The 72,089-nt window shown below is 33.8% G+C and overlaps 2 protein-coding genes and 1 long non-coding RNA gene across 3 annotated transcripts; 2 read left to right on the top strand and 1 right to left on the bottom strand.

The window, feature by feature from the left end:
- Positions 1–29,792: 29,792 nt before the first annotated feature.
- Positions 29,793–31,361, top strand: LOC132563180 (uncharacterized). Its single transcript, XR_009554792.1, has 3 exons — positions 29,793–30,009; positions 30,643–30,753; positions 31,276–31,361. It is a non-coding gene; the product is annotated as an uncharacterized LOC132563180 (long non-coding RNA).
- A 9,623-nt stretch (positions 31,362–40,984) lies between these two features.
- LOC132563182 (uncharacterized) lies at positions 40,985–46,977 on the bottom strand. The gene is made up of 6 exons (XM_060227935.1): positions 46,765–46,977; positions 45,640–45,705; positions 45,223–45,308; positions 44,175–44,292; positions 42,921–42,979; positions 40,985–42,286 (listed from the first exon to the last, which is right to left on the bottom strand). Exons 1-6 carry the CDS (start codon positions 46,975–46,977, stop codon positions 42,181–42,183), a joined length of 648 nt encoding a protein of 215 aa, XP_060083918.1. The 3' UTR covers positions 40,985–42,180.
- A 297-nt stretch (positions 46,978–47,274) lies between these two features.
- LOC132563184 (pleckstrin homology domain-containing family M member 2-like) lies at positions 47,275–62,352 on the top strand. The gene is made up of 16 exons (XM_060227937.1): positions 47,275–47,346; positions 48,463–48,575; positions 48,757–48,866; positions 50,049–50,173; positions 50,805–50,867; positions 51,704–51,853; positions 52,529–53,712; positions 54,215–54,284; positions 54,542–54,697; positions 55,097–55,185; positions 55,979–56,111; positions 56,611–56,825; positions 57,600–57,831; positions 60,595–60,768; positions 61,171–61,290; positions 62,254–62,352. The coding sequence occupies exons 1-16, from the start codon at positions 47,275–47,277 to the stop codon at positions 62,350–62,352; spliced, it is 3,105 nt and encodes a 1,034-aa protein (XP_060083920.1).
- The last annotated feature ends 9,737 nt before the right edge of the window (positions 62,353–72,089 follow it).

Genomic DNA, 72,089 nt, shown 5'->3' with positions numbered 1-72,089 from the left:
CTGTCCTTGACAATAAATCGTTAAAAAATCAATACGTGGCAAACAATGTATCATCATTTATGTTGGTAAAAGATATGAGTGCTTATTAGATATTAGATTCATACCCGTACCTAGGGCTATTGTTCAACTACAATGGAAACTTTGCTAAGGCAAGAAAGAAGCTAGCTGATCAAGCCCAGAAAGCATTATTTGCTTTATATAGAAAAATAAGAAACATCACCTTACCAGTTGATCTACAGTTTAAACTATTTGACACTTTAATTTTGCCTATACTGTTGTATGGGTCAGAGATATGGGGTTTTGAAAATATTAGCCTTCTTGAAACAATACATCTGAAATTCATTAAAACAGTTCTTAATTTAAAAAAATCTACGCCAAACCATATGGTATATGGGGAATCAGGACGTTTTCCATTAGAAAATACTATTAAAAGTAAAATTATTTTATTTTGGCACAAACTAATAACAGGAAATGGTAAGTGTCGAGTCAGTTATACAATATTATACATGCAATGCATGAAACAGGTGAATCTCATTCAAGATGATTAAATTTCATCAAAACTACATTAAATGACCTAGGGTTGTCATATATATGGACAACCCAACAAGTGACTAGTCTAGAACGACAAAAACTTAAACATATTGTAAAACAAAAACTTAATGATCAGTTTATACAAAAGTGGTATTCTGACATAGAAACAAGTAATAGGGGATATAATTATTTATTCTTTAAATCTAATTTTGGTTTTGAAAATTATTTAATTCAATTGAATGGAAGGGATCGGGCTGTGTTTTGTCAATTTCGTACATCAAACTTCCTATTACCCATGGAAACTGGCCGCTGGATGGGGATTCCTAGAGATGAAAGATTTTGTACTTTGTGTAATGGTAATGAACTAGGAGATGAATTTCATTATTTGTATAAATGTCAAAAAGAATCCATACGCCAGATTAGAGAAAAATTTATCCCAAAATATCATTACACAAACCCAAATATTGATAAAATGAAAGGAATGTTTACAATATGTAATAAAAGAGTAACTAAAAATGTCTGTACATTTCTTGTGAAACGGAATGTTATTTTAAAGAAATAAGCGGAAGTAAGGTAGCAAAATACCATACGCTGTAGATATAGAAATTGGTGATAACTTGATGTAAACAAATATCAATAATCCTTATTATTGACGACGACGAAGATGATGATGGTTGATGATGATGATGATGATGATGATGATGATGATGATGATGATGTTGGTGTTGTTGATGATGATGATGATGATGATGATGATGATGATGATGATGATGATGATGATGATGATGATGATGATGTTGGTGTTGTTGATGATGATGTCATATGTGATGATGATGATGATGATGATGATGATGATGATGATGATGATGATGATGATGATGATGTCTAATGATGATGATGATGATGATGATGATGATGATGATGATGATGATGATGATGATGATGATGATGATGATGATGATGATGATTGATGTTCATGATGACGATGATGTGTAAATTATAATCTGTTATATAATTGGTATTTGTAACTTTTTTTATTTCATTATAGTTAATGTTAAATTTACTCATGTAAATAATGACTGTGTCCATGATAATTCAAATTGTGTCCATGATAACACAGAATCTGTCCATGAAATACTATTGAATCTTTCTATGAAATATTGCTCAATCTGTCCTTGATAATACTGAATCTGTTTAAATTTTATTGCTGAATTTGTCCATGAAATAATACTTAATCTGTCCATAAAATACTACTAAATTTGCCCATGAAATGATACTGAATATATGAGATTATGTTGAACTTTAATGTGTACTATCTACTCTCCCTGTTATGTCTGATTTAAATATTGTATGACCTCTTGTTACATGCGTATGTGTGTCAGAGAGTAATAAAAAAAATCTTGAAAAAAAAATCTTATATGATTTTATTTAACAATAGACCAAGGAAGGGTCACAGTAAACTAATTAATAATTAATATTTTGTTAATATTTACCGTTGTATAGGATAACTAGCAGAGGAGAATAATTACTATCATGTACTGCATACGTTAAAAGTCATTTGAATTATTCGAAACGTCAATCACTTCGATATATTCATTATTGGGTGTAACGCACTCGCCTTTCACCTAGCCGACCGGGGTTCGATTCCCGAACGGACGTGAAAAGGTAAGAGGTTACCTGCCTGATCACGTGGGTTTTCCCCGGGTACGCCGGGTTCCTCCCACTTATAATACATATGCAGATGATTTTTTTTGTGTATCTGATATAGCAGATGACGTCGATTTAGAAACGGATTTTTCTTCCGGAACGCCTGGTATGTTCTCATACATAATATATGACTTGCACACGGGAATATGGACAGAAATCAATATTTATACATACCAACTTTAATAAAGCTAGTGAAGGGGTCGTAAAATACTAAAACACAGAAGCTGTTTGATAACGTTAGTGATGATACCTTTCCATATGACCTTTGAAATACAATTGAAGAAAAATAAAGTATACTTACTTGTGATTTACTCGGAAATCAGAAAAAGCCTCGCATCCGACAACCGCTGTGCAGTAACTGCAAAACTCGATCGCAGTGTGCATCATATACAGATGTTACGTAACTGGATACAAATAGCGCTGTCGTATCGTATAAAAATAGCAACAGGCACATATTTTGTCTGTGGTGTGTAAGTGTTGAAGTGGCGTAAAAAAATCATTAAACAAATTTCTTTAAAGATGATGGGAAGCAGCTAGGGAAAGCTTCTGAGCGAAGCTTCGTCTATAAGTTCACAATGTGGTATCATAGACAAATGGTCGTATTAATGTAGGTTTCAAATTTTTGTGTTGTATGGAAACTATCATGCCTTAATAGCATAGTATCATGATGATGATTAAATATTTCGTTTTAACCACTTATCTTGTCATAACCACAACTTAGTCATTGTGTAAATTTATTGCGACTCAGGAATTACCATGTACATCCATATCCTTGATGTATTTGCATCAAGCGCCGATCATATTAATTTACATTCAAGTAACAAAAAAAAAGGAAATCTTTTTGCCGTCCTTGTAACAATCATCATCAGTGATGGTGTAGCCCCCACCTTGTGGTCGTGATCATGATCTCATGGGCTAATAATGCATGTTTTGTGCAGTATGAAGTTAGAAATTCGTTTGTAATTCCAATCATTATCCCAGTTCTTAACTGCAGAATGTGATATTATCCGAATTGGTCTATCATATCAGAATATTTTTGACGTTCGTGCAGAGTTACCTCCCCGCACGGAGCTTTCCTACTTGATTTTATTTTTATGTAAGCATGGCGGGTATTACGCGCACCTCACGGAAAGAAATTGCTTACAGGGGAACTGTGGTGAGTTCTTATGCGTAAGTAATAGTTCTTTTTGTATTATATTAATATTATTTAATTGATGAAATGGTGCTTGAGCTGTAGTTTTTAGAGATCGCGTAGTATCGTTGTAGAATTTTATGGAAGCGCACTGCAACCGGTGCAAGGGAAATTTTAACCCATTTAAACATGCCAAGAGAATCATTTAGCAAAAGTAATTTTAAATGTTAATTATTAACAGGGATAATATCAATTTTATTTTTATTTATTTATATATATTTGTTTATTTTTTATTTATCGAAAAACACATGAGGAATAAATAGATTCATATATACTATCAGTCTATAACTCCCATCGTCACACACTTACAGAGTATAGTCATGCATCATTTTCACCACTAAACACACAGCATTTTGAGTTGCACACTATATCTTAACTATCATAGACACTATGTAACACAATCACTCTAAACATATATTTATAACTTGCAGCCATACTAGCACTCCAGCATTGTTACATATACAAACAACATCAGCATCTGACATCAACGTCATCATATACAATCATCATCCTCGTCACACATTAGCATCATCACATACCATCAGCATCATTATGGTCACCTATCAACATTAGCATCATCACACTTCAGCAGCATTACACATCCGCATTATCACATACCAAATCAGCATCGTCACACCTCAACATCATCATATATACCAACATCAGCAGCATCACACAGCAGCACCACACATCCTCATTATCAGCTTCTTCACACACTTTAACTTCCATGCATAAGGATGCTGCAGATTCTTAGACACAGTCAACATCATTATCTTCATCATCAAGCACACATAGACATGCTAATTTCAGTAATTTCTCCATAAACTAGTATGGACTCATAATAAGTGAGCAACTGACAGCTGTCACTATATCACTATAAGATAAATGTTCCTAGATATAATGAAATAGACAAATAAAAAACAAAACATGTGATGATTTTTTTTATAATTCTTTAAACAGCAGACAACTATTAGCTGTTAATAATAAATGTAAATCAATATCAGAAATACTGTCAGTTCTTACCATTGCTTGTGAAGTGATTGATTCTAAGGTGACCGATAAGGCCCATGGGCCTCTTGTTTCTAATCTTAAATTAATTTTTCAATGTATTTTTATGCCCAATATGCGTACCTCAAGTGATTTTGCTTATTATTTTAGATTTATGATCTTTACATTTATTTACTTCTTTTTTTTGTTTGATATTTATGTATTTTATACATCCGTCAAATGACAGGACATATTATGGTATTCTCGTCTTCCATCCGTCCATCTTCCGTCCGTATGTCCCTCTGTTCGTAAACATTTCAATGTCCCAGCGATTTTGGAATTATTAAGCCTTAACAGATTTCTTTTAACTTTCATTGCAAGCTTAAGTACAATCAAAGCTAGATTGAGTTTGATTTCCATGATTTTTGATCCACAACTTTTAGAGTTACGGCCCATTAATGTCTGTAACCTTTTCAATGTCGGTGCAATAACTTTGCAAAGTATTACGCAATTACCATTGAAACAAATGCAATATATTATATACAGCATAAATAGTGTAGGTGATAGTCAGACAAAATCACAGGCGTATTTCGTGACCTGAAACAGGCTCTTGTTTTTTTTTTTTTTTTTTCGTGTGACAAATTAAAATGATTGTTCAATATATGAATATTGTCAGCATTCCATTATACCTTCATAGATCCCTATTAGGATAAACTGACGGGACAGAGCTTGTTTGTTACACTATCAGAATAATGTAAATCACTCATACTGGTGGAGGAATTACAGTGATTCTAGCATTAAGTTGTATGGTTGCCAATTTATTTGCAGATAAGTCAATACCATTATTACTATTGCAGCCATGGTCTTTTGATGGCGTCGTTAACTTCACCTTGTCAGAATATCCTAATGGGGCAATATTTTGTACATCATGTGAGAAAAAAAAGCATTTTTACAAAATTAATAACCAGAAGTAGCAAAATCACAGGGACTTTTCGAAATTATTTTTATTATCTTAATTATTTAGACAAGCCATTGTGGCTACATATAAATATGCAAGTGTTTCTGACTTCGTTTTAAATAAAAAAATAGTTGTGGAGTGATGGCTTTTGATAATGGATATATGTATATCTAGTTTTGATATATGCTTTATTTGACAAGGAATGTCAATTTATTGTTGTTAATAAAGTTACTGTTTCAATTTTGTTGTCATTGGTCCTTTTTTCCTTGGCCCGGAACTATTTCTGAAGGCGTCTATTTGCATCAACACTGCATCGTCATGCCGGTAATTACGGGCTTAAAATAGATTTTCTGTTGACCAATTTCATTTGACAGATGGGATTAAATCCCTAATGCGTCATATCGAGCGTAATAGCTTATTGGATAAATATTTATAGCAACCTATATTGAACTTGGGGAAACCCGTTCGTCCGCCATGGTGTTTCACGTTGTAATAGCAGCAAGCTGCAAGATGAACTCGAGTAATTTTACGGATGTTTCCTTTGATTGCTTTTCATTATAACTACTGGAGCATGCATAAAACATCCTTGTGTCGTTGTCACGAAATGTAATAGATGTAGCAAAAACCATTTGTACCTTAACTTTAATAAAAACATGCCAAATGTCGTATCTTTCTAATGGGAAGCCTGTTACGACGGAGATGTGAAGGGGACGTAACTCTTGGCGAACGACTACTATGTTCTGATATGTTACATGACGGTTGTCGATAAAACGATGGACCTTTACACTTTGGAAACACTTGGTAGTACTTTCGTTGTATTTTTAAAAAGTCTTCGTGTAAATCATTCCGGTCTTTTTGTTACCAGACAGGCCAGTAAAATAACGAAATCGTTCAACAACATATTTCATTGGTATCATCAGCTGTTTTGCTGCTTATATGCATGCGAAGACCTGACAAATGCATTCCTTTCCTTTCGAATTTTCGCAGCTGTAGCTGAGGAATCATGCTTTATATTTTATGAAAAGAGAATTTTCAGTGACTGGTCAATCCTTTCAGCTAAAAGTATAATAATATTTAGATGAATAATAGCTTACCAAAGTCTAAATCGTTTTCGACTTTAAGGCTCATTGTCTTTTTTTAACGACATTTTACTGGCAGTTTTTTTAACTGATTTAATTGAAGTATGCGTTAATACACAGGAAAGTGATGCCCTCTGACAAAACCATTAGTAATTCTCCATTTTTGTCTTTAATTTCACAGTGAAAAGAACTCTCCAAAGGAGACATAGTTGGATGATAAGTTCGTTTATTTTTTACAACTTCGATAGAACTATATGGCATCAAGTGTTGATTTACTCTATCAAGAAATCTTCAGACTATCTATATATGTTCAATCATACGATGTACTAAAGTAGAAGTAAAGAAGTTAGTCTTGCTATCAGAAAGTTGAAAAAGAACAATTCTTTTTAAATGTTTGCGAAAAACCTATCTAAGGAAATTTTGCGTGATGTTTTAAATTTTCTCTTACTTAAATACTCCGTCATATCACACTCATGACGTTTGTACACTCTCTTAAATCTCAATTCCATTTTCTTTATACCTTCTTTTCCTTTAAATTTGTCTGTATCATTTTTAAAAAAGATTTAAAACAATGTACATCACACAAAAATAAAGTTATCTAATTCAACAAAGAACAAAAATATTAACACATTAACACTAATCTTCTTATTTAAAGGTAAATCAAGTATGTCCGTTAAACGCTTATTAAAAACTTCATGATCAATAATTAAGGCAAGCACTACACGACAGAGTGACGTGTATTTCAATATGCTTATTTTTAACTGCCATCATGTCAGAAAAATGTCTAGTTACTTATAGTCAACTTTATCTTTAGTGTTATGCAATACTACATCAATAGATTTGTTTTAAGTCATTATGAAATACTCTGTGTACGGTATACGTTTCAGTGCGGGGAATAGGTGCGTGTTGTATTTATATTATTATATTACAAAATACATTTTTTTACATTTTTTTTAAAAGTTTGGTATCATTTTTGAATATACATAAATAAAGAACATAGGACATTGATATACACTGCTTTATTATAATAGTTTCATGTCACCAAGTGACCATATTTATGTAAATGTTTATGTGTATGTTGTAGGAGAAGTCATTTATAAGTTGGTAAAACTTACTGACTAATCCCATTGTCAATGTCATTGTCAATAAAATATGTTTAAACTAGAAAAAAACTGCTTTATTATCATTATGAGTCAGACATACAGATACACGCTCTCTCTCACACGTACATACATGTACACACATATGTATACACTTATTGACGTCATTATTGAAGTAAGATTACTTCTTTTTAATTTTGTTTACACTCATATTACTCATACAAACACATTTGCATAAAGGAAAATTAAAATAAAGAAAGAAAGAAGGCGATAGGTAAGAAGGAACTTGAGATGTGGAAAGTGTCTTTAAATAGAGATGTGTAAAGAACTTAAAAAGTTGTCATTAGATACATATTTGGCAAATGTCAGCCAACATTTGGCAAACTGTCAGGCTTTAGTGCTTACCATGAAATATCAAGTTGAAAGAAATTTCTCCACTTCCTCAAGGTATTACTATATTTTGCTTTTGCTAGATCGTTTTGAGCATTTGATAGATATTTCTGAGATGTTGTAATAATCTGTTATGCTACTGGCCAATGCATTTATATTTAAAGATTTGTAAAGACATCTGGTTCTATAAATGTCCTGTTTAATGATAAAAATTACTATATTGTCAACCTTAGCATTAATACTGTTATTTGTGATCTCAAAAAGGAATTAGTGCTTATTTATTGAAAAAGGAGCATAAAGTGCATTTAAAAGATTTTCAAACCTTTGTAATAAATTTTTCACTCCCTGACATTCCACATCAAATGATTGATCGTCTCACTTCCGGAGTTACAGAAAGTGCACATAGGATTAACTCTTATTATACATAATTTGAATAACTGGGAGTTTGCGGTAAGCATATGATGAGATTATATATGTCCGAAATATATATATATATATATATCTAGCCGACAAGAATATCCGGTTGGGTTGCTGATTTTGTTGCCATACAAAAGACACTACTGTCATGTCACTCCTGGAGGCCTTAAACATTCTACGGAACTCAGAATGCACGAAATAACCCCCGGATATGATGACGTTTGTCCTTATATCACACAGGTTATCCCGTCTTTGATAATTTTAACCTCAAGCATTTCGCATACAAATGACACATACCTCGCACCGCAATTTGACAGGTCCAAAACTACAGTTAAACACTATTTGATTATTTATCTAACAGTTCTTAGCAAAAAGCAAGCAAGTTATGTGTATTTTAAGCTAGCTATTCGAAACAACTTTATCGTTCAATTTTGAAATGCAAGTGCTACAATGATATGATGTAAACAATGCATATTTGTATTTGTTTGTATTCCTAAGATAACCTCGGGGATTCCATACCACCGGTCTACAAGTGCCAGGTCTGCCAGGAAGTTCTTAGGAAAGCCGTTAAACTACCATGTGGACACAGGGTTTGTGGGGACCGATGTCTGAATCAGCTCTTTAAAAATCAACCAGAGGCTCGATGTCCTGATGCGTTATGTAATGCGATAATAGATCCAGCAGAGGTAACTAGTAATCATCTCTAGTTCCACACGTAAACGTGCTACCCACAAGGGGAGGGGATGGGGAGTGTGTGTGTGTGTGTGTGTCGGGGGAGGGGATTTAACTATACCATTTGTTGATATAAATATTTAAAATTCCGTGACAAATCAGAGCGTTTAGAATGTGAGAGCACATGAACGACATACCTATAATCTTTGATATAACCCGATATTAGTTAAATATGACCTTCTTTCTAGTCAATGCAGCACAGATGTCTACTGTCTAACGTTGTTATAGCGCCAAGGCGTACCTATTGCTCTGTATAATTTAAGTTCTCTGATTATATGTCCAACATTTGTTCTGTATATATTAAGTGATCTGTTGAATTCGTGCAAGATTGCTGAAGGTGAGCTGCTTTCCGGTTTATTTCTGGTCTGGTGTACATGGTGTTAAAAGAGGATAACGGCATGTAAAAATCTTATTCTCAAGTATCACACTTACATGTATTACTTACTTGATAACGCTTAATCCGTAGACCGCCTGCTTTGAATTTCACACGTGTGTACGTACGATCGAAAGCATGAATCACGTGCTATATTATGAAATTAGATATCAAGTCACCAATCTTGTAATGCATAATATCTTATATAGCGTGAATGCACCCGGTATTTTTATTTTTCAAATTTACCAAAACAAAAGAAGCGAAAGATTATTTTTTTAGCGTATGTTTCATTATCTTAACTTAGGGCATGTATACAATGCCGATCGAAAGTCGGAAGTGACCAATGACGGTTTTTGACGAGGAGAGAAGACAACCCAAACAAAAAGGGGGAAAAAATAAAACATTATCACTGTTATCTCTCGTATGGCAGAACCAGAAGAAATGCGACAAGTTTATCACTAAAATATCCCAAAGCTGTTCATAGAGTTAGGCGTTCATATGAGTAATAGCGACAGTGATTAAAACATTAAGTAAAACGTTGTGTTCTTATCTTAAACAGAGTTGAATGAAGGTGGTTAAACCCTAAATTAACCTTCAATTTTCACCAGGTGAAAATGTAAATATACTCTATTCATTATACAGTTTTGGAAATGCACAATGCAGCAAACTTAAGGATGAAAAAAAAAATATCACGTACTTTTGTCAACATGGGCCCAATTATGTATGAAGTTGACCGTGAAAAATAATCCAGTATCATACTATAATGATCTTATTCAAACTTTACATTGAAGGGTGTTGTTTTTGTGTCGTTTATACAATAAAATATCCTTGTGTGGATCAGATTCAAAGTATTTAAAACATTTGGTCTGACCTCCTTTTAGGGCGAAGCCACAATACGTTACAAAGAGATATACCTTTTAAAATCTCATTCTTTTGTTTTGATACAGTAATTTTGACCAAATCACACCAGTTGAGAGAAATATTTACACATTTTTTCTCTTTTTTTCTTGATAGGTAACAGACGATTGCGTCATTCGGAAAGGTGTTGATAATGAATATATCAAGGTAATGTCTTTATGAACAAGTAGCAATTGCAGAAGTTTCTAATTGGACTGACTTCATTAAATACATTATTCTTAATTTTAGAGCACTTCACTTTAAATGTAATTCATTGTAAATTACACTTTCCATACGACAAACGTTTACTTGACTCTGTTCACACGTATCGAGCTCGTGGTGAACTACATAAAGCGTGTATTTATGCGTAAAATATGTTTTTTGTATTTCAGTTGTTTTTTATTATGTTTTTTTTTATTTTAGTTTTTTGTTCTAACTTGCCCCATTTCCTCGATCACCTTAGTTTTTTTCCTGTTCAAGTTGCATGATAATGACGGTTTAAACACATCAGTTCGCTGTGCTGTCCGTACTAACCCTCAGGATGTGGTTTCCTTTCAGGTATATATATACGGTTAAAGCTTGCAGATATACAAATTAACAATACAAAACAGCCATATGATTTAAATAATAGTTATCAAAAACAAATCGGAAACATTTCCATTCACCTGTGTCATTTAAGAGTGATCATTTATCATTGAGAGGGGTTTTTTTAGCAGCAGGAATGTATATGAATGCACTAATATCACTATGTCTGTGCCTTAACTGATGTTAATTCTGAATCCGTTTCAGTCAAAGATCCTCCTTCATCTTTCACCATCTTCCGATCTCCTGTCCAATATCAATTTTTGCCTGTCCTCTTTTCTGGTATTACTCCTTCCTGTTACGATTACTGGCACTTTCTGTGAGGTAACCTTTAGGTCCTCGTCGCCTTTCGTATTTGCGTCCGCCATATTGCTACTTTATAGGCTTATATGCATGCGCAGCATCAGGGTCACGAGCGATAATGTATGAATTAGATCAAGACCGCACTGTTTACGTTCTTTATTTTTTAGATATCAATAGAAAGTGGTTGCAGTAAATTTTAATTTTAGTAATTAACGGAAAGTCTTAGTTTTGTAACATACTGTTGGAAAATAGAACGTTTTATATCGTTTTCTCGAAGTGTTTTTTTAAACATTGTAGTCGCTTGAAGGATCGAATGACCCAGCTTCAGTTTGATGTTGAGAATCGTTCTGTGCTGCAACGGCAATCATGTCGTTTGTTGCAAATCAATATTACATGCAAACTTTATTAAGTGGTAAGAGTCGAGTGTGCAAACCTAGTTTAGTGTTGCAAAGTACTAAGGTTGCCATATTGCACGAACCATAATTTAAAAGAAACATTTTTTTAGATTTAAGAGTTATGTGGATCGTTGCTGTGTGAGTCAATGGTGTATAAATGATTTTTTTCACGAATTTTGGGTTTAAACGCAGTACATTGTAACAAGATTTCTTACCGGTAATATTGCATTCTGTTTCTTATAAGTTGAATGATATAACAAGCTTATCATAAGATACATGCACCGCTGTAGCATATTTCTGCCTTCGTCTCAAATGACCTGCCTCATTTCCTATCTAAATGATCTATGTCTTTGCTTATTCCTAGGAGGAAATTATGACATTGAAAAACGATATGAAACAACAGATGAGAGAATATTTCCAATGTGTCATGGTATGTGTTTCAAATAATTTTGTGATTTGATTTAATTTGAAAAGAGGACTGACGGGTGTTTTCCCATTCAATACCGAACTCAGTTTTCACATGGACAACACGAGCTCGAAATTTTACGGATCATCCGCAGAATCAATTGAGGTTTTTTCGAGTTCTATCGGCTCTTCTTACAGGAGATCCATATTCGTATTTCCATTAGGTACAGCAAGAATTATCAAAAGTTTAACACATTTTGTTTCATTGTCGATTTCAAATTTGATTTATTTCGTTAAGTTTCAGTTGACATCCCAACTTAAGTGAGAAACAATCTTAGCTTCAACTGTGCTCATCAAGTTTGATGCATTTATAATCACTTCCAAAATTGCCTAAAGTAAACCATTGCGTCCATAGAGGTATACATTTATTCCATACATGAGGAAACCAATGTATTTTCAAAGTAACTAAGTTAAATGGCAGGACAACCAATCAATAGACGAAATGTTGTGTGTGGTCTGAAAATATCGAATATTTTATTGAAATATCATTCGTGTTAAAAGTTAATGATTCATAAAAATACGAAGTTTATCTATGCTTGTACGCAGTTCCAAAATAAATAATAGATGTAAAACACTCTTTCTTGGATAGAGGACCATAGCGCAAACAGGTGAGGCTGCTATAGTAAGACAGCGTAGAACAAATGAGCTGATTCAGCAACTTGAAAACACGGTGGCCAATCAAGGCAGACAAATACAGGCAATATGTGACGGGCTACAGAGAAGACAGAGAGTAATTTATCCTGGTAATATTAACGTTACATAGAATTGTTTTAATTAATTGGTTAGAAATCGTTACGCTGATAACTGAAATACTTACGTAGTGTTGAAAAGGAAAACGCTCATATTTCGAGAACACATGGTCTTATTCATTAATGTTTTGTTTATGTCTGTGTATCGGTATTTTCTTGTAAGGACAACCCTTTTTCTGAACATTTAACTTGGTCAATTTTATTATTTCGTCATTCGGATATTTCTTTTTGATTTTGGACGTACTATTTTTTGTACGAAATACTTTTCAGTAAAGTTCACAACCATACATTTGTACTGCCGTTCACATTTCTTGGAAATGAAAGCTCTCATAACGAGAAATTAATTATTTTGTTTTTGTTCGAACCTCCCTCGTCATATTTCGTATGTGTAATTCTTAGTAAAAGTGTTCAACTCGATCATGGAATTACTGGAGATATGATGATATTTAGAAAGTTTTAACTAAATTGCGTTGTAAATTTGTACTTTGTAATGAGCTGAACAAAAACTAATATGTTCTAAGTTTTGGTATCATTGACACGAAACATGGCATTGATTTTCTTCACTTATCCCATTGCACGCTCGTTTGCTGTTTTATATTGATGATACCAACCTAGGAAAACAACAACTGTCATAAGATTTGTAGATAAAGAAATCAACATCAGTTCAGAACATGCTCAGAATTTAAGAGAGTGTGTTTTGCCTCTTCCCAAGCTCTGTCTGCCACTGTTTCGAATATCTTGTTCAATAGACTTTAATTAGTCATCGCTTATAAGCGCCGTTTTATTTGCTTTCGCATAATTTTGTGTAATTAACTCAATAATTGCTGTAAAAATTAATTGAATTAAGGAACTTATTTCTTTACATTTTGTTAAAGGAAATCGACCTACCTAGTCTGACAATGGAAAATAATGTGCTACAGATTGGTGTAAATTTCAAACATCGCATGACACCTGTGGAATGTGTGCACATATCATCCAGTCAAAATATAATGATATTTCAGAAGTGGAGATTTTCTTACTCGGGCAAATGTGCGGAAACTGTTGGTGAAGTGATATTACGCATTAGATAACAGACTTAAAAAATTTGAGTGATACATTAGTAGTTGAAAAAGACTTCTACACGTGAATGGTAGTGGATGAGGTTCTTTTCCACAAGATAAGTATCCGCAAACCTTCATGCGAACTGTCTAGATAGGACTCTGGTAATTACTTATGTAATCAGGGAATTAATTAATAACATTGACCATGTGTGGTTGATTAATGAACATCAGTATGCTTCTGGCCACTGGTCAATACATAATTCACCACTGGTCGACAGACATCAATAATTTAATTAAGCTAGTCTCATTCTGGCAGATAATTTATGATTAAATATCTGACATGTCTAACTGAACACAATTTTGAATAATTTCATTAACTTTTACAACCGACGAAGGGAAGGTGTGAACGACACACTTATTATAGTATTGAACAAAGTATTGATACTATTGTATTGAAGTATTCAAATAATCGAGTCAAGTATACAACGACCTCTGTGATTGGTCGGGGGCGGAGTTTAGACAACCTGAATAGTTGATCTGACACCCAATTTGTTCCGGTAGGCGGAGTTAATGTACACTATCAGTTACATAACAATTACTAAGTAATCGCTGGAAAAATGTCCGACGACGGCAACAGTACGCAAAATTTTCTTCGACGAAGTTATGTCCGATACGAACGATATGGGGAATCCTGTTTTTGTACAAGGCGATGTGGTTGTGATGGATAATTGTGGATTCCATCACCATAGACAGGGAGAGCGCATTTTAAGAAATATGCTGAAAGAATATGGCGTGTCCCTGGTTTTTCAGCCGCCTTATTCCCCGGAATACAACGTAACTGAATATGTATTCAATGTCATGAGACAGAGGCTTCGGGCAAATACCCGACTTGTGTCAGAATTTCTGGAACTTGCAGTAGTAAATGCTCTAGATATTCCGCCCAACCAACTTCAAAGTTTTTTCACATGTTGCGGATATGTATAATTTTCGATGGAAAGATAAAAAATAAAATAAAAAATATATGGGACCACAGAATTCCTTTATTTTTTAATGCAGTATGAATTATCGGCATATATCAGGAGGTCCCAGGTAATTCGTAATTCTTTGTTACATATAATAGAGCTTGGGCTTAAACCGAAATATTTTGAGCCAACCCTCCCCCCCCCCCCTTCAAAAAAAAAAAAAATAATAATAAATAAATAAAACTAGTACAGAATGACTATATGACTATATTCACTGTTAAGATGTTATGAATTCTCCGGTCCCAGTGATCTACCCTGTTGATATATATTTTGTATGTAAATTAGTTTAGTACTGAGTATTTACATGTTTTTATGTCAATTTACAGTAATTATATGATCTGATACATGTATTTACAAAGTTCATATATTTGTATTTACAAATCAATACAATGGATATATTCATGTTTATACATTATTAACCGGTTAATAAACTCATTATACAGATTTGATAACTGTATTTACACATTTAAGCATCATGTATATTGCATCTCTAAATACAGCTGTATTAAATACAAATGTACATGTTTATACACATAATATTAAGACCCTATATGTTTAAATACTAAGTATTTTCATGATTATTCAGTATTAATACTAATGTATGTCCATATACAATAACATTCAGCTTATAAACAAGCTCCAGATAATCTATTCAATATTTCGAGTAGGACACCAGTGTGTACATATTTATAAACACAGGTGCAATTAATGTATTTATATGTTACTTCAGGTATTTTCATGTTTACAAAGTATAAACATGTTCATACATCAGCTACATTGTATCTACATGTTTAAACAATTACATGTTATACATTAGTTACATGTTTTTACAAGATGAATTTAGATGTTTGATCAGTAATTACATGTTTATTTATCAAGTATTTACATGGTTCACAGTAATTACAAGTGAATATATCAGGTATTTACATGGTTCACAGTAATTACAAGTGAATATATCAGGTATGTACATGGTTCACAGTAATTACATGTGAATATATCAGGTATTTACATGGTTCACAGTAATTACAAGTGAATATATCAGGTATTTACATGGTTCACAGTAATTACATGTGAATATATCAGGTATTTACATGGTTCACAGTAATTACATGTGAATATATCAGGTATTTAAATGGTTCACAGTAATTACAAGTGAATATATCAGGTATTTACATGGTTCACAGTAATTACATGTGAATATATCAGGTATTTACATGGTTCACAGAAATCACATGTTGATATATCAGGTATTTACATGGTTCACAGTAATTACAAGTGAATATATCAGGGTATTAACATGGTTCACGGTAATTACAAGTGAATATATCAGGTATTTACATGGTTCACAGAAATCACATGTTGATATATCAGGTATTTAAATGGTCATATATAAATTTCATGTTTTTACAAGATGAGTTTAGATGTGTAATCAGTAATTACATGTTTATTTATCAGGTATTTACATGGTTACACAGCAACTGCATGTTAATACATCAGGTATTTGAATGGTTATACATTAATTTCATGTTGTTACAAGATGTATTTGGATATTTAAACAGTAATTACATGTTGAAACATCAGGTAATTAATTTGTTATCCAGTAATTGCAAGTTGATTTATGTTATATCAAATGGTTTTACAGTAATTTCATGTTTATTCATCCAATATTTACATGATTATCCAGTAATAAGATGCTGATATAGGAGGTACTCATATGATAACACAGTTACACAGTAATCACATATTTATACATCAGGTATTTACATGGCTCTAATAGTAATGACATGTTTAAATATTAGTTATTACAGAGTAATTACATGTTTTCTTATATCAGATATTTACATGGTTACATAGTAATTACATGTTTATACATCAAGTATTTATTGGTTAAACAGTAATTATATGTTTATACATTATGTATTTACATGGCTGCATTGTAATTGTGTGTTAAAACACCAGGTATTTACTTGGTTACACAGTAATTTATATGTTTATCGACATATAGTGTGTAGTATACCGATAAGATATTTTTTGTACATGTATTGTCATTTTGATCTATGCAATGAATTTGCATATTTTTGTACATAGTTCCTGTTGCTGTATGTGTTTATTTTTTACATGTGTATTTTTACTTGTGTGCCTGTATGAATACTTCTGTAAATTGTCCTTATCAGTGTATAGGGTATGCATGTGTGTGTGGTTTCGTGTAAGTGTGTCTGTGTGCAAGTCTGGTAATATTTCCACTTTCTGTAATATTTTCATGTCTAGATGGAATCATATTATTGTACATAGAAATTCATTTTAAAGAAAGCTATATTCACTTAGTGACTAAAGAATTTTCATATTGTTTTATAGAATTATTCTATAACAAATCTAGGTACTTCACCATTTTCTATTTTTCCTCTCCATCAATCCTATTATGACATTCCACATAAGAATACTTAGGTGTTTTGTTTATGTGTCCTTTCTCTATATTTTCTTCTTTCTCACCTTTCACCTTTCCTGTCACGACCTATATATATCATCCCTTAAGACTGAGTGTTTTGACAATTACATGTTTAATTTAACTGTGGTTTATTTGACCGATGGCCTCTCGATGTTTAAGTTATTGTTTGATGATCAAGGGTAATGATCTAGCCCAGTATCGGGCGGCTATCGGTTGTTTCTATCTTCGTATCACCGGTATACCTATTTCACAAAAGTTTTTCATCTATATAAATATGTTTAAGTGTTTTAATGACTTTAGGTTTAGAGTGATATTTATCTTAACAAGATTGTGCTGTTTCTTTCATGTCCTTCTTTCTTGTATAACTGATAATTCATGTTTCCTGATAATACTGCATCTCCTTCTACTAGTCTGTAATGATATCCATCCTAACCCTGGCCCCTCTGAAAATAACGATGTATCTATCTTTCACCTTAACATCCGTAGTTTGAGGAATAAATTATCTCAATTAGAAAATTTGACATCTGATTTTGATATTGTCTGTGTCACTGAGACTCACCTTGATACATCTATAGCGGATGCTGACGTACTCTTAGATGGTTATGAATTATACCGTAAGGATAGGGATCTCCGGTTGGGGGTATAGCTGTATACACATCCAGGCTCTTGTGCACCCGTCGTAGAGCTGATTTAGAATTTCGGGTGGGTGAAGTTATTTGGACGGAGATCCAGTTTCCAAGGAAGAAATACTTGTTGTGTACTTTATATAGACCTCCGAATATCTCACACGCCTTTTGGAATCACTTTCGACTTTCTCTAGAATCCGATTTTCATGAAACTACGCATATAGTTGTTGTTGGTGACATTAACGTTGATCTCCTGACCATAGAAAACACACATGCACTTACTGACATTGTTCACTCTTTTTACCTGACCAACGTTATAGACAGCCCGACACGCATTGGACGCACGACTGCTACACTACTTGACCCAATTTTTCTCTCCGACACGTGTATTTCTAATTTTTCTGACGTAATTGACATAGATAACGGCCTTTCTGACCATAAAGCGACATCTGTTGAACTGACTGTTGAGACTGCTGTTAAAAGGGCATATGAACGCAAAATTACTTGTTATAGAGAAGCAAATTTTGAACTTTTTAATGACAAACTAAACGACACTGACTGGTTAGATTTATTTACGACGTCGCATTCCCCGGATGATATGTGTGAATCATTTACAAACAGATACCTAGACATTGCCAGGGAATGCATACCGACAAAAAATGTTACTATCCGACCTAACGACAAGCCCTGGTTCAATTCGGAATTACGACGTGAAATTAGGAAAAGAAACAGACTACTACAAAAATTTAAAACTAACCGCACTCCAGGCAATCTGACTAACTTCCGGAAACAACGTAATCATGTTAATAATTTAAAGAAACGTACTAAAGAAAATTTCTATGCGGACATAAATGGTATTTTAGATCGTTATTCTGACTCGAACCCCAGAATTTTTTGGAAAATTGTCCGCAGACTTCTAAAAACATCTGACTCAACAAATAACATACCTCCCCTTATTAGCAATTTTGGAAATCTTGAAATGACAGATGAAGGTAAAGCCAATATTCTAAATGATTACTTTGTTTCCATTTCTACCATTGACGATACTGACGTTGACATACCAGAAATAGAGCTACGGACGGACGCAACTCTATCAGATATACCATTTCAATTAGACGACATTACTGACATTCTAAAATCTTTACATGTTAATAAAGCTGTTGGCGGTGATACAATAAGTCACATTATGTTAAAAAATACTGCAGAGTCGATAGCATATCCATTATCTCTAATTTTTAGATCTTCCTTGGATACTGGTATCTTTCCGTCACAATGGAAACTAGCTTTAATTATGCCATTATACAAAAAAGGGAATAAAAATGAGTCTTCTAATTATAGACCAATAGCTCTTCTCAGTACTCTTGGCAAAGTTTTTGAACGTTTGGTTGTAAAATATCTAAATAACTTTTTACTTGATAATTCTTTGATTTTTAAATACCAGTCAGGTTTCCAGCCTGTTCATTCTACTGTTCATCAAATTATTGAAATTTATCATACATTATGTGAAAATATGGAAAATTTTTAGTCAACATGTTTAGTTTTTTGTGATATTTCTAAGGCGTTCGACAGGGTATGGCACAAGGGACTGAATGTGAAATTAGAAAATCATGGTATATGTGGAAAACTTTTAGTTTGGCTGAACAACTATGTCAGTAACAGAAAACAGCAAGTTTGTGTAGGAAATAGTAAGTCTTCCGTTAAATCTACAAGTTCAGGTGTTCCACAAGGTTCAGTATTAGGCCCCTTACTCTTTATTTTGTATATAAATGATATAGCTGATAACCTTGAAAGTCTTTCTGAACTGTTTGCCGATGATACTTCATTATTATGTTCCCGTACTTCCCTTTTGGACATTGAAACCAAAATTAATAACGACCTAGCTAAAATTCAACATTGGGCAGAAAAGTGGCTTGTAAAATTTAATCCCCTAAAAACGGAAGCCTTACTTATTTCAAACATAGAGCATGATCATGTCATAGATATTAAATTTAATAATGTGAGTGTCGATTTTCTTGAACATCATAAACATCTAGGTGTAACTTTAGATGAGAATTGTAAATGGGGTAAACATATAGAAAACATTTGTAAAGATGCATCTAAACAGGTAAGTATCCTACGTAAATTAAAATACATGTTAAATAGACAAACTTTAGTCAAAATCTATAAGGCTTATATACTTCCATTATTAGAATACTGTTGTGAAGTTTGGGATGGGTGTTCTCTCAGTGATGCAGACAAACTAGAAAAACTTCAGTTAGAATCTATCAGAATTATCACTGGTTTACCCTCTTATACCAGTAGAGAATCACTGTATTCTGAGAGTGGTCTAGAACCATTATCAGAAAGACGCACTAGAAGAAAACTACAGCTTTTCTACAAAATAGTTAATAATCTCACTCCAAATTATCTGTCTACTCTATTGCCCCCTTTAGTATCTGAAAATTCACAATATAACCTCCGTAATGCACAAAATTATTCTTTACTAAATTTCAGACTACAACTAACAAACTTATCTTTCTTTCCGTCCACTATCCGACTTTGGAACCAACTTGAACTTGAACTTAGACAAAGTGTTTCTTACTCTATCTTTAGACATTCTCTTCGACCCACTACACTAGTTCCATATTATTATTTGCTTGGTAGTCGTAAGGCTAATATACTACACGCTAGGTTAAGAAATAAATCCAGTACCTTAAATAATGATCTTTTCAGATCCAATCTAATAGATCATCGTTTCTGTCAATGTGGACACCCTGTTGAAGATACTTACCACTATTTTTTTGTTTGTAATATTTATTCGGACCAGAGAGCCATTCTGTACCGAGAACTAAATAATTTTATCCCTCTAGACCTGCAGTTACTCCTACATGGTAGTATTATCTACCCATATGAAGATAATGTAAAAATATGTCAAATCACTCAGCAATATATACTTAATTCAAACAGATTTTGATCTTTATCTCTCTATCTACCTCCCTCTATCTCCTTCCGTGATAAATGTAAAAATATTTGGTCACTCCTTGCTCCGACACAAGTGGTGACGTTTTTTTTTATGAAGGACCCGGATGCCAGGAGAAAGCGATATTCGCACGGGATGTGATGAACTGTAGAAAAGTTTGAAAGTTATGAAAAGCGTTTTGTATTTTTACTTGTGTTGTTTGTATCAGGAGAGACCGCTCTACATGAAGTTATTTAAACTCTCTCTCTCTCTCTCTCTCTCTCTCACTCTCTCTCCCTCTCTCTCTCTCTCCCTCTCTCTCTCACTCCCTCTCTCTCTCTCTCTCTCTCTCGTTTTTTTTCGTATATTATAATTGTATTTAAACATGTCGTCTTGTCTTGCTAATATGTATTATGTAAAATTTTATAGGAAAGGGCTTTATATAAGTTAGAAAACTTGTGCCCAATCCTGCTTGTATACTTTGTACAAATAAAATATGTTTAAATCAAAGCCTGATGCTTTCTGCTACATGTGACACAATAAATGAAATGATAGAGTGATTTTTCTTCTTGTTGTTTTGTATTCTAATGAGCCAAAGACTGGTTCCTGAAATAATGTTGAGCCAAGACTTGTATGTATTGTAATTGCTATCAGTAAACTGTCCAGGATTCAAGACTTCCAGGATGATGGATTCTGACCAGTTGCATTTCTGAGTAATCATTTATCAGAGGGGAACTATATGGTCTTTGGCCTTTTACATAAAGTGTAAAGGGAGGTACGTGTGTGGCACAAAGTATGGGTACTACTGAATTTGACTTCCAAAAAAGATACGGAACATTTTTAATTAAAAGAACAAACAGTATAGAATTATTATATGCCCCTCTCCGTAATATTTCGTAGGGCTTACGATCCACGGGGCAATATACGCGGCACATAGCACGTGCAAAATGCGCGCCAAATTTACTCGGAACACCCTGTATTTTATTTTCGGAATCAAATTCCCCCAAATGAGCATAGAAGGTACCAGTCTCATCTGTCAGTACATTTATAACAAGGTTAGTATCAGTAAATCAAATGACATTAAGTACAAGATTAAGATGAGGCGAAACAAAACTGAACGTCAATATATTATGTTGGAACATGCGACAGCAAACTGAGTTATGTAACAATGTGGCATCTACCGATCATGTTTTCTTCCGTTCCAAACATTTAACAGCAAGGACAGGGAAAAAAACTTATCACAAATACTTTATTGCACCAGCAATGGTACATATTGAATACTGGGGACTCGGGAAGCCCATGTCTAGGGCGCTGTAATGGACGCAGTAGAGGTCCTATTTTGATTATGAAAACCCTGTCCAAACCTCATCTATTAGGAAGTATCTCGGGGAGACTGTACTAGGTAGTGATGGAACATCGGTTCAAAATTTCAATCGATCATCGGTTGCTGTAACCGATTCGATTAAACGATTAATAATCGGATAACGACATATATGTCCATTTCCTTCATCTAGCAATGGAATACCCGAGCTGATAGGAATCATAAAACAAACAATCAATGAGGTGACTAGAAATAATTGGAATCCTGGTAGGGCTCTCGATCTGCCAGATCTGGGACTGATATTCGGCCCCATTCCCAATGCAAAATGGTATCTTTTTTCCCAATTTAGACCCAAAGATTTCCCAATTCTAAGGAAAACGCCACTATTTTTCCCCATTCTAAGGGCCCCGGGCCCCAGGCCCCAGTCCCAAAATGGGGTGTGAGAGCCCTGCCTGGAATGGCACTTTTTTATGGCAGGAATAATAGTCAGGTAAAAAGTATACAACAACCAATGAACTGACTAGAAATAATGTTACCAATAGAACATAACTTATAAACAATACAAAATAAACAAACAGTTACCTAGTATTGGCAACATCATTAGTTGTATTAACTTAAGCAAATTAAAAGTATCACTTATTCTCCTTTCTATAGAATTTTGTAATCGCAAGATTCACAACTTCACACTAATAATTACTAATCAGTATCATCATGAACACATAAAGCAATATTTGCTACTTGGCAAGTTATGATTCTGTAATATTCACCTATGCACTTTAGTTATTATTCACATTATTCAAATTTGCAAGTTATTATTCATATATGCATGCATGGCTACTATTCTGTGGACCAGTAGATTACTCTACAGTAGACTATGTAACATTTTCTCTATAATTTCAATCATCGCAGTGATAATACCATGGCCACTTACTAGCAATTGGTGCAGTTACCATAACGTCTTAATGTTTTTGTTCAGAAAAATAAACAAATCAACATTATCAGGATGAAGATGACTTCTCTTCTTTGAAACTAACTCTCCGGCAAGAGAAAAAAACCCTCACTGTTGATACTGCTTGCTTGAACACACAATATTTTCTTTGCTATAACTAAAATTCTAGGGAAAAAAACTTCATTTCTCTGCCACCATTCAAGGACTGTACGGTTTTGGTCACCTTCTTGTATGACAGTTGCTAAGTGTCTTAAAGTTCTGCCTGAAGTTTTTGTTTCTCCATCAGTTTGTCATTCACGCTTGAGGAAGTATGTAGCAAAGTAACAAGCCTTTTACCTTTCCCAAGCAATTTCGCAGTGTCTTTGGATTCAACAAGAGAGTTTTTAACAGTAAGATTTATCTTGTGACCGAAACAGCCAAATCTTTGCATGTTCAGAAGCTGAAACACCTTTTTTCATTTGCTGCGTTGTCTGTGGTACCTACACAATGAGGCAAGCCCCACTTAATTTTGGTCACTTCTACAGATTCAACAATTTTTTTGAAAGTATGTGTCACAACCATTTTGATTGTATTCAGTGCAGCTGACTTAAGTTTCCAATTTGTCTGGATGTAATGAATGGTTGTAGTATTGTAACTTTCAGTTGCTGAGCTCATCCAGCCATCAGTTGCTGAACTCGTCCAGCCATCATGTGTGATACCAAATCCTACACAATCTTGTATCTCGTCCTTTAGCCTTTGTTCAACTTGTTACTTTCTGTCTTCAAGGGATGCTAATACTGATTTTCAGCCTGGAGTAATGTACCTGTAAAATAATTTAACAAATTATCAACAACAATTTTTTTACACAATAAGAAGACAAATTATTTTTAACATGAAATAATTTTGGAGCAATGATGAAGCACTATCTGGATAGTGATATTATTGATATCATTGATTGGTTTAAAATGAATATGTGTTGACTGTTGCTCTGTTAAATTGTCTGCAATGAAGCTATGTCTGTAACTAAATGATCTGCACGGGACAAAAGTGTATTATGATAATGTTATATAATCTACAGTTATCCGTTTTCATACACATTTTAAAATGTTTAAATCAAAAACCTATTGATAATGAGTGAAGACTACCAACAGGAATTAAGCAACTTGGAAAAAAAATAAACCAGATCAATGAGATGATTTTGAGTTAAAACAGTAGAAAACATGGACTATATGAAAACCAGATACCAGCATCCATTCTATTTCCATCCAATGCAAATATTTTACCTTGGTTCCAATGCCATCACAAAGTCCTTGAAATATTCATTGTCAACCAGGCTTGGTGGGAGAATCTTTCTGACAATGAGTTTTATTCTTTCTTTCAACCCTAGTTTACTACGGACTTTGGTGGCAAAAATAGTTGGGCAAAGTTGGTTGTATGTCGATGGCGCTGCTACTGCTCTTTGTGCTGCTATTGTGAACAGAGGGTTTAGGTCCATTGTGCGCTGCTGGTGTGTGTTTGTTTGATATGACTTTTTAAATTAGTTGTTTCCTAGAAAATGAAAATACAATTTAAAAGCATTGCATATATATGAAGCCAATTGCAAAACAAAATCTTAGTTTAGCATTTTGATGATTGAAATAATTTCTCCTGTTTGAAATGCACCACTTTCTGGGGAATGAAATCGAGTACATTAATAAGCCTACAAATGTCCATGTTGTTTGAAATCAACAGTGAACTGTAAAAACATGAATCGGTCTGAACTGTAAATTCATATGGTTTGGTTTAGTTTGGCCACTGAAGGGATCATTTGTTTAACTTTTATGAGGCAAAATTTTCCAAACTAGAGAATCACAACAGGGATGCATTTAGCCAGGGACAAATATAGTCCCTGATTTAGCATATTAAAGTAATATAAAGTAACACTGATGTTGAAATTTTAAGTTTATTCTGCCTAACTCTGGGCGAACAGATTTTCCTCACAAAATCAAAACTAGGTCATGTCAAAGTTATTAGTGTAATTTGACTGAATTATTATTATTATAAATCATTGTATCTGTCATATACACAAAGTAAAAGGGTGTTTTGCAAGTGGCTGGACAGTTTCCCTTATACCTAGCAGAAACACTACATTGCAACACTAAATTGGGGGAAAATAATCATTATAAAATTAACTCTGTTGTGTTACTGTTACATTTTAATTATTTTGCAAATTAAAATGCTAAAATCCGAACTCTACAAAAGTAGATCAAGTATAATCGTAACAAACATTAGCCATGATTAGACATGTCACGTTACTGTGATTAGTAATTATAAAATACCTGCATCACGATGACTGCAGAAAATTAGCAATAGTATTTAAAAAATAAAATCAAACTTGTATCAATCATTAAAACGATTTTTATACAACGAAATTAACTCCGATACTTTACCTGTGTTTTTGTATAATTTGCGGCACAGACGTCAAACAGCTGATGTCAAGTTTTTTTTAGATACTGGCAAATTTTCGTTTATCTTAAAAAATCCAAACACTTTCCACACGTCAGATTTTGTTTTCACATCAGGATGATTATGTATCTCATGTTGTTTTTCACTAGACACATTTGTTCCGTCTACATTTAGAACATACGAGACATCCACCATTTTGATTTCTATGGGATATAAGTTAAGAGTAACCTCCCTTTATTTAGGTGCGTTCGATTATCGATTCTTGGAAAACGAACATCGATCATCGAAATTGACAGCTTTTTCTCGCCATTAATCGATGTTAACCGATTATCGAAACATCACTAGTACTAGGCAGGGTTACAACTGGTCCTTCCATTAATTGGTGCAAACTGATGCCTCAGGAGGTAAGAGGTGTCCTCTGTATCATCCACTCGCCCACATTTAGACTCATTAAACATGTGTTTGCACATGCAGCAGAGGACATGTTGAAAATTGATTTCAATTTGTTGCTTGGGTTTTGAAACATTTTGGGACTGGGAGTGTGTAAAATTAATTCATAATATTTGCTATATTAATTAATATAATAATTAAGTAAATGAGGTAATTTATGTAACTTAGTTACAAAAAAGAAAATATTACAACAGGGAATGCTTTCACCTTCTATCAGTATTTGTAATTGTGATGATTTCAGGGATTGATATGGTGATGGCAGTGATGGTGATTGGTTTCATGAAGATAATGAAGATTGCGGGAATTAATGAAGATGGTATTGGGGATTCACAAAATGCTGACTACCATACTGGACCTGTCATGGCTGCCCTGGATTGGAGGATGGCTTGGAGGGCTTTAGATGTAAGTTGCCGTCAGGTACATTTGTACTAAGTTTAAGTATGTTTGATTGAGTAATCATGATGAATGTTAAACAGTGAAAAAAAATCATTTGTATGTGATTTTTTTTGAGATTTGTTTTGTCAACAGTAATCACAATGGTGGTGCAGTATCACCAATTTTACCAAAACTGATGGGTATACAGTGTTTTTTTGATAATTTAAAGTAGTAAGTCCTATTTGATTGAAATTTTAAGGGTGGACTCTTGGAAGAGATGCCCACGCATTGCTTTATTGGAACTGTTGTAACTGAATACCTGAAAAGGCAGCACTGTATTGGAGGGAGGTGACTGCAGTTATAAGGTTTAGGGCCTGTATGGTACACCTAGTTTTGTTGATTGAATTGAAGATAACCTGTTTCCTCATTTGGCCTCACTCCTTTCCCTTCCCATAAAGACCCTTCAGACTAAACTGAGTCAATATATCTCAATTTCAACACACAGTTTTTAAAGCTGTACATCTCTATTTTAGATAGTGGGCATTACCCCTCAGGTCCTTGGGGGTCAGACTCACAGTTCATATACAAAATTGGTTTCCCTTCCCACAAATCTTTTCCTTTATTTCTCTTATTAGGCCACATTTTTGTCCCAGACCCACCCCTCATGCCTTGAGGGGGGCCCTGAGACCCTCCATCAATACGAACTTGGTTCCCCTACACTCAAGAATTCTTCTGACCAAATTTAAATAAATTCAAGAGGTGCTTTTATTGCAACATGAAAGATGACATTACTGTAAATATTTTTATTACTTTTCAAGAATGGGATCAAAATATTGTAATTCGAAAGTTTTCTTGATTAAAAAAAAAATCCAAACATTGATTTATTCAAATTCATTAGTTTTACTTAATAACTGTTTGCTGCATACAATCATAGTTCCATTGTCCTCTCTGCACCTGCACTGTTAACAGGCGCACACTACCCTACTAATACCTGCACTGGTATATTGGTCCCACTAACATATTAGGTACTGTGATTATTTGTAGTATGCTACACATGTATTAGTTTTACAAAATATAATTGATAAGAAAAGTTACTATTGATCTTGAAGTAGCAACTCCTTTCCAAATTTATTTTCTGGTTATTTTGCTTTTCAAATGGAAAAATTATTCAAATTTTACTGCCAAATGGTTCAGTAAATTCAGGGCAGACAGCAACTGTTTTTCATCAAATTTTGATCAAAATGAATGATTTCTGAAAGGGAGTATTTATATAAAATTCCCTTAAATTTAGGCCATATTTAGTGTTGATAGCTTTATTGTCATATAGCCCTTTTAGACTCTACTCCTTAGTCCCTAAGATTCAGTCTCCTGTTGTCAGACCCTTTAGACCCTACTCCTTTGTCCCCTAGAATCAGACCCTTTAGACCCTATTTCTCTGCCCCCTTTAGTTCAACCTTTAGATCCTACTTCCTCAGTCTCCTATAATAGGACCATTGAGACCCTACGCCTTTGTCCCCTGGATAGTCAGACCCTTTATACCCTACTCCTTTGTCCCCTAGAGTCAGACAATTTAGATCCTATTCCTCAGTCTCCTTTAGTCCGACCTTTTAGACCCTACTTCCTATGTTCCCTAGAATCGGACCCTTCTCTGTCCCCTGGAGTCAGCCTTGGATTGGAGGATTGTAGTTTGAGGTTGCAGAGAGGTACATTTGTACCAAGTTTAGGTATGTTTGATTGAGTAATCGTGATGAATGTTAAAAAGCGTTAATATTTTGCAGAAAAATTCTTTTGTGTATTTTGTGTATTCATTTGTGTATGATTTTTTTTTAGATTATTTTTTCAACAGTAATCACAATGGTGGTGCAGCATCACCAATTTTACCAAAACCAATGGGTATACAGTGTTTTTGTTGATAATCTTAAGTCTGAGTTTCTCTCAGAATAATATCTTTCAGGTGGATCCTGGGATGAGCTGACCTGGCATGGCTGTAGTTTTAGCTGTTGTGGGTAATGGTGATGATTTCAGGGATTGATATGGTGATGGTGATTGGTTTCATGGAGATGATGAAGATTGCGGGGATTAATGAAGATGGTATTGGGGATTCATAGAGATGATGAAGATTGCGGGGATTAATGAAGATGGTATTGGGGATTCACAAAATGCTGACTGTACCGTACTGCATCTGTCATGGCTGCCCTGGATTGGAGGATGGCTTGGAGGACTATAGCTGTAGGTTGCATTGGGGTACATATGCACCAAGTTTAAGTATGTTTGATTTATTGAGTTTTTCAAGTGTGTAAGAACGTTGGCAGATTCTGAGCAACTGCAGAGTGACATTGATAGTATATGAATGGTGTACGTTGTGGAAAATGGAAGTGAAAGTGAAGAAGTGCTGCCAGGTCATTTTTACCAAGAAGAAGAAATGTATATATTGTAATTATAGTATGGGTGGCGAGTTCCTGAAGAATGAAACGTGTGTGAAAGATCTGGGTGAATGGTTGACCTCTACAACGAGTTTTAGCAAACATATCAGACATACTGTTTCTAAGTCCATGCGATGCTTGGTTTTATTAAACGTTCATGTAAAAATTTTACCCAAGTTAATGTTTTAATATCTTTATACATTAGCCTTGTAAGGTGTCGGTTAGAATACTGTTGTCAGATCTGGTCACCTCACCAAACTTCTTTAATTCACCAAATCAAAGCTGTTCAGCGAAAGTTTTTGAGATTTTTATGTTTTAAGGCACATGTTGACTTCAATTCATTGTCTTACGCTGAAACTAGTAAGTATTTTAATCTCCCCAGCTTGGAACATAGATGATTATTTTTGGACAGTGCATTTCTTTTCATATGTGTAAATAGTGTTTTTGATTGTCCATATTTAGTCGAGCAAGTGTGTTTTTTAGTACCTGGTCGTAATCTACGATCTACTGGTTCAATTCAATTTTAACTCTCTTGGTCTTGTTTCAGACTTTGATATGTTTTATTGGTCTCTCACTGCATTTATAGCACAACTCATGAATGCCTTTTACCAATAATTCCATATTTTGTACATTTTATAGTTCTGTGTTTCATGTGACTGTGATATCTATTCTTATGTTGTATTTGTTATCCATTCTGTAAGTGGACCTTCAGGTCTGTAGTGGACCTCCGGGTCTGTAGTGGACCTCCGGGACTGTAAGTGGACCTCTGGGACTGTAAGTGGACCTCCGGGTCTGTAGAATTGGAAATTGAAATAAATCAAGAGACTTATTCGGCAAGGACAAAGGATGTTGAACAAAAACCTCATCAGAACTTTTAACAGCTTCAGATACAATTTTCAAAAGAATTCAACCAATCACAAGTAGAAATTTTGTGAAAGAAGTATTTGGGAAAATAAAGATGGACAAGATAGGAAAGACTGCAAGAAATAATGTTATCACCCAATTAGGAAACCCGTGGATGGAGAAGAATTAGGGAATGATTTGAAGAGAGGCAGCTATACATCAGAATGGGGGAGGTTGTTTCTGCAAGTCTACTCCTGTACAATCAAAGGCGACCTGGAGAGCTCCAGGCTATTGGGTAAGATTTTATTCAGTTGAATTTTAAAAGCTGAGGAAAATGAATCGCTCATATGATCCACTGCAGAAAGTGCTATTAATCATCATAACAACTAGTTCCTTGTAGATATTCTCGTGTTTCTTTTTCATATGGACATGTGCAAGATCAAAATATTCCATCAAAAGATACAAAAATTTGGGTCAGAACCGACACTTGCAAATGTTTTTGATAAAAAATAATGTACCCAAGGGTAAAGGCATCTACCCCCGTTTCTATCCTACATAATGTACATGTGAGTTACCAAGTATTAGAAATGGCATCAACGGTCAAGAGAACAGTGGGTTATGCATAACTCTAACTCTTTTACTTTAAGGGATATTTTGCACAAACTACATTGCTTCTTTTCAAAATAACTTATAGCATGTATATATGTTATAATGAAAATTGTGCTCAATTTCCACATACAAATGACATACAATATTAGAATGAAAGAAATCCCATATAAATCTAACTAGGTTGATTTCTGAATGTTCATGTAACCTTGATAGTGTCAGGACAGTTGTATGTAAAGGTGTTTAGATGCAATAGTTTCAATAGTCATTAGATAGAATGCAGCTAGAAAATGTGCAAAATATCCCATTAAACCATTTACAGATTGACAGACTACAAAGAGTGACAAGAGGGGGAAGATGTCCAGCGTTTGATTGGAGATTGTCAGCAAAGAAACTGTTAGAGAACCAGGTGGTTATCACAGTGTGAGGAAAGGTATTTATTTAATTTGTTATATCTGAATTGCTGAAATGAATGGTACATTGGTTAAACCTTTTATTAGGCACAAAGCATTACACCAAACTATAGTACCACACTAATAAGATGGCCTGTGAATATAGTTTTCAGTGGATGTTTGATTACATAATTGTTCAGACAGTTTCTGTGGCAACCAACAAATTTAAAGTACGACAATGCAAGTTGTTGCATGACGTATGCTGTCATGATGCTAAAATAAACATTATAAATACATAAATACATAAAAATTAAAAAACAGCAGCAACATGTTCAATGCCATTGACCTCAAGGGTTCATGGAACACATACTTCTTTCCCAAACCTTTACATACCTTGTATACAACAGAAGTTAATGACTGCAAAATGTAGTATGTTTGAATGTGATGTCTGATTGAATACCTGGTATATACTATTTATTTTACTTAATCCAATTTTAGGAAAATGTTTGTTAGTGAAAGCCTCATTCACTGGTTACTGAATAAAAAAACTTCCCTCTTTTCAGACCAGAAGAAGAGTACCTGTTATAATTCCAGCAGACGCAGGGAAACCGACCGACTACCTCACAAATGAAGGGGTTAGAAGAGATGCAGGGATCCTGGAAAAGAATACTTTGGTGTTTGCCTGAAAAGGTATAACCACATGTTTAAAAATTTCCTTGATGATTCCACTTCATATATAAAAAAAAATTAAGTCCATAATGATATTTTCTGATTTTACAGTATGTCTATCACTTGTTTAAATGCTGCAGCAGTGCTAGATTTCTTTGTGGTCTCTGTTGCAGGGGAAGGGGTTGTCTGTGCATGTGATTGCCATGGTTACTTACTGAAAAATTGCAAAAATACTACTTATTCCAACCTAACACTTCAGCTTTATAGAAGACATTTGTTTCTAAACACCTGTCTTAAAATCAACCTCGCTGTCATGGTAACAAACCACTTGCATCTCAGCAAATTCCAACTCGGAAATCCTTCATAATATGACCACATGTAAACACTATAAAAATTCACTTCCTGTAAAGCTGTTTTTTGGTGCGTAGACACAGATTCGAAACTGCTCAAAAAGTAATCTTTATGGAATGCATGTAATGACACTGTCAATATTGAGTGTCAAAATTTCCTTTTTTATGACACTTGATACCTATCCTTTAACCTTTATTGCTTATCTTAGGTGACCATCAAGGCCACTGGGCCTCTTGTTCCACTTTATTTATCAACCTGTAACATCTTCTCTCATAAACTATTTGTCAGTTGCTATGAAACTTGGCATAAATGGATCGGTAACATTGATATTGGATTTTGAAAATTTGCTTATATTATCAGCAGAATTTTTTTGCCTTGTTTTGCAGCCGAAAAAAAAGTTGTTTCCCCTAGCCAAAATGTGAGTTTTTTTATCCCAAAATGATGCAAAATCCAAGAATATTTTCCCAATTTTTCATAAAACACTACTTTATTTTATTAAGGGATAGGCTGCTGTTAAATCAAGGTGGAAAAAACACCATGTTTTGTATACATGTATGTAAGAATGATGTAAGAACTTAAGAGCCAATTACAATTTTAAGGTCAGAGGTTAAAGTTGGGGGCAGAAAAATTTTAAGGTCATAGGTCAAGAAACACAGACAAATCGAAAAACTAGATGACTGTATTTTCAGGACTGAATTTCAAAAGTATGGACAGAAAATATCACTTAGGATGAAAACTTGCATTGGTTCACCAGCTTTTCACCTCCTAGATATGTGTTGGAATTCCATTGGTTGCAGGGATTTTTCTAGGTCAAGTGTTCTAAAATTATTTTCGAAAATTTTGATTTTTGACATCATCTGCCAGCAGTGTTTACACATAAGTAGGGTTTGTGCAGAGCCTGAAAATCCCTTGAGTTGAGAATTAATCTTGAAACTCCTTGAAAATCTTGATATGTCTTGAAAACATTGATTTAGCCGAGTAATTTTAATACTGTATTTGTGGAAGGAAACAAAATTAAATTGCCCATATAAATAGAAGTCAGAATGAGTCACCTTACTTATTCAAATGCCCTGTTTTTGTTTCAGGTCTTTGATCCAAAACCAAATGAAATGGAATGGGTTATCAATCATATGGGCCACTCACTTGACAATCATTAAATACATTACAGGTAACTTGAAATACAGAATAAGATGCTCTCACATCCAATATACCAAGACTGTGATCCATTTAAACATTGTCCATTTTGTTTTGAAATCTCACCACTATGCAGAGAAATGGAAATGTCACTCCAGGTTTCCAATGGGAAATTTTGGTTCAGTCATACGAAATGTTTTAGTGTGAAATGATCTGGTCAAATTAAGTGACACAGGTTTTCATTCTATTTTGTCCTACTACTTCTTCATGGGGCTGATTTTTACCTTTTTTTGTAGATTTACTCATAGTGATATTAGTTCTTGTTAAATGCATAGGATTTACATTATTTCCCTACAAAAACAGGCTTCAACTTATGTTACTTTTTCTTGTGTGATAAAAATGAGGTGATTTTCATTTTTTTGATAAAACAATACCTTTTGGCCAAGAAAAGTTGGTGGCAATATTTGTCACTTCAACAAAAAAAAAAAAAAAAATAAAGTGAAACTCCACTGATACAAATGTCATTTAAAACCATCGCGAAAAAGTTGACTAGTTACAAAAATATCAGGTATCAGGTGAGAACAAATGCATAAATTTATTCAGCCAGAGATATTTTTCAGGAAGACTTTTGAAATTGATGTTAAATATTGCTAGATAAATAATATATAAACTTTTATTTTCTTTGAAAAAAATTCCCATAATTCTTCTAATTTTGACAATATAAAGTGCTGTGCTACCAATCATAGGGATTATATTTCAAATATGATTTTTGTAAATATGTGTAACATTGTTATGCTTAAGGTGCACAGATGATGTCTTAGAAAAAACACAAATAGCCAAGATACTACTACTACAAGACCGTGTGGGAGAGTTTCGGACAAATCCCTACAAGACATCCAAATAGAAGGTTTGTTTCCTTTGAAACAGATTTAGGTTGCTTTAATTCAACTTATAAATAAAAAATTTCACTAATCCAAAGAATATTTCAAAAACTTTTTTTTTATCTGTACATCAATCTTGAGTCCTAGTATTGTTTGCTGCTCTGACACACCAGAGAATCATTACTACTATACTAAAAGTTTGAATTAAAATATTCAAGTAATGAAAAGTACATAAGTTCTAATGAAAACAGATTCTTTCTTGGACCACCATCATCTCTTCCGAATAACCTTAAAACACTATTTTGTTATCACCAGGCTTAGTAATTGCCTCTTACCTCCATAACCTAGTCCCTGTATCTTTTTTTTTATGTATTTCACATTGCTAAAGGACTGTAAATGACTATCTGAACAATAGTGGTTTAAAGCGATTAAGTAGAAATAAAATGACTGAAGTGGCCATTATTATATGAAGATATCTTTATTACAGACCTTATCCAGGAGTCATCATTCACTGAACTGGATGAATATGAGGATTTACACGATATGACATCACCTGACCTTGTAGGTACCATTGAGCCATGTGATTTTTCTGTGTTACATATTGCCGAAAATTTGATGAGTACATAAAAAAATGGAAGTCTGCTGCTCTTCAAGAAACAGAAAAATACAGCCAACACCACATCAGTGTGGAAAAGCAATTGACCTAAGCAGGGTTAATGATGGAAAAATTTGGAAACAAAAGAAATCGAAGATGTACTGGAAAAAAAAACTCTTCAGAATTGTAGATAAACTGAATGTGGGTCGGAAACCTAAAACTGTTTCATGCTATTTCTGCTGTTCAAATTTGTAGAAAAGCTGATTGTGGGTCAGAAACCTACAATAAATAGATGTTCTTTTCATCATTGGAGCAGTTTGTAGACAATGGATTGATCTAAGTTCTAATGTGAAATCATTTATTACCAACTTTTTATTAACATTGTCAAACATGACACAGACATTAAACATGGCTGTTGAAAAGCATGCCTCTTTATGTTGTAAATACTTAATTTTGACCACTTGTTTTATATCATAATTTTTTAACATCTTGTGCATCTGTTGTCATTCCTTCATGCAACAGTCTTGAATAAACTAGGATCAAGGTTTGTATATATATCATAGTACAGTTTTTTATAGAAATTCTGGATTAGTGTTTTATATATATAATGTACAGCACCATTTTGTGGAGAACTTTTATACACAAAAAACAACATTCAGTGGAGTTCCTTTTATTTTTCAAGTTGTTGATACAAAAAATATAAATGATTAAAGTATTTTTAAACAGCAAGAAAGAGCAAATGCAGATGGTATCTTGTATGAATTTAGTCTCTGATGAAAAATCACGTGCAAGCATTGAAACAGTGATCAGTTTCTAACCAAGAGGAAGAAAAATATGCCAATACTATTTGTAGATAAGAAGTACGATATTTCCATTGACTTGACCAAGGATGGATGAATTTCTAAGTTTGCAGTATTTTAATATGCTTAGTATGTAAAATTCCTGTCAAGAATGTTTGATAAAATGAATGACCTTGACCCATTTTGAAGGTCACATGGATAGGTGTTTAATAATCTTTAAATTATTTCTTATCAATATCTAAAAAGTTCTGATAACTGGCCCGTAGTGTGCTGGAATGAATTGCCATTTATGTTCATGTTATTTATATTTTCACTTTGTAAAGGTCACAAGGGTCAAATTTGTTAAAATCTTTAATGACTTCTTGTCAATAACAAAAAGGTTGAGGCTGTTGAATCTTGTTTTTCAATGTTAGTGGATGAAGGACAATCGTTTTCAAATTGACCTTGACCTATGTTAAAGATCTCCTGGTTAAGTGATTTAATTTTTTTTTTTCAATAAGCAATAGTTTCGGAATAATGGCATTTGTGTAGTAGCATGTATAAAGAATATGATTTTAAGTTTGCAGAAAATGTTTTTATGATCAAACAGTATCTTTGTATGCTGTAGAGTAGTTGAGCAATTAATCTTAGGCTTACTTTAATTAATAAAACATTCCAGCGTTTCATAGTTATAGCGGGAATTGTTTGTCTTGTCGGTACTTATAAGTCAGGGGTGGAATTACAGGTGGGTCCGGTAGTAGTGTTTTATTCAGCCAATCGGAGAGTTGGCACATGCATTTGCATGTTTGCAAGCTGGGGTGTCACTTTTCTAGCAAGATTTGGTCGCAAGCACACATAATTTTTTTTTGATGGAAGAATTAGAAGCAAACCGGTTCCAAGTGAAATCCCAGAGTTCATGAAGCCTAAGCATTCATGGCTGGTGCACCTCCTGTGGTTCCCGATAAGGGTTTTCAGGTTGGGTGGCTCGGTAGGTTTCTTTTTTCAGAGAACTGTTTTTGTTAGTTGCTATAAGAGCGTATAAGTTTGTATAAGATGCAGAGAGAGATCAGATGGAGTGTACAGTCTCAGGGTGCTCGAGTTATCGTGCTATTGTTTAATAGGAAAAGTTTTTTTTAATCTATATAAAATATCATATGGTATTCAGTATACTAAATATTTCATTTGTCTTCAAGTATGTACATTATGTATATGTAACAGGATTGTATCCGAGTGAGAGTGGGGAATTGTAAATGTAAACCTGTAAAATAAAGTTTGGTACTCATTAAACGTCGACTGCACGCGACACGCTAGACATGCAAACATACAGTGGTGTCTGTTGTTTTACTGAGTAGTATAGAGAAGACACAGCATTTCATACTAGATAGTAAAGAATTTCTTGCATTTTGCCTATCTATTGTAAATCAATATACATTTTATACTTCATTTTAATGAAGTTTGGTAGATATTTTCATGGCCAATGGAATGAAGTACAATGTCTCCGACCTAGGGGACTTTGGCAGTGTCGAATTGAATCAAATTTTCGAAAATCTCCACAACACTCAGATATGGAAAAATCAAATACTTTTCATAGATGGAAGGGTTTTTGAGATGCTTTAAGCCAAATTATGAATTTCATGATCCCTGCATTTTCCCTTGTGGAGTTGGTATTAAGTCAGAAGTTTATATAGAATTTTTTTTCTCTAATTCAAACTCTATTAGAATCCATAATATAGGATGACAGTTAACTGTGTTAACAAGATGTTTATGTGATATATATAACACAACACAAACAATGTTTATGGAATTCAGGTGACTGTTAAGACCATTGGGCCTTTTCTTTTGTCAAGACACTATCATGCAGTGTTGAAATTACGGCTGAAGAATTAGATTTGATATATGAGTTAGGTTGCTACCAAATAGTTCTACCATTTTTGAAATTCTTTTATGGTGTCCAGATCTGGAAAAGTAAGTTTTCAATTTTTGTCAATTTTAGATCATTTGACTGTGGGTAAGGTTTTGTAGTCAGATGACCTTATAACCCATGGGTCTCTTGTGTCTATGTTGAAAATTTGAATTTACAATGATGTAAGAATACCTTTGTTGATGTGTGTTCATGAGTGTAATTTGATCTTCCTGTTCACACTCTGAACCCATTTTGTATTATTGAAACTTCAACCAAAGTGTTATTTTCTTTGTACCATGATTAAAAATGGATCATTTACAAAAAAGTTTTCATTCTCTCAAATCTCTTCATACTCTTAAATAGAATTTCAAAGTGGCAGTCTTAACATAGCAATTGTCCCCTTCTGCATTCAACACACGGTAGTCCCCAAGTTTTCTTGAAAATTTTGGTCACCATAAATCTGGACGAAATAGTATATGTGGTCCTAGATCTTGTCACTTTGTGGACAACAGCAACATCTCTTAATATTTCAAAATCTTTTTCGACTAATGGAATCCTTAGGCATACGAAACGGTCAATCTTGGTACCAACAGTAAGGTGTTCTTTGATAAGGACACCTAGATCCTCCAGATCCTGAGGGTTGTTTTCAGTTTCAATGAATGGTTCCAATTTATCTTCTATCAGTCGATCATATTTTTTACTCCAACCTGTAACAGAAATGGAATTATATAGTATACAAAAATATTTGTATGATATAGAACTATAAAAATGTCTCTGCTACCTTATAATCAGTGGATCGCTATATATAGTGATTTGGGACAGGGCACAATGTGGTGGACACAAGGACATGGGTGCAACACTTGATCCCCCCACCCCCTTTAATAGCGAAGGCATCATATAATCAAAATAAAACTAGCAAATTATAAACATGTGCTAATATATTCATATTGTATATATGATTTAGAGGAAATTCCCAAATTTATTCAAAGTTCTGTCAACAGATCACGAATGCAGTATGATTGAAAGTAGAAGGTTATAATGATGCAATGAAAAACACTGTCAAATATTTCATTGATATAAACATCATATTTACCAAATGTTATTCTTGGGGCTTTATATAGATATTGTTAATTCTGATTTAACTCTTAAACTTAAGACAAGAGATTGAAAACATTTAATTTGACAGTTACCTATGAAATGGATTTTCACATAGCTATCGTTAGTTTCTGTGTCATCTAATATGTAGACAGGATATAATCCAGGAGTAAGTCTATCTGCACCGAGACACTTTCCCCTTGCAGGTCCAATATCAACAGAATATAGTTCTCTGAAATCATTATAAATTAATGAATTTCATTTCAACACTACCAGGTATATAATGATAAATAGGCATAGGCTGGTTAGGGATGGGATTGGGGTTATGGAGGGGAAATGGGATTGGGATGTCGGTTGTGATTTGATTTATCAGGTGTAATGTCCTACAATTTCCATGCACAAATTTCCCCAGACACTGGATTCCAAAATAATAACTCCTGTATCACTTCAGTCTAAAATCAGAAACTATTGTTTTAACACTCGCTTCAACTATAAGTTAACATTGATATTATACTCACTTATAAGATCCTACTGGGTCTCCAGTAGATCCAGCTTTGAGATTTGTAATTCTCCGTCTTCGCGCTGTTGCCATTTTTCTTTTCTCCAGGCCTCTAGATAACTTACATAAATTACAAAACATAAATTCTATGTAATAGCAGTCTAAAACATACAGGGGCTCACTCATTTCTCCTATGTACTTAACTATATCCGTGATGCTACAGAGTTTTATGTGTTCATTCACCCTTTTCATTACCATACATTTTGTTTCTTCTGTTTAAAACATTTTTCCCCATATAATGATAAGTAAGGAAATGAATCACACTTCAAAATCATGACAGATAATTAGGAGATCAAACCGGCTCTCTGTTATGATTAAATGTCTAAAATCGAGATGAGTGTGGTAGGGGAGGCAACTCCTAGATTTGTAAGCTATATTTGTTTCGGTCAAATCTGCGTGTCTGTCTCACTAAAGTTTCGATGATTCGTGCACGGACACCAAACTCTTTTTATAAAGTTCTTTTTATCATGGTTATGGTAAAGGAATGTATCAAAAGTCTCGTCATCACATGAACTTGATGTGACCTTTGCCATAGAACTCGACAAGTACATACAACAAGAGGTCCATGGTCATTAAGGGTCATTTGACTATGAAGACCTTTATATGAAAGAAACCTAACAGGCCTCAAGTACATTGCTCAACTACTCTACAGCTTACATAGAAGACATTGGTTGGTTAATAAAGACATTTTCTTCAAACCTGAAATAATATTCTCTATACATGCACTAAACAAATGCCATTACTCTGACATATTGTTTGTTGAAAAAGCAGCTACAGACCCAATATCAAGACCCTTGGCCTTTTGATTATTGAGAAGTAATTGTGAAAGCACTTCAACACATTTGACCCCTGTGGAACACCTTGGTAGCCCTTCATCCCAGCATGCTACAGGCCTAATATAAGCAACATGGTGCTTTCCGTAATTTAGAAGAAGTTGCTTTAATACTTCAACACATTTTACCCTTGTGACCTTGAAAGTAAGTCAAGGTAGTTCATTTGAACAAACTTGGTAGCCCTTCATCCTAGCATGCTATAGGCCCAATATCAGTACCCTGGCCTTTTTGGTCATTTGAATGGAAAGTTTATGTGCGGCAGATGGCACACGGTCTGTGACGATGGATGAAACATGATGCCTATTGGTCATCCCTACCCTTCTAAAAATTAAGCAAATGTAATATTTTTGTGGCATAAAGCTAATCCTGAAATCATTTCCCCACAGAACATCACATATGTTACACACATGAAGTATTGCACATATTAAACTTGTATGGGTCTTTGTTACCTACATTTGACCTTTGAACAAAATTGCTGAAATTCAAGAGAAGAAAACTGGTTTGCCTAACATATCTATGGATAAATGTGCCTCTGATGTACATTGAAATTGGTATTAAGATAAATGAGAAATAATTGCAAGGGTTGCCACAGATCGAGAGCTTCATGAAGTCAATCTTAACCTTATAGATTCAAAAATACATACATATCTTATAGTACATCGCTTCATGTCTGAACGTCAGACTTTTAAAAGAACATCAATTGGAAATATCCTATTTTCTATTTTACTTGCGATCTAAATCTCAGCAGAAACACTGATTAAAATCAGATCTGAATTTCACTCTGTACACAAAAAGTATATGTCTGTACACTTCAGGACATTGTTTCATCAAGAAAAAGTATATGTTCATGTCTCTACACTTCAAATTCTGATAGGAATTGATTACCGGGTACTTTGCAGAAATGGGGTTTATATAAGAGCTGTCTTGTTTCACATCACTTGCTTGTTTAGTGTTCGTAACATAATGTCATACAATATCAGATGGAGTCATTTGAGGACATTTTTATAGTACCATCACACTGTAATGTCAAAACCTGGATACAGAAGCCTTGCATGCCATCCATTCACATGTAAAACTACCAATTCTTATAGACTTTGGTTTGTTTCCATCAGTTGACTTTACCAACAGCATTTCCTGCTTTTGCAAACACTTAACACTTATTCCAAAAGTGACATTTATAATATAATATATGCAACTGAGATGAAAGTTAACTAAGAAGAAATGGAAACAGATATCTTAAATTTCATTTTATTTTCAGGGACACAGCTTCCAACACTTGCTATCGAATACTGATCTAACCACCAGAGTAGGTCCATATTCAGCTGGACTACAACAAGTTATAAAATCCCTGTGGTGATTTCTATTTCTGACAAAACTGCTTTGAACAAATAAATTCCTGAATCAATTTCAATTTGTACATTACCACATTTTTTATTCCACTTAGAAGAGTAACAATTAACAAACATTGTAAAATCTGGAAAATGTACGAACGAACTCAAGCATGATTGTTCTTCATAACTATTAAAGCCAGTATTATTTTAATGAAACGAAAATCCAAATATATATAAACATATGTTTACAAAAATCTTGTCATAAAGTTGTGTCAATTTTCTATGAAATAACATTCTCCTTATGAGCACATTGTAAAAAAATAGTGATAAAGGAATTATGAAGATATTTTCTAATTAAAAACAGTTTTTTTCTCATTTTATTTCATACATCTAATTAATTCACATGTTATTTTATGTCCTGTAATGATGCCACTCTGCCTTCAGAGGTATACAATGTGTTATATCTATCATTCAATAAGGACTAGAATTATTAGTTAATTAAACAATTTTATAGATTTAAAATGTATCTATCTCATTGAAATAGAATCACATACCTCAATCTAAGTTCAGATGTAGTTTGTATTTTGTAATAATTTATGGCTTCAATATTTTAACACATTGAAATAGACAACCAATATTTATTCCATTACATCATGGAATTAGTTGAACAGCTGTTTAGACTTCAGGAAAAAAAATGCATTTCTAGATATTTATTTCGTCATGAAACCATCTCATCACCCAGAATATGTTTAGCATGTCTTAAAATTTCAAAAATATACAATTCATTATTTTTGTATCTGTAATTTCATTTAAGAAACGATGAAGAAAATGTATTTTCTCTCTCTCTTTATGGTTTCTTTTGGATTCTGAAGAATTAAAAACAGTATTATCAAATAGTGCAATAAATACTGGCAATTATTTAGAATTTTCTGACAAATTTTAAATTTGACATCACAACATGTATGGTCCCAATAACAGTTTACAATAATTGGAAAATGGTCAGGTCTGTGTTACAACAGTAAATAACACTAAGTTATCCATTTTGTTCACAATTTCTTGATTAAATGCTATTTAATTTGCTTACACTTAAAATGTTTCCAATTCCTGAAAGATTTTGCCCCTTTACAGTACTACATCTACAGATCATTCTTCATGATGTAAAATTTTTCTTCGCTATAAATATCACCCTTGAGAAGAAAGTCTATCAAAACCTTCTAATAAACAAGCACCACATCAATCAGTTTTTAAACTGATATCTCTCAAAGCATATAGACCCTCACATGACAACATCCACCAATCACAGCCGTTGAAACTTTAAATCAATCACATTTTCCCCTCTCATACTGGTAATGTTTTCTGAACAGTTTTTGACGCAGCTGCATAAAATATTTTTGAAAAAAATTTCATTCCAGTCTGACCTCCAGGAATATAACTGACAATATACCTGTGAATAAAAAAAATGAAAATATTAAACAAAATTCTTCATATAAATTTCTTGCAATTCAAACAGATTTAAATGTAAATATATTAAATTTAAACAGATTAATTTAAATTTGAAAAAAAAGAGATTCTGGGTAGATTTTTTAGGTAGATATCATTATTTGAAAATAAATAATAAATATGGAAATATTAACTAAATTTTTAATATCTATCGGGATGTTTCTTATGAGTGTCTATATTGATAATGGCTTCAACAATATATACTTTCATAGAAGTCACAAAATTCAAAATGTAAATTAATCTATTTTTAAACTACTTATTTCAAAATTTTCAAGCTGTACAAGACCAAATATTTTTGATGAAAAGCAAATAGAATTTGATTATGAAAAACTTCTGCTGGCTATTACACTAGACATTACATAATTTGACTGAGAGATTTATTATGTGGAGCTAGAGGAAAACTTAGACTAGAACTAACATTGATGTATATAATAGTAATATAAGATCTTTCAACCAATGCAATCAGGTCATGAATGAAATCTTACTTTTTAAATTAAAGAAAGAAAATAATTAATGGTACCAGATGTTAAAAATTACCAGGGACAAATCTCATCTGTAATGTTAAATAAGGTACGTACCACACAAGAGCCAGGATTTGTGCAACAGCACATATAACCGTAAATATTGTACTTCTAACCTGTCAACAGAGAAGGAAATTTTGGTTAATTAGTTCCATCCTTAAAATTACAAACAAGAGGGTCATGACCCTAAACAGTTATCTGACAATCGATGAAGGGGTGGACAAACCACTGAATTTGCTGATGGTGGTCTGACAAATCTGATGAATTCAAATTTTGAACATTCGTTAAAAGTATCAGAAACTCATAAATGGTAAGTTCCATACATGAAAAACAGTTGCGCAATCATATTACAAAATGGTGTCTGTGGTTGAAGTTTTGATCAGACTGAAAAATAACACCACAAATCAAACTCCGAATTTTTTTGTTAATGGTGTGAATGAAATTCGCTAAGTAGTTCAGACTATTTCTTCAAGATGAAATATGTTGGATTTTGGATCAAAGCGGAAAAGTAAGATTTGGTCAGTACAATCTCAGGATCACTTTAATTCATGCACTTTTGATATTATCCCTAATAATGTTTCAGACCAAAAATTGGTTGTCTACTCAGGCATTTAGCAGGAATAGCCTTTTCTTTGAGCAAAATATTGTCTAACTTCCACTTTTGGAGCCCCATACCAAAGTCCTTAGGGGTTGAACCAACATTCTGAATTTAAGAAATGATTCTCCACCCTCTACTATGTTTAAGACGAAATTTGGTTGAAATTCACTCAAACATTAAGAAGAGAAGCATTTTGAAACAAAATATTGACTAACTTCCCCATTAAGAGCTCTACCACTCAGTCCCTAGGGGTCATATCAACTTTCTTAATTAAAAAAAAAGATTCTCCACCCTCAATGATGTTTCAGACAAAATTTGAATGAAACACATTCAAGCATTCAGGAAGAATAGCATTTTGAAGCAAAGTATTGTCTAACTAACTTTTTTGGGCCCAATTCCTAGATCCCTAAGTAATCAGAACAATTTTTTCTGAATTTAAGATATAATTTCCTACCCCCTATGATTTTTCTGCCCAAATTTGGTTTAAATTAGCCAAGGTGTTCAGCAGGAACAGTGATTTAAAGGAAAATTTTAGGTATGGCGCACATGCAAGACGATGGACAATGCGTGGTAGCAATAGGTTATCTTGACTGTTCGGGTCAGAGGGAAGTATAAATTTTACAAATTCAGAGGGTTTCGTACCCTCATTCAGGAGTATTAGGGAACAATGATATTTAAAACAGTATTTAAATACTGTGATAAATGTTACTTACCCATAAGGAAAAATAAAGTGTTGCAACCATTGTACCAAAGTAAGCTACTGTAAACGGCATACGCTCTACTGAACACAGATGTTTAATGTGGTTCATTGGGCCCCATAGTAATGAAAAGCTGAAAATAGATGAAAACATATTACAAAGAATCTCATAATACAAATCATATATTTGAAGAGAACTGAAAAAAGAATTTATTGATAAATCAATAACTGTACTACCAACAGTCCCAACATGTTGTTGATAAAGCAGGAGATGTTTACCCTGTGGAACACCTGGTCTTTTTTTTTTGTATTTTGTGGGTCTTTGAGAAAATATTTCTTTTGCCTTTCTTTCATCATAGATGTAAGATTTTTGTAACACGTTACATTGTAGATGTGTTCTTGCTGTTTCTCTTATGTCATTCAAATAATTAAAGAAATTAAAACATTTTTGTTAATTTTTAGGTAACAGACATAAATAAAAACCTCATCCTACTATTTAGTTAAAAAATGTAAAAATCTTGTAAATGTGAAAATCTTTTTGAAGGTTTCAAATTTTTTAAAAACTTGTTTTTTTCTTATTTACCAGAACATCAGTACTCTCAAATGAGACATCTTTAGAAATTCCAATAACTTGTCTCTTAACTCAGATAAAGTCAACATGTAAATAACAACAATTAGAGAATCCTTAAAGAGGTCACTTTAGGGAAGTGGGCTCTGGACAAAGGTTAACTGTGTCTAGTGTACATTTCATGACATGAAATCCTAGTGATTACAGTGGTAAGGTTGTTCGAAGCAATATCATGAGAATAAAGTGAATAAGAAGTGAAGAAAAATTACAAGAGGAAGACAAAAATATTTTGAATATCACAACAGATCATATATACCGTGTAATAAGCTCACAGGGCTAGCAAGTCACTTCTTACATTAAGTCAGGGGGCAGGCATATTACATGTACATGTGTAGAATTGGTTTATAATTTTACTGAACTGCAATATATATATATGGTTAAGCTAATTACCAGGCATGAGTTTATAACCTGTCGAATGTATTTTCGTCTTTTTTACCTTGAAATGATAAATACACTTCCAAGAGAATACAGAACAGCAAATTTCCTTGCTTTCAGCAACAGTAAGGGTATGTAAAGACTTGCCTGAAATAAGAAGTAAGAGATTTATATGCAAAAATAAACAACAGGATATGCAGAATATATTTATTTTATCACATTATTATTTAATTGATGTGGAAACTAACCTGACAAACACATCACATCAAGTGCTAAGTTTGTACAATACCTTCTTTTCATTATAATGGCAAAGGATAAAATCATGTTACAGATGTTTAATTAATCATCTAAAATACATAAAATATTTTTCATTTGAGAAAAAAATTCATTTTACAATTTTCCTTGACCCTTTGTATCTTCATCTCCTCTGTCTTAATTTATGCAATGAAAATATTTGAAGAAATGAAGCCATATTTACCAAAGAGAAACAAAATGTCCCCATCAGCAAGCAAATTACAAATCCTAGTATCCTTTGTTTTTTGGTCTGAAAATAAAACAGAAATAAATATTCATCAATCTCATCTTGGCCCTTTCTTTTCTCAAAGCCACTTAAATATTGTTTTAAATAACTAACACACTTTAATTTACACAGTTTGGTATCACTTTCTATGACCAGTTAATGACCTGTTTGCTCAGTTGAACATGATCATAAGTTATTTGTTAAAAGTTAAAAGGTGATAGGCTTTGAAACAATTTTCAAAATATTTACTTACTATAATAAGTTGTGAGTTTAATCAGCATAGATTCAAAATACTGTTATGCTCCTAACATGAAATCTTCACAAAGGGCAATAACTCTGTAACTTAACGGTTGTGGACAGTGACTTTGGTACACTGCACACTGCCTTAGTATGACGGATGTATACACCAAATTTGAATATCCACGTTTAAATGCAAGCAAAGTTATGCGCCTGAAAAGGGGCAGTAACTTTGTAATTAAGGGGTTCCAACACTGAATACAGTGCACATCGTTTTAATATGACAAATGTATAAACCAAGTTTCATAAGCCTAGCTGAAATGCGAGCAAAAAATCATGGTCCAGTTGCAAGGGCAATAACTCCATAAATGCAAAGGTGGGACAGGAATTTGGAAACTGCACACCACTTAAGTGTGACTGATGTACACACCAAGTTTCACGATACTTGCTTGACTGTAGTCAAGGGTATGCCATGGACAAGAAAAGGACGGATGAACGGACGAACCAACAACTGTGCGTTTTGAAAATGTTAATGTAACATAAAATAAAATTGTGCATCAACATAGTCAGAACCCTTCAGACAACTTTCAAATAGGAGTTCAATCTGAGTTTTAGAGATGACTTCGACAATCTCTTGTCTGGTTTAGGAGTCAGAAGAAATTCGGGTTAGTTGTGGAAGAATTAGATTAGTGATTAGGGGCAAGATAAAATGTTTGTTCCTAGATATAAGAGATTTGAAGTGGTGTACACTTTATAAAGCATTTAGTTGTGAAAAACGTAACCAGAACTGAATATGAAACAACCAAAGCGTTCTACCCGAACATAACACTACAACATTGTTTTTACCAGACTTGGTAAGAGAGGATCTCTCTGCGCCTGCGAAAACCAGCTGTTGGCCACGTCATCATTGCTCAAAGGCGCTTCTTCTGACGATTTCTTAAATACATTTAACTTTCCAAAGCTAAATCCACCAGAAGTTCCCCTGTCATCTGTTTCTGAAGACCCCGATACAGAACTTCTTGATAAGTAATCCTGTAAGTCCTTGTTCAGTCCTGCCATGTTGGAACCAAACGTTACTTGACACAAGTGGATCTAATTTCATAATGGTAATTTCAGTAGAATTAATTTTATTCAAACACTTTTCTTTCTTGTAGATAAGATAGAAAAGATGAATAATCCAGTGCAATATTCTAATCTCAAAACATATACAAAAAAATAACAACTGGTCAGAAAAGTAAGAAATTCAATTGTAGATATGTTGTGTGCTGAGTAATATCAGGAGGCGGAAGTGTCTGTTCTCACCTGACAAGTAAAGAATGTTTTGATAAAAAAATGTGAAAATTGTTATTAGGCGAAATGGCTTCAGCACCGGAACGTCTCCGGTTAAAAGACAGAATCATAGCTAGTGTCGCAAAGTCTGTCAAGTCGGTAAGATTTCTTAAATATGTCTGATTTCCCCAGAATGTATACATAATTATTTTGACAGAATCACATGATTATGATGATACCGATATTGATAGGATATAGATCCCAAACGATCACATATACACTAAACGTTTATAGTTACAAACTGTATATAGCCACTTCCGCATAGTTTTGACTATTGTCTCATGGATATGTTTATCTAGGACTTCAGCAGTTCGGTTATTAATTTAATTTGCTAAAAATAGAAACAACGTTTGTAATGATTACAATTATTCAGCGGTATTTCATCTTTGGGATTATTTTCAAATGAGAAGTTAATGACTTATATCATAAGATGCATGATGAATTGATTTCTTAGGTTATAAGTAAAGAACCTCTAAGATCTCGAGCTGATGAAGCTGTCATATTGCTATCATAGAAAGATTTGGTCATTTGCAAGTTGTGTAGAAAGTGTACTGAAAAGATATCACTATTCACTTTCTTGCTCGGTGTTCAGGCTTCTGCATGAGTTGTGACAATTTACAGATATCTAGATTATCTCATTAACTTTCTTGTGGTTCAGTAATAGATTTCCTTTGACATAAGAAAAATGATGGCTAATGTTAAGCTTTCCATTGCTGTTATAGGAGCTTCCAAGAATCTGTTCCCTTTCACAAATTTAAAGTAATATCTAGATCAGTGTTAATGAAATATGTATTCTCAAATATGTCTACAGAGGAAAGTTGGTGAAATAACGTGCATGTGAGTCTAAGTGATTTACAGTATGGATTATGGAATTTGTTTAGTGTATGATTACTTCAAAAAGTAAACATAAAAAAATAAATCTCTTTGAATTGAACCACCTGTCAACATTTAAACCGATTCCTTGCAATCAAGTTGAGACAGAGAGAGACCCTCTCTTGTCAGTTAAGTTTATTTTCTCCTTCCTATCATATAGCATATTAAGAGATGATAGATGGTATATATGTTGGAGATATAAATTACAATTGATATAAAGCACTTTATACAAGTATTACAAGAACAATCAGTGGCACAAAACATGCAGTCCTGAACAGGTGTAATGTTCACCTGCACTAGCGGATGAGAAATAACATGTACTGAAGATTTTTAAATTTACAGATTCAGGAATACCAGGTGGCATGTGGCTGTGGAGAAGACCCTGTCTATCTCACCAATACTGACCGCCCTTGTCAGCGACTCACAGAAAACTTTGATCATGTTTTCCTTCATGGGTAAGATATTTAAGACAGGAAAGTGATTGGATTTAAAGCCCAAATATACATAATGTTCACTAAAAAAGCAAAGAGAAAATGAAATCTGTTTATATCAAGATAACATATATATTGCAGTGGACATTTTATTAGAACTGATCTTGGTACAGTACAATAATTCCAGAATTTGTTTGTTTCTCAGACTGAGACACATTAACTATGGTTACTGGAAAGTTGTGAAGGAGTTTACCAGGAAGGATGCTGTCAAAGAGATCAGTCGTCTCCGTAACATCACAACAGACCTAGGACGAGGTAAGACCACAGAAATACCTGAAATAATGTAAGATGCTGGATACAAATACCTGATGAGGTATCAGTTAGTGAGGATAAGGATTGGGAATTTCTGAGAAAAATTTCAACATTTTCAATAAATATGTAGGTAATTTGTCTTCTCAATAAAGGAATAGATACTAGTGTGATATGTACACTACGGATTGTGGGACTTTCGAAGGATAAAGTTTGGCAGAACTGCAAATGACTAGAAATCGGACTAAAATGTCAGACCTTATGGTTCTGACAAGTGATACGATCAGTTCAGAATACAGTAAACAAAAGCAGTAAGTCAAGGGAGACAATTCATACAGATACTTAATAGAATCTTCCCCTACCCTGAGGGTGTGATAGAGAAATCTCCAACCCGAGGGGTGATTTTTGTTGTTGTCTAACCCGAGGCTCTGCCGAGGGTTAGACTACAAAAAAATCACCCCGAGGGTTGGAGATTTCTCTGTCACATCCTCTGAGGGTAGGGGTTGATTATTTTTCTCCCACCCCATTATTTCCGCCACAACGTAAAAAAAAAAAATCCCACGGTTCAAGTGTCTGAATGGCGCATGAATATCACCATTCACGTTTCCAAAATTCTACATTCTTCCGCTAGAGCAAAATGACAGACTACAAACGCAATATGAATAACCATTAGAAATATTTATTTTTTGGAAATTAAATATTTTAATTAGCAATAGATACATGGAAAAACTTGTATTGAACAACATTTAACTCCGTATCATTTATTAAGGTAGGGTAGGCTTGCCGCGATGTCATGGACAAAAAGGGGATTTCCCAGTTTATAAAGACGTCAATTGTTTATGCGCGCGAAATATTGCAATGGCGTGAGTGTCACGCGTGTGTTGATTCAGAATCAGAGTCATAGATGATCCTCTGACGTTTATTTGTGTTCACTGGACAAGTATTGTTACAGTTAATGTTAACTGTGATGTTACAGTCGCGCATTACGGAACTAGCAAACAAAGCATCCACTCGTCGGTTTGAGTCAGTTGTGATAGCCGACTGAGGTCACCGAGTGCAGTCATGTGGGATAGATTTATCCTCCATGGGTGTTCCACATGGGACATGTCTATCCTACATGGGCAGAGGTGGGAGAAAAACTTGTTATAATGTATTTCAAATTGATATTAGCTTTGTCTTCTTTATCAGGGAGGGCATGGCTGATGATGACCTTGAATGAATGTGTCCTAGAAAGTTACATTCGATGTTACCTTGACAATAAGAAGCTTGTGAAGAAACATTACGTACGCGAGGCTTTTGTCCTTGATGATCAGGTATGGAGAACGTTATAGTTAGGATAAATTATATTAATTGTCCCAACCTGTGCAATCTGACACCTTTTGGTCTGTAACTATCATTATGTTTGGTGGGTTTCATATATCTGTTGCCTGGATACCACTCAGTATGCAGGGTGATTGAGGAATAGGGAAAGAAATGAGAGTAGAAGTTAATCGAAACAAGCGTGGGATAAGTTCAAAGTTTGGACAAAACCGATAGTCATTTCCTGATTAATTTTATCTAGAGCTTGCTTGGATTGATTCCCTTAATTTTAGAACTAATAAATGTTTTATAAGGGACTGCAAAAAGTTGATGACTTTGAATTTGTACATTTCTACTAGTACTTTGCATCCTTCATTAATCCTGGTGGGAATGGTCAGTTATTGGTGGCAACATAATTATGATGTTTGATTCAAAATAGAAATGGAGGGCGTTGGCTCAATACAGGACAGTGAAACACACTGTTGTATAATAATGTTACAAAATTACTGTTTCTGTAATAGAGATGGGCGGGCTTGTAATCTGGCCTGGGGTCATTGCTGGAAACATGTTCTTATAACTAAGAAAAAGTGTATTATATTAATGATGGTGGTGACTTGATATGATGTAATGGCTGTTATGTTTCAGAGGATGAATGTTTTACTTACACTGACCTCAGGATTGGAGCATGCCATTTTCCAGTTGGACATTGTATGTAAAATTATTTTTTAAAAGTTATTATTATTTATCTTTTTTTCTGTTTTTAAGATTATCACAAAATATGGATTATAAAGTAATAAAATGATGGAGTTGGCTTGTCCTATTCACTTTGGAGAGCCTATGCTATTCTGATCCAAGTATCCCAAAACTTACCTTTGGGTGCAAGGGCTTCTGCCTTGACAGGAAAATCTATAAGCAAGTGTTTTGAGGCAAAATGATTACGTCTTTAACATATGAGTTATTTTGATATTGAGAATAGGGTAGTGTTAAGTAAGAAATTTCTGTATTATAGGGTTTGGATATGTTATCACTGGCCATCAGTCCTGTGTTTGAAAGATGATTTAAAGTTTATCCTTTGTGTTTTAAACATCATCTGAATACCTGTATTTTAAAGATATTTTTTCATTCTGATAAAGTTGTGTGTTAAACACATGCAGAATGAATCTACATATTTTTTATTAGACTACTGCTACTTTTGTAATTATGGAGGACTTTGTTTCATCAAATTGAGCTGGGGTATTTTTACCTTGTTTTTAGAAGAAAAGTACATATTTGAAAAGAAAATTTTAAGAGTAAATTACAAATTATGAAAATTGGCATAAATATGAAATAATTTCAGTTAGGAATGTGACCTTTAATCTGCCCCCCAAAAATCTTCAAAACAACCCTTGCTTTGTAAGCTTTATTCACATATTTTGACCTTGACCTAAAGGTATTATTGGATGTTTCTAATAACTAGATATAAGTTGATGAAAATTATCCAACAAATATTTAGACACACCAGAGGTCATGGTAACAAGAATTTTGTCTTTACTTCCAATTCACAGGATGTGCCCTATCTTGATCTTGGTACCTACCCACCGGGCAGTCGGTCAAGGACAAGTTCAGCCAACTCAGCAGGACAGGATGATGACCATGTGTCTCTGTGTAGTATGGACAGCTTCACAGCTTCAGTTTCTCCCCGGGGACGTAATATGGTAAGTTAGTTTTAGCAATGAATGTTGTTGAAGATCTCATATCAGAAATAAACGAAATCTTATTGGAGATCTTCACTCAGTAAAAGTAGAGAGTGAATCAGAGTTCTTCAATCAGAGATTTTGAATGGGGTTCATTGATAGATGAGAGAAAGTGAATGGAATTCTCAGATCACAAAAAAAGAGAAAGTGAATGGGCTTCTTTGATAAAGAAATAAGAGACAGTATATGGGAGGTCTTGGATAAGAACTAGCAGAAAATGAATGGGAGATATCAGGTCAGAAGTAAGAGATATGTTATGGAAGATATCAGATTAAAACAAGAGAAATTGTTGCAGAGATCTTTATCAGAAATAAGGGAAAGAATCAGAGATCTTAGGTCAGAAATAAGGGAAAGAATCAGAGATCTTGAACAGAAACAAGGGAAAGAATCAGAGATCTTAGGACAGAAACAAGGGAAAGAATCAGAGATCTTAGATAGGAAACAAGGGAAAGTGTTAAAAAGATATTAGATCAAAAACAAGGGTTTGTGTTGGAGAAATCTAGATCAGAAACAAGGGAGAGTGTATTGGAGATATCTAATTTGAATCAATGTGTAATAGTTCATTATACAAGAAATATTATTTGACAAAATTGATTTTACATTCCTAATTTCTTATCCTGCATCATTTCCTTTTAGTCATTCACTGCTGCAGTGGAATATAAAGGTACAAATTCTACTGAGAGTGACACACATAGTCAAAACAGTGAAGAGACATGTCAGTCAAAGGCCGGGTCTGTAGACTCTGGGATATTGGTGAGTGATCGGGATAATCATGTTGACTCCAAAAGGTCACAAAGTTTCTATAGAGTTCATGATCGAGAACTCTCATTGGAGGAACAGGAAGAAGAGTTGAAGGTTATCCGTGTTTCTGCAGGTAAAAAAAAGAAAAAATCATCAAAAAAAGGACATATGAAAGTTCACAAAGAGAAAGTACATCCTGAAGATGTGTCTGTCCAACAATCGCCAGATACCAAAAGTATACCACAGAATTCATGGTCATCACGGGAACCAAGCTTGTCAGATATTCTTGATTTTGATAATAGTGATTATAGCAATCTCCCAGACCGCTCACCCGGGGATGGTATGGAGAGCAGTCAAGAATCGTTTGATGCGAACCTTGTTCATCGAGGTAACGACAAATCTAAGGTGATGGAAAACTACAATATTGCATTTGTGGACATGAGTAAAGAGGATTGTGATTACAATATTTATAAACACACTCAAATACAAAACTCACAATCAGACTTCTTTAATGTTTATAAAGATTCTCAAAATGCTCGCAGGACTTCTATAGAACAACAGGCATTAGATTTAGCTGCAAGTTCAAAATCTGGTGAAATAAAAAATGGAGTTATGTCCCTTGCTAATGATTTACCTGTGAAAAATGATGTGTTTGAGGAGAGAGCTGAAACTGAAGCCAGTGTTGACGAACCAGATGATACTGAGGGAAAGTGTTTACAATGGCAAAAAGAAGCCTCGCAAGTCTGTGAAGACACAAGTGGAATTGAAAATGTTAGCAAACAGACAGAGGATTACAGTGTGAGAGTTTCAAACAGTGATACTGATAAACACTCATTGAATTGCAGCACTGAAACATCATCTCATGACAAGTCAAACATTGTTGGGAAAAGTGCAATAAATTCCTCGTCAACCAATCAGAAATCAGCAACATCAGAAATGGAGGATCGTGTGAATGACATGATTAACCAAACTAATACTCATCTCCACCGTGGCATGTTCGAAGAAGAGCCGGAGGACATTGATATTGAAAATGGAAATGTTTTGGTGGATGAAGAAGAAACTGTGGCTGGGGAAGTAAGGTGAGTGTTTAGACAAAGAAACCAGGATAATAACTTACTGACAAGTCAGGCATTTAAAATGTTTTCTCCTATGGAGCAAAAACTTTAAAGTAATTTGATGAAAGTTTTGTATAGATTTTCATAGAATACTGACAGTTTTCAGTCGTATTTAAAATTTTACATGCATTCATTAATGTGATTGCAAAAACTGAAACTGTAAGATAATGAAAAACATGTGTATGAGATGTCAGTTTGAATCCAGATCAGGAAATTGTGATGCATTGAAATATTACTTGATCGTTCTTAAAAGAAATTTGCAAAAGTTTTGACCCATGAAAATTATTAGCAATACAGTAAATTCATAAAATTAAATAGTTCCTTTTTGTTGATATTGTTCTGTTTTAGAGGTCATGAACTGTTTGCGTGTGTTCTTGAGTACAGGATTAATTAAATTGCTGCTGAAATGCATGAGACCTAGTATCTTGACCATGAAAATATTTACATTAATTTGTTTCTCTGTCAGATTGAACAACAACACACAGCTCTACTTGATGTTGGATGTGTTCGACGATTCAGATGAAGAGTTCATCAAGGTATGTCACAATCAATAGTCAAAACTTTTGGACAAGTTATCAAAATATTTATCTCTAACTCAGTAGATATAAGTATAGTTTATGAATAAAATTGTTTATGCGTGATTAAAAGACATCTTATTTGGCAAAGCTATCAATTCATCAGCAGAACGGAAATTAATTACACAATGTAATTAGATATGTGATTAATTGATATAGACGTGTGTTAATTAATGCCATATAAGGAAGTGGTTCTAGTTGAGATCTGCATCTTACAGGCATTTGCCACACGGACGGGTCACACAGAAGGAGAAGCTAAGACTCTGTTCTTGTTGGTAACTAACCGCGCCCTCCACCTACTGTCGCAGACCCAGAGTGACCATCGTTTTGTGAAGGACTCATCAGTCTCTTATCAACAACTGGACTATATTTCTGTAAATATTCATAAAGATGATTTACAACTCAATTAATCTATAATAAAATAAACTTCCTCTGTAATATAAAGGATAAAGAATGAAGATTTATCTTTAGGATGCTTAGTAAACTGGTTCCTTTTTCTTTTTCCTTATTTTTACTTTCATTCTAGATAGGTAATAGATATGATGGAAAGAATACTTTTTACGATAGCTGTACATTAATAACAAAACAGGAAATAGATTAGTTTGAAATACATTTCAAGGTACCTGGTATTCATATTTCTTTCAGCATTTCAGAAAGGAAATGAATTTGATGACTGGTTTTCCAGGATACAAAGCGTATCATAATTTCAGATGAGGAAGTTACTTATAACATATCCTGATGAATGTGATAGTCTGAGGTGTTTTTTATTGCAGCTAAGTCTGTCGGATCAGGTGATCCAGATTGTATGTCTTAACCGACGTAAACAGTATTGGATCACAACAGGAAGTCAGCTCATTACTAGGTATTTACAACAATTTGTTATTTATACTAACAACCAGGAACATAGCACTGTATTGTTTAATTCATTATGCTCTCTGTAGGGACAGCATATACTCACTGCTTTGTTCATCTGTCCTTTTGTCCATCCGTCAGAATTTTGTCCGGAGCATAATTCAAAAACTATAAGAGGTATCAACATTAAACTTTATAGGTTGATAGACCTTCGTGATGTTAAGTGCAATGTACAAGAACTATAACTCTTTTTTATTATAAAAGATTTATTGCCCTTTCTTATGTTTCATTCTTAAATTTTGTCCAATTGTGGAGCATGACTTTTTTTTTTAAACATTCACTCAAGTTTTCATAACTTCATTTCCAGGAGAAAAACCTTGCGTTCAATATTAATTTATTCCCTTGTCAGGGCAGTTCCAGTAAAACATCTATTTGGCCAAGAACTCCATCCATGGTTTGGTTGTGTGCTTATTACTTCTAAGCAAATCATTTAAATTCTGTAGTTGATACCATTGTACCAAGCCTGAGGTCCTGGGGTGGAAGAGATGATTTTTTTAGAAAATCCCTCAGTATTTTTCTGACCATCCAGTGGATGTTGGCAATATAGACAGGAAATGTGACCTGTTATGTTAGCTTTTCTAACTAATTGTATATTCCAAGGCTGTTGATGACAAACAAACATCAGTATTTGATTTATGTCTCATTAAGCTGTGTCAGTTGTAGGATTTTTGAACCAGGTCACAGAAATTGACGATTTTGAAGTCTGTAGTTGTATTACAATGTATACATATATTGTCCAACAGGGCTATTGTGGGTTGTCTAAGCCAGGCCATAGACAGGGGTGATTTTGATGTACCCAAGGTTTCTGTATTAACTGATGCCACAACACAAAAGATAGCCCTAAAGAAATATGCTGCAGAAGAATGCAAATGTGACGTGAGTACACACTAGTTGTATATCTATATGTAAAATATATACTGTCATAATGATTGCTTATGTACATCTTAATACACTTTCCTGTCTGGACAGAAAATAGAGGTCAAATTTCGATGATCTTTTCTTACAATGTAAAATTATATATCTTCCTGTACGCACTCATTTAGAATTTCCTGACAATGATATCAGTAAGATTTGGAGAAAAAATCAATGTTGTCTTGTATTTTGTTTTTTTACTGTCTATCAAAAATACCAATACAAGTTATAGAGGAAAATTTCCTAAGTAAAAAAAGATTAAAAGCATTTCTCATTTCTAGCTCTAAATTAGATTTTGATCGAGGCAAAAATAATCAAAAAATATTATCATCTTTCAGACTTTTAATTTTAGATTTTTTCTGTACAGTTTCCATAGATTGAGAACAATTTTTAGCTTAAGTTGATATATGATGGTCAGTATTACTGTATACCTTACAGAGAATGGTTATTGTACTGTTTAAAGGTACCTGATGTTGAAATCTGCTGTTACTCACTTGTACACTGGGATGACCCAACAGCAAAGGGGAATAATTCTGACAATACATACAGAGAAGGCCACCTTCTGTACAAGATCAATGAGGCAGGAGCGTCACTTGGTAGCACACTCCTAAGTACCGTTCAGGATCCCACTACCCTCATCTATGGGACAACGTGGAAACCAGCCTATGTAGTCCTCAAGTAGGTTTTTGACTGTAGTTATATAAATGAGAGGGCATAGTATTTTTACACAAGGTTACACTATTTAGCTCATTTTCAACTTAAGTGGGGAGTCATAGTTCCGAGATTTTTTCTTTCTCACTTGATTAAAATTTTCCGGAAGAATTAATTCGATTTAAGGATCGAAAAATTACTTTTAGAGATTGTTGCAAAAGGGATCCTTTATGCTCTGTTTTATAACTAAAAAAAAGTCTTTTTCCGTAATCAATATGTTATTTTCTGAAAATTCAGAAAATATAAGAAAGATCTTCTCATTTTTTATTTGCACAAAATTTTACCATATTTTTTATTTATACCAGGACAGGAAGTTATAAACTTCAGGTAGAAAAAAAGAAAAACATGTTAAACAATGCATAACATATGCTGTTTTGAATAAACTTCTTCCAAATTTTCCTGTGAAGTTTAAAAAGTTTTGAAAATCTGTTTATTGAGGTGAAGTGAAAATATATGTCCTGCATTTACCCTGATTATAACAGGGTTTAGAGAAACTTAAAAACTTCTTGCTTATTGGCCATATTTGACATCTTGTTGTTGAATTGAAGTATTAGGTCAGGGAAAAAGGTTGACGATCATGGTACTTCCAGGCTATCTGAATTAATTATAAGTTAAGCTTATCTAGTCCACAGACAGTTTGTTTTAATTACATGTAATATTAAATGGAAGGTAAACATTGGTTCTTCTTGTAATATGCAGGATAGAAGAATCTTGTATTCCAATAAAATGTTTTCTCTTCAGAGATGGTATGCTGTGTTTGTATGCAAGCAAGGCAGTCAGCAAGCCACTTCACTTTATCCAGCTTGGTGGAGATGACTGTACAGGATGTCGGCGTGCCTCTAATACTGACCGCGACAACTGTATACAAATCATCATGGCAAATGGCACGACCTGGCAGATCGCCTTGGCAACAGATATTGAGGCTAATGAATGGTTACAGAGTCTCTGTAGGGCTGTAGCACAGGGATTTGAGGTAAACCCAAAACATTTTGAAACCATAGCTACTATACTTATCCTTGTCCTGTGATAAGACCTCATCCCATCTTTAGGTCATATGTTGGCACCTTGGGCGTATTGTAGGATATAGATGGTATCTCTTACATGCAGAGGACAGTAGCCATACTGTAAGCCTGTTCACATAGAGGACAGCAGTCATACTGTAATCCTGTCCATATAGAGGACAGCAGTCATACTGTAAGCTTGTTCACATAGAGGACAGCAGTCATACTGTAATCCTGTCCATATAGAGGACAGCAGTCATACTGTAAGCTTGTTCACATAGAGGACAGCAGTCATACTGTAATCCTGTCCATATAGAGGACAGCAGTCATACTGTAATCCTGTCCACATAGAGGACAGCAGTCATACTGTAATCCTGTCCATACAGAGGACAGCAGAGTACAGCAGTCATACTGTAATCCTGTCCACATAGAGGACAGCAGTCATACTGTAATCCTGTCCACATAGAGGACAACAGTCATACTGTAATACTGTCCATATAGAGGACAGCAGTCATACTGTAATCCTGTCCACATAGAGGACAGCGGTCATACTGTAATCCTGTCCACATAGAGGACAGCAGTCATACTGTAATCCTGTCCATATAGAGGACAGCAGTCATACTGTCATCCTGTCCATATAGAGGACAGCAGTTATACTGTAATCCTGTCCACATAGAGGACAGCAGTCATACTGTAATCCTGTCCACATAGAGGACAGCAGTCATACTGTAATCCTGTCCACACAGAGGACAGCAGTCATACTGTCATCCTGTCCACATAAAGGACAGCAGTCATACTGTAATCCTGTCCATACAGAGGACAGCAGTCATACTGTAATCCTGTCCACATAGAGGACAGCAGTCATACTGTAATCCTGTCCACATAAAGGACAACAGTCATACTGTAATCCTGTCCACATAGAGGACAGCAGTCATACTGTAATCCTGTCCACATAGAGGACAGCAGTCATACTGTAATCCTGTCCACATAGAGGACAGCAGTCATACTGTAATCCTGTCCACATAGAGGACAGCAGTCATACTGTAATCCTGTACACATAGAGGACAGCAGCCATACTGTAATCCTGTCCACATAGAGGACAGCAGTCATACTGTAATCCTGTCCATATAGAGGACAGCAGTCATACTGTAATCCTGTCCACATAGAGGACAACAGTCATACTGTAATCCTGTCCACATAGAGGACAGCAGTCATACTGTAATCCTGTCCACACATAGGACAGCAGTCATACTGTAATCCTGTCCACATAGAGGACAGCAGTCATACTGTAATCCTGTCCACATAAAGGACAACAGTCATACTGTAATCCTGTCCACATAGAGGACAGCAGTCATACTGTAATCCTGTCCACATAGAGGACAGCAGCCATACTGTAATCCTGTCCACATAGAGGACAGCAGTCATACTGTAATCATGTCCACATAGAGGACAACAGTCATACTGTAATCCTGTCCACATAGAGGACAGCAGTCATACTGTAATCCTGTCCACATAGAGGACAACAGTCATACTGTAATCCTGTCCACATAGAGGACAACAGTCATACTGTAATCCTGTCCACATAGAGGACAGCAGTCATACTGTAATCCTGTCCACATAGAGGACAACAGTCATACTGTAATCCTGTCCACATAGAGGACAGCAGTCATACTGTAATCATACTGTCATCCTGTCCATATAGAGGACAGCAGTCATACTGTAATCCTGTCCACATAGAGGACAGCAGTCATACTGTAATCCTGTCCACATAGAGGACAGCAGTCATACTGTAATCCTGTCCACATAGAGGACAGCAGTCATACTGTAATCCTGTCCACATAGAGGACAGCAGTCATACTGTAATCCTGTCCACATAGAGGACAGCAGCCATACTGTAATCCTGTCCACATAGAGGACAGCAGTCATACTGTAATCCTGTCCACATAGAGGACAGCAGTCATACTGTAATCCTGTCCACATAGAGGACAGCAGTCATACTGTAATCCTGTCCACACATAGGACAGCAGCCATACTGTAATCCTGTCCACATATAGTCATACTGTAATCCTGTCCACACATAGGACAGCAGCCATACTGTAATCCTGTCCACATAGAGGACAACAGTCATACTGTAATCCTGTCCACATAGAGGACAGCAGCCATACTGTAATCCTGTCCACATAGAGGACAGCAGTCATACTGTATACTGTCATACTGTAATCCTGTCCACATAGAGGACAGCAGTCATACTGTAATCCAGTCCTTGGTGGTTATTGCTCTAGACTAAAGGTAAAAGAGATTAAGGATGAGGATATCTATATATATAAGCCCCTTTTTATTTTCCAAGTGGTAACAAGCTCTTCTTTACTGAAGGTATTTACTTGAGATCATGTTTCAGGTCTTGCTAATTGACAGGAAATATAAAGTCAGTTTAATTCTTAATAGCTGCACAGAGAGTTAATACATTATCAGTAACACAATGTATGGCAACATGGATGATCCATGCATTGATATGACTTTCACTTTTATGAAATTATCAAATAGTTATTTGAGTACTGAATTTAAGGAAGTTTGAATGCTTAGTGGGAGATTTGGCTGGTTACTGACAAAATACTTTGAATTAAATATGGTCATTGAGTTATATGAGTTTTGAGGTAACAAGGTTTGACTGTATTTGAAAAATTCAGATGAACATTACATGAATTTTTTTCTTAAAGTTTCTAAATCTCTTTTAGAATACCTCAAAGGCTATGAGTTGTCTCCCTTGCTGCCTGGTGTTGACCCCTCAGAAATTATTGATGTGTCATGAAGATGTCCAGACCAGTTTCTTCAGGACGCTAGGTAGTGCCAACTTGCTGGACATTACCAACGTACTGACCGACCCAGCAGTCAGCAGCTATTGTGTCCTGGTAGGTACTACATCAGTTAAAGACCTGACAATACACAAGGGATATTTGTGAACATAACCAGTATCTTAAGGATATTGTTTGTGGCAGTGTTAATGGTTTGACTGCTTGGATGATTATTGTTAACATGTGAAAAGTAAGACAGACTAGCGACGAAATGTGTTTTCTAATGAGCTATAGCAAAGACATTCAAGCCTGTATTTATTTCTGTAATGCTGTCTAAAATCTGTCAAAGGTTTGTATAATTGTGTAGTTAGATCCCATGACTGGTTATGTTGCAGGCTTGGGTTCATTACATTTTTGCTGCATTATTTATAGTGTCACCATCATGAAATACACCAACATTTTTGCAGATATTAATTACATGACTGATCTATGCCTAAATATGACCAATATTTTGTATAGGAGTTTGAGGCACATGCTCAAGGGGCTAGTGCTGACCAGTGGGTGCTGTATTTCAATGAAGGCCCAGAAACTGAACGCTTCATGCAGGCCTTGTCTTCAGCCTGGTCAGCTCACTATCAGGTAAGGGAAGAAATACCTGGGAAGTTTTTATGTAAATAAGGCACATGTGGTGCTAAATCTACCAGTCTGAAATTTTAGTTCTGAGACACAGGACAGAATCATCAGCTATTTTCACATAATTTCATTTATTATTTGAAAAGAATAAACAGCTTTTATCAAATACAGAAACCTATTTTTGTTTTGCTGTTTATTTATCTTTGAAGATTGAAATCTGTAAAATATTAACATCATTTCAAGGAAAATCAAGAACACTCATCTGTGATGTTGCTGTTTGGCCATTTGTAATAGATAGCATGAAATGTTTGTTATGTATGAACTTCTGATGTTTTTTTGATTGTTGACAAAATTTTGAAAGTAAAGTGCAATAACTTCGATTGAAACAGTAATTTAGTGAAATTAGAATTACTTTTAACCAGGAACTAAACAAGATGCATGAAACGATACACCTTGGTTGCAACATAATTCTGAAGTGGGACATTAAAACTGTAATATGTTGTGTGAAAATTGCATGCACACTTTGTGTAACACTTCTGTATTACCGTGCTATGGTTAAGGCCAATGTTTTAAGTTTTTCAAATGTAGGTCAAGGTCACACAGCCAAAATTTTGGTACCAACAGAAAAGGTCTTGTCAAAAGGATCCGACTTGCCAAATATGAAAACCATACCTCTTATGGTGCAATAGTTATGACCTATGTTAAAACTTTTCAAAGTCAAAGGTTATGGTCAAGGTCACATGCTGAAAATATTTTGGTACCACTTGAAAGGTCTATCACAAGGAAAACATATGCCAAATATGAAAGCCTCCTACGGTGCACTGGTTATGAGCATGGTTAAAGCTGACAACAGACAAATAATATGCATAAAATGTTCTTGTTGTAAAATATCTTGATACATAAAATACTTGGGATCTTGGTTCCAGAGCACTCTCTGTAAAAAATCTTACACTATCACTTGTATTACAGGTTGGCGTACCAGAAGAGTCCATTACTGATGTATCACTTCAGAAAAGTTGCCGGGACATGGTCAAAAGGCTAAGGTCATCTTTGGAGGTCAAGCAGTGACCTTGGCAGAAGAATGGTTATCAGGTGTTCCCTGGTTGAATTGAACCGGTGTGTGTTCCCAGCCATACAGATTTTTGAAATGTTTGTGCTCTTTAAATACCACTGCAACATATGGGTATTCATTAGAATATTGTACATGTTTGTATTTGCATAATTTGTAGGTTTGTTAAATGTCTTATAGAATATTTACTCAAGGTTTGTGTTGAGCCATTTCTGTTCAAATTGAGATTTTACTAACCTATGAAAAAAACTGTGCAATATATATATATATTAGTTGTCATTGACTCATGTTTTCATAAAGGATATTAGATGTATAATTTTTTCTGTGATTGTAAGTGTTTTGGTATACTAGCCATCAAAGAGGAAGTAAGATTGTACTTGGTATAAATACCTATACATTGTGAATACATGTAAACGTGAAGAGCTTTAACATCAGATAAAACTCAAAGATCTAACATGTGGCAAGCTTGGTGCCATCTTCTTATTAAGGACTGAATGACATAGGGACATGAGTTTGACTGTAAGCTTAATATATAGATGTCAACTGTTTGTTGATAGATAGCCAAGTACTACTGATTCAAATGATGTAGGTCTGGTTTGTGAGGCTTTCATCTAGTGTCATCAAAAACTCCCTTTTATCTACATCAGTGTTATACAACTCTATTAGCCTGATGCTAGAAGCCAATGGTGACTATGCTGAGCCTAGTGTATCTATGTTTTGAAATGATAGGTCTGGCTAGTTGTTATCTATATCTTATCTCAATGGTTATCAGGAATACTTGGTAGATATCATATCTAGTCAGTGATTCATAGTAGGTATCATATCTGGTCAGTGATTCATAGTAGATATCATATCTGGTCAGTGATTCATAGTAGATATTATATCTAGTCACTGATCCGTTGTAGATATCATATCTAGTCAGTGATCCATTGTAGATATCATATCTAGTCACTGATCCATTGTAGATATCATATCTAGTCACTGATCCATTGTAGATATCATATCTAGTCAATGATTCATAGTAGATATCATATCTGGTCAGTGATTCATAGTAGATATCATATCTAGTCTTTGATCCATTGTAGATATCATATCTAGTCTTTGATCCATTGTAGATATCATATCTAGTCTTTGATCCATTGTAGATATCATATCTAGTCAGTGATCAATAGTAGATATCATATCTGGTCAGTGATTCATAGTAGATATCATATCTAGTCTGTGATCCATTGTAGATATCATATCTAGTCTTTGATCCATTGTAGATATCATATCTAGTCACTGATCCATTGTAGATATCATATCTAGTCAGTGATCAATAGTAGATATCATATCTGGTCAGTGATTCATAGTAGATATCATATCTAGTCACTGATCCATTGTAGATATCATATCTAGTCAGTGATCAATAGTAGATATCATATCTGGTCAGTGATTCATAGTAGATATCATATCTAGTCACTGATCCATTGTAGATATCATATCTAGTCTGTGATCCATTGTAAATATCATATCTGGTCAGTGATCCATTGTAGATATCATATCTAGTCTGTGATCAATAGTAGATATCATATCTGGTCAGTGATTCATAGTAGATATTATATCTAGTCATTGATCCATTTTAGATATCATATCTAGTCACTGATCCATTGTAGATATCATATCTAGTCTGTGATCCATTGTAGATATCATATCTAGTCTGTGATCCATTGTAGATATCATATCTAGTCACTGATCCATTGTAGATATCATAACTAGTCAGTGATCCATTGTAGATATCATATCTAGTCACTGATCCATTGTAGATACCATAACTAGTCAGTGATCCATTGTAGATATTATATCTAGTCACTGATCCATTGTAGATATTATATCTAGTCTTTGATCCATTGTAGATATCATATTTAGTCAGTGATCCATTTTAGATATCATATCTAGTCACTGATCCATTGTAGATATCATATCTAGTCAGTGAAGCATTGTAGATACCATATCTAGTCTGTGATCCGTTGTTTATATCATATCTAGCTAGTAAGCCTCTCAGACCAGAAAAATATCATTCAGTGATACACTCCATGACTAAGAATATAAGTGGAATAATGTATGTCATCACGAAACATTCACTTTACTGGGAAATTTCTTTATTTTTGAGTGATGAATTTTTTTACAGTAATTTAAAGTAAGTACAGTTAAACATAAAAACATGTTTAAAAACCATGATGCGGGTATATATATTAAAAAAGATTTCATTGTAATAACAGTACATAGTAGAACATAAACGGAAAGTTCACTGCTTTCTATATTTATGTTGCATCAAATCTGTTATTACATCATTTTATTATTTCCAGTGCCAAATCTGTGCTTTTATTTTGATGTTTAGTTTTATTTTCATTCTAAATATTTATGTAAGTAAGGGTTTAAATTTGAAGTAATCTTATATTTTAAATTTTCTTTTTTGCAAATTGTTTTGTGAAGAATCATATCTGGTATAAGATGCTAATTTTTTTTCAAGAAGAACTGCAAGTTTATGGAATTTGTTTTATAGGACTATTCCTTATGAAGTGCAAAAAATTATTTTTAAGTTAATGGTAAATGTTTTAATTTTGTATGTATCTGCACATTGTGACAATTATAATACTAACAATCTTACATAAAACTAAATATTAGTGGTAATAATTGAAATCATTATCCATAACTGGTTTGTGAAAATGATGGCTTTTTATGATCAATGTAACCTATATTATTATGTTTAATAACATTTTAAAGAAATCATTCATCAGAAATTAATACTATAATCGTACATATTTTAGCACTGTGCTATAAGTATTGTGCTTAAATATGAATGCACTAATTGGTGTGTTTGTATTATGTTTGTTTAGTAATAATTGTGGATACATCATTGTAATTTGACAAAAAAATAATAATTTGTATTTTAGTTTTTTTTTTCTCCCTCTAAATTTTTCCCTGGAGACTTTCTCTAAAATAAAATAGAAGATATATTAAAATGCCTTTCAGATGTTGATCCATGCCAACAGGGATCATCATCTGCAAAGATACTAGTTTGTAAAAAAATTAATCTTTATACATTGAAAGGAGTTTGTATCCTTTTACTATTTAATATTTTCTTAAATAATTTTGTGTAGAAATCTAACATATGAGAAACTTCACCTCTGCTTTCAGTTTTGTATGAAAATGAATTATTCACTAAAGTATATTTCTTAAATATTGGTGTATGTATCATTTAAAATTAAAAGGAAATTACTTTAAAATTTTTCTGTTCCCTGAATACCTTTGTAAATGAATTTGACATTTTTAAAATATTTTAATCGACTAAAATACTAACATTAATTACTTGATTGAAAATAAATGCGTTTTGCTAGAGATTGTTGGATACTTTTGAAGGGTCATATTTTTTTCTATATCAAAAGCCGCAGAAATGTTTGGACAACTGTTTGATAACTCAAAGATTGTGATTTTTATTTTGAATAAGGCATCATACATGTAATTATCGGGCAATATATTAAGCGCACAATCTCCAACTCAAAGCAAAGGACATGGACTAGCATTGACAGACATGAAATATAATTTTGTGTAGGTAGTTTTACTGAATTAAATTAGAACTTTTATCAGATAAACACTGTTATGTTAATGTGATCAAAAGACAGTTTTGAATCATCCAAAGTTCACTTTTCACAATAAAAATAAAATTTATAAAAAAATAACCTGATTCTGTTCAGGTTGGTGTACGTATCATGTTTTTAATTGTTTAAATAAGTTTTTTTTTAGTTATATTGGTCTCTTGTGATAATCTTTAGTGGAGATCAAATAGCTCCCTTGGACACGAATTGCTTGGTTCTCGAACAGAAATTCTTGTCATCCTTTTCCTTACTCTTAACTTGAAAGTTTTCTGGTTTAATTTTCTGTTTTATTTGTTTTAATTGTTATTTATTTTTCAAAGTGTTGAAAACACAACTTTAAGTGTGGCTTTAAACTGCTGTGGTGTTTTGTGATTATAATTTAAGTGTAATGTTTGAAGTGCTTTTTAAAAGCAGCTTCTGTGTTATATGATTGAAATACCACTGCAGGATGTTCCAGGATGATCTCCCTTGATAAAAGAGAAGATAGTGTGTTACAATTTCATTCCAATTTTATAGGTAAAGTTGGTTGATGTATTTGATATTGTGGATATTCATAGTGAGTTTAAAATTGATTGAAAAAGAAAATTCCAATAGTTTAGTCAGAATTTAAGAAACTTTAATGACTGTTAGATACTGAGCTACTCACTGCCAGTTTACTGTATATAATCTTTGCATCAGCTTCCATCTGTCTGCATACATATTGATCATGAAAGGTAAAATTTTAAACCCTTTTAGTTTTATGGTAGTCATGGCAACGGATATGTGATTAAGTAAAGCCCCTAGCCTGTTGAAGACGATTTTTAGGTATACTTACCGTTATTTCGTGTAATTAATTGAATTAATGTTTGTCATTTAACCAATTTATATATTAAAGAAATGTGTATATATATATATAAGTGAATTAGTAAGTATATTATATTGAAAACTGTAGGCAGACACCTTAAGGAAAAATCAGGCAGACAAACGTTTGACGAGAATGAAACATAAAGTTTGGTGTATCTTAAGTTATTAATTGTAATCGTTCTTGTGTGGTATCAGTGAAAATCCTTTTAACCCTGTCTCACAAGTATTAGCTGCGATAAATTCCGTATTGGATTTGCCATAACTTGCGTGCCAAGTTTCAATTCATTCAGGTAGTGACGTTAATGTACTCAATGTTAAAATTATCAGATAAATGGATATTGTGAAATGTCTGGAATTATTGGACTGGTGCTCCTCCTAACATAGATTTTAACATTTTGTAGGTTTCAACAACTTCAGACCTTAGCATCACTGAAAACCCCTGAAAGAATTAAACGGCTATATGTTACAGTTTTAATAAAGTATTTGGCTCTCCTTTATCAAATACTGAATTGTCCTGTATGGGTACTATTCAGTCCTTTATAAAATCCATCAAGCATTAGACCAAACCTTGTTAACCATAGAAAAAGCTACTTTAACAGTAGAACTATTGTATTGGATGAAAGTTAGAGCTATTTTCTAATATTGTGAGAGATATTTTAGTGTCAAAGTTGCGTGTTGTTAAAATGATGTATTTGTATACAAATGTAATTCAATATTATCTTTTTTTTTTCATAAGACCACCACCATTTTAAATGTAACCATATAGATTGAGATGTTTTATTCAATGAATACACTGTAATGATAGTGAAAAGGTGTCCAGCTTTGCAAGATACAGTTACCGACGGTATTTGAGGAAGATCCCTAGATTTATTAATAACATTTTTTAACTATTGACCTCATACAAGTTCAGCATAAATAACAGGTATTTTACTGATATTTTAAGTACCGGGTATATTCATGACAGAAATTATTTAAATTCTGAAAGACGACTTTTACTCTTTCTGTTTGATTTGAATTCAGTTAATGTTGCAATGTTTTTTTTTTAGCCATGGTGGATTAATTAGGAACATGTTTACTACTGGAAATATTCCTATTATACATATGTATATGAACACATGACTTATGTAAATTTTTTCTGTTAGGGATGAACGTTCTATTTGGTGCGGTTTTTGAGTATAGAGCAGCATTTGGAACTTTTTTGTAGATTGATGGCGATTAATAGAAAAGATTATCTTATAAAGAGAAAAGAAGTTCTATACAGAAAATATTTCTTTCTGTTGTACTGGATGTCTTCTTAGCTCACCACAGTATATTGTTATACTGTTACATATAAAAATATTTATCAGCAGGATATGTATTCCTATCTGCTTTTTCATTCTGTCAATTAGAAATTGAGTTGTATGTTGTCATGTTCCATCTTTTATAGTAGAACCTGTTGAAATTTACCTCTAAATAAAAAAGCATTCTAACTTCCTGTTATTGATCGTATGACGGTGTGATTTATTTTATTCTATATTACATATGGATGACCACCCCCTGAGCACAGTATTACAGTAATGTTTTAAACTGCCACCACCCCTCCCCCCCACCCCACCCCCCAAAAATAAATAAATAAATACAACAAATGTAAAAACTTTATGAATTATTCTTTTGAGCTTCAGATACCATACAAAGTGTTTGTTTACTGACAGTTTTATCAAACTTCTGTCGTTTGTTTGATCTGAGTAACATGGAACCTCCTCTGTTAAAGAGTACCGGGTAATTGATTAAGTATTTGTAACTTATTTCAGAATTTTTTTTTTTTTTATATATATATATATAAGAAGTATGTATATTATTATTTGATTTAGAAATAATTTCCCAACTGATCAGATAAAAGCTCTATTTCCAAACTGGGAAGATATGTCCGTCTGGTAGGTTGTATTATACTGCAGCCTGACATGATACTCACATCTTAGCAAGAAATCTATGTTCCCTAATATTTATATTTGTTTAAAATGCTGAATTTTGCACACATGTTCGTTAACACATGTTTTAGTGTTTGCTATGTATTCCATTATCTTTGGTTTTATTTTCTTGTTCTATGTTTTATCATTATCATAATTACCATTATGAATATTTTCACGTTCATTGTGTTCTAAACGTATATCTAAATTTGCTTGGTTTCCCCTGTCAAATAAACAAGAGACTATATCTGTGATATAATGTGACCTAGCACATTCCTTGTATAGGTGCTGTAGTATGGTTTTAGCTGACTAACCCATCATGCTTCACTTTCTCTATGGATTGTAAATCTGGCAGTCAAACAAACCTTACATAGCCCACCCAGATTTCCGAAAATCTCCAACATATTGTGACTTGGAAATAATCATATCCAAACTATTACTAAAATTTCCAATTTCCATAATTTTTTTGTTTTTTGTTTTTGTTTTTAAAAGCATAGAAAGGGAAACATTTTCTGATAAGAATTATTTTTCTGTCCTTTTTTCATTATTTTTGAAAGAAATTCACAGACACTAATTAATAGCTTATGTCTGTTGCATTCAAATAAAGTAACATTGTCAGGGTACTTAGCTGCTAAACTTATTGAATTAGTTCTTTATATTCAGTTGCATTTCAGGATTTGATGATTTTCAAGTAAGTCACATATAAAAAAATACTTTTGAATTTGTCATACTGTTCATCATAGAACTAAACTAAAATTTGCCCATTGTGCATATGTCTTCTATTAAACACATTTTTTTGCCAAATAAATTAGTATACTTCTACTAAATATGCTATTTACACCAGATAATAAAATAATTGAAAATTTGAATTTGTCACACTGTGCATCATAAAATTCTGTTAAATATATTTGAAATTTCCATAGTGTACATTTCAGAATTCGAATTAATCCAGAGAACGTTTATCAATACTGCTAATCACTATTTTTGCCAGATATTGAATTCATTTACCCTCCAATATCATGGTTTCAGTAGTAGACATCATAACATATACATTCAACAATGCACGTTTGTACTTTAGTGAAGTTTTATAAATGATATTCTTAAGATTTCAACATGAAAGTATATATCAAGAGGTTTGGATACTTGTAGCTACTGTGTAATTTGTTTCCAAATTGCTACATATTTTATGTTGTGTTAGTACTCTGAAGATTTCAAATATTTTGCTGATGCAGCATTCTTCTGATGTGTAAACCAGTACCTTGTAGACATGTCACTGTTTTTTCCTGGCTGATTTTGGACGTTTGGACGCACCTGGTAGATTTTTTTTTAAGGAAACAATGGGGGAAATAATATATATTTCTTGTTCTCTGAAATATGCATGATTCCAATGTTTTGAGAATTTCTATGATTTCAATGGAATGAATAATCAACATTCACATGTGAGAAAGAAGCCTAAATAGGGCCCCAAATATATAGGCGGGAAAAACGCTGCATGTCGTAAATAAATTTTAAAGTCCATAATTATCGCTCATTGAAAGTAATCTACTACTCTCTAACTATGGAAGTCTTTTTAAGCTTTGCTTTGTATAAATCTTTATTTAGTTTTAAATTTACTGCAGCATGCAGCTGGTCAAATGACATTTTTGACAAACAAGCATATCTTTCTTGACTGTTCGTTTTGGCATATTTGGTGTTATGTTTTATAATCATGCTAATGTTTGTTCCACTTTAATGTCACATATTAAAAGATTTTAAATGGTTTAAACGTTTGTTTATTTATTTGGAGCTGTCCGTCATCAGATTGAGTACTGTGTAGATGGTAATATTCGTGGGGAATTGAATTTTAAATTATAAACCCACCAAACAATGCATATAAATCAAAATATAAGGAAATCTATGTTATAGGTCTGTACACATAGATACCAATATAAAGATAAGCATGAAATGTAATCACTGTGAAAGTAGCATAAACTGAGACAACCCAGAAATATTAGCCCCGTGTAATTAAACAACTGTACAGTATTATGGTCCATTTACAATTGTAACATCAACCATCTATAAGGGCAAGAGAGTGTTGCTATTGTCATTTATCTGTCAGGGGTCAAAGATGCAAGTACATTGGAATGACATCTAGAATAAACAATAGGTTCATGGTCATTATATTCAGGCTGTAGCATACTGGTATACAGGACACCAAATTTTATTCAATTAGAGGACATTGACCCACTTTTAAGGTCAAAGGGGTCAAATATTGGGGATGAGGACCGTAGTTTTTCTATCCCTGCATCTGCCTGTCCGTGACAAAGAATTTAGAATTCTTTGAGGGATTCTCGTCGAACTTGAGAAAATGTCTGTAAGCCATGAATGCCCCTGCTGCCAAGGTCTTGACCTTAGACTCTGGGACTCGAAGTTTGAAGAAAAGCCCATGAAAGGAATGAAGTTGCTATGTGTTTAAATTGTATTTGTGGATGATTATCAATATATTGCAATGATGACCTTGGCCTTGACCTTGGGCCCCTTAAACATGACAATGTCCAAAGTATACTTGTAATTGACCTTTGTTTAAAGTTTTACCAAAATCTGTCAAAGAACGACATTGCTTAATGATTAAATTCAATCGGGATGGGACTGGACATTGCAAAACCGCATGGGACAGGACTGAGCAGGATGGATATGGGAAACACATTATATTCCGACAACACATTTTATGGCAGGAGTGTAATAAATCATGCATCAAAATATCTTACACAAAAAGGTTATTGTGTCAATGTCAAGGTCATTTCACTATTTTTAAAACAAGAGTAGCGGTAAAACTGATGAATGCTCCCTGAAAGCAACTTTATTGGACCCTGACTTTGCTACACTGCACCTTGTCTTTGTATGACAAAGTAATGTTCTGGATACAAAATTTTAACAAAGGGCAATAACTCTGTACTGAGGGGACACAGACTCTGATTTTGCCACACTGTACCTGGCTTTTGTATGACTGATGTACTAACGTTTCAATATCCTAGAATAACAAATGGAAATTACTCTGTAATTAAGGTGCTGTTGGCGCGAATGTTGGGCAACTGTGCATTGTCTTTGTATGATTAATGTATACATTGAATTTCATTCTCCTACATTAAATGCAAGCAAATTTATGTGCTGGACAAGATCTTTCCACCAAAGGGAAATAACTCTGCAATTAAGGAGCTGAAGGCCCAAAATTTTGTACCCAGCCGATTTTCTTAGTATATTAATGTATACGCCAAGTTTCATGATCCTTGCTCAACAGTGGGCAAAGTTATACTGCAGATAATAATTTTT

Source organism: Ylistrum balloti, unplaced genomic scaffold (genome assembly GCF_031769215.1).
Source record: "Ylistrum balloti isolate Yb309-2 unplaced genomic scaffold, AGI_CSIRO_Ybal_v1 Utg371624, whole genome shotgun sequence".
In the NCBI taxonomy this organism is placed as follows: Eukaryota; Metazoa; Mollusca; class Bivalvia; order Pectinida; family Pectinidae; genus Ylistrum; species Ylistrum balloti.
The sequence above is the reverse complement of the archived record's forward strand: the minus strand, read 5'-3'. Positions and strand labels throughout refer to the sequence as shown.

Coding starts and splice junctions, on each gene's coding strand:
- LOC132563182 (XM_060227935.1), bottom strand. CDS start 46,977: ATGGCAGGACTGAACAAGGACTTACAGGATTACTTATCAAGAAGTTCT. Junction 45,309..45,639: donor GGACATTTTGTTTCTCTTTG/GTAAATATGGCT, acceptor TTCTTATTTCAG/GCAAGTCTTTACATACCCTT. Junction 44,293..45,222: donor AGTGTATTTATCATTTCAAG/GTAAAAAAGACG, acceptor ATCTATTTTCAG/CTTTTCATTACTATGGGGCC.
- LOC132563184 (XM_060227937.1), top strand. CDS start 47,275: ATGGCTTCAGCACCGGAACGTCTCCGGTTAAAAGACAGAATCATAGCT. Junction 51,854..52,528: donor CTCCCCGGGGACGTAATATG/GTAAGTTAGTTT, acceptor ATTTCCTTTTAG/TCATTCACTGCTGCAGTGGA. Junction 54,285..54,541: donor CAGATGAAGAGTTCATCAAG/GTATGTCACAAT, acceptor TGCATCTTACAG/GCATTTGCCACACGGACGGG.